At 41.0% G+C, this 72,089-nt stretch overlaps 1 long non-coding RNA gene across 1 annotated transcript; it reads right to left on the bottom strand.

Annotated features, from left to right (window-relative positions):
• Positions 1-36,564: 36,564 nt before the first annotated feature.
• Positions 36,565-40,020, bottom strand: LOC126092268 (uncharacterized). Its single transcript, XR_007521319.1, has 3 exons — positions 39,836-40,020; positions 39,573-39,710; positions 36,565-39,466 (listed from the first exon to the last, which is right to left on the bottom strand). It is a non-coding gene; the product is annotated as an uncharacterized LOC126092268 (long non-coding RNA).
• Between the last annotated feature and the right edge of the window lie 32,069 nt (positions 40,021-72,089).

The raw sequence follows: 72,089 nt of genomic DNA, 5'->3' as shown, positions 1-72,089 counted from the left end.
TTTTATTTATTTATTTCTTATTTAGCATGACCAGATTGAGGTCTTAAGGCTTTCTCTCACATCTGATCAGGAATAAGACATACAAAAGATATTACAAAACATTTCCAATAATAATAATAATAATAATAATAATAATAATAATAATAATAAAATAAATAACCCTAATATCAGTGATGCTCCTCCAAATCTTAAAGTTCATGACAGCACAATATCTAAAACAAACTAGTTTAACACCAAGGAGACTGATTAGCAAGGAACACAAAAGAAAAAATAGGCACAGAAAATTGAGTTTATAAAATGAGAGGGGCATTCCACATGACAAATCAAATGTAACAAAAGAACTTGGTCCTGAGACAAAAAAGTCAGACACTATCAAACAGTAAGGCCTGAACCTCTACATGCAGCAGAAGCACTTAAACCAACAATATGTGGGGATCTTGAAAAACTGGAAAAAGCTGAAAGAAGAATTGTAAAGAAAATATTGGGAGTGACTTTTCATGCTTTCCCAAAGGATGTGTTGCAAATACACTTCTTCGGTTTGCCGTCAGATCATATTGTGTGACTTGCACATTATTTCTTGGATGCAACTGCTCAATGTCATCAGGTGGTGGTAGTTGCTGCTGTCACTGCGCAAGTCGCACCTTACAGCAGTGATAGCAGCAGCTACCACCACCTGATGATGTTGAGCAGTTGCATCCAAGAAATAATGTGTGAGTTACACGTTACGATCCTGCAGCAAACCCGAAAAACGTATTTGCAAAATACTGGGACCTAGAAGTAATAGTAATGCTGAATACAAATTAAGATCAAACAGAGAGCTCTATTTGAAAATGAAAAATCTAACTGATGTAATGAAGAAAAGAAGACAACAGTTTTATGGTCACATCTACCAAATGGATAATAATGGACTGAACAAGTTGATCTTCAATTTACTAAACAACTACAAATCCAAACCTACTGAAATTGACAAAGATATTGAAAACACATGAATTAGAATGGGCCTAATAGATAACAAAATACTCTTTATAGAACACAAAAGGCACTATTTCAAGATAGAAAGAAGTCCGCAAAAAGAAGGAAGTGGACCCAGGAAGAAAAGGAACGACATTCTTGAAGGATGAAGGAAGTCTGAAGCAACGAATATTAAACAAAACGACACAAAACCTAGGTTGATTTATTGTACCCTCCAAAATCATTATTCAAATAAATAAATAAATAAATAACACAAATAAAAATAATGATGAGAATAATAATAAAGGGCACTTAGACTGATATTGTTAACTGAGCCATGTTTAGTATTATCAGAAGCAGAATGAATAAAGGAAGAGGAGAAGATTGAAATGACAGTGACAGTGGCATTTAGTGATGAACTGCACATAAACACATAACTCTGCCAACAAAGGTGAGAGAGGAGGGAGGGGGGAGGGGGGGAAGGACCGACTGTGGTCTATCAAGATTGTGGTCTATCATCACACGATACTGCTAGTCGGGGTGCCATGACTGTTGTGTGAAAACGAAACTGAATTAAATGTATTCGCAATTGCGCATATGATTAAACTTCAGTTGCACAATGGATGAATGAAAAAAGAAGTTTGTGCAGACATGGATTTGAAACCCGATTTACCACTTATTACTAGCTGTCGCACCAACCACTTAGACTTACTGGCGTACCTCCGGAACCAATCCAGCCTCCTGTATGTCAGCATCTGTAAACATCCTCACTAGCACAGTTGCTGTGATTACCACATAGGGAGGGACTTTCATTATTATTGTCTTGGCCCTGTCTAGGCACAGAATAGTATTTGGGGTGTCTGTGTTATAGAATCAGCTATGCAATGCCCTTATGTATGTCAGTGCCCGAGGTGACAAGTCGTGTCACTCACTCGGCTCTGTAAGATTGGTCGCATGGCCACGCCATGTTCGTTGTGTCGATAAACGAACTTACTTAAAACTGCTACACACTTCCGTTAGCCATCGTTTTAAAAGTTTCACTGATTTTTACCAACACAAGTGCTGCACGCTAGAGTGGGCACCACTGAGTAGGCCTATTTCAAGTGAGTTTTCAGAAGCAAATGCTGATTTCTTTCATATTAGCTGTGTACTGCACAATTCAGCTGAATAAGCCTGTACAATATAATCATGTCCAAGTCCTGTACAGTTATAACAGGGCTTGTGGCTCAGTATTAAACACAATTTCTTAAAAATTTTGTGGGTGTTGTGTGGGCGACTTTGTGGTACAGGAGGCTGCATTGTATAGATGCTGCCATAGTGCTGCCAGTGTTCTGTGAATGTTATCTGAGGTAGCAGCTCATTCTGAAAACAGAGAAAGTAGTAATGATAAGCGTACACATTTGTGATCTGAGCAGAGTCATATTTAGGATGTGTGATGCCCTTGTGCAGTAATTTAATTAACGCCCCCATTCCTAAACTTCAGCATTACTGTTCTTTTGTGGACAACCAACAATAAAGCTGCGTGATCATTAACTTCAATTCTTAACTTTACTAAAGTATTTGAATAGCATGTAACACAAAGCACATACGCAAGTTAAATATTAAATAATAATAAAATAGCTACTACATTTCAATAGCACCTTTCACTGAAAAATTACCATAGAAACATCAAACTCAGACACAATATATGCTAAAAATACAAAGGAAATCATTATAGTTTAATACTCTGTACCGAAATCACTTCACTTAAATGTGAAATTTAGTAAGCTCCAATACGTGATACAATACCATTTAATGGACCTTTTCCAAAATATGAAGAACTTTTGTATTTGTGAATTTACCATTTTCTGAAAAATCAGGCTGACTGTCATGCCTGATTCTGTGGCTAGTATTTATTTATTTATTTATTTATTTCATGTTCCATAGATCCATATGGGAACATATCCCTGGATATAGAACGAGTCAAGGTTTTTTACAGATTATTGTTTTGTGCACAGATACATTGACCTTATCATTAGATTAAAGAAACTGTGAAGTTTAGCATATACCCTTACATATTAGTTAAGGTACAGGACATCTGAAAGAATATACAGTCATACATAAATTTGGGTATTGTTCTTAAGTTATATAGGCATCATATACAGACATACATAAATTTGGGTATTGTATTAAGTTACACTGTACTTACAGAGTATGATTAATCAATTGTAGAGGTCACACAGTAAGGTTTAAGCACAAACAAGAGATTCTGTGCATTTTTGCTAAGAAATTCATCAATACTGTAACAAGATTCATCTAAAAGGAACTGCTTCAGATTTTCTTTAACATTTGGCATGTTTCCAACCAGTTCTTTAATGTGCAGTGGGAGGGGTACGCCACAATTGACCTGTTATTCTTGATTTTCTGATGTCAGTCAGTAGTTCTTAATCAGTTTTAAAACAGAAAAGAACCTCTAAGCTGAACAGTTTGTTGCTGGAGTACAGTTGTAAAACTGGAGTGCTTTGTATGCATTTGGATAGGCATCACCAATAGTTTTTGAAAGCAACATTCTACAGAGAAATGGAAGAGAGGACAACTTGCACCATTTTCTTTCATCATAGCCAATATATAGCCTTTAAAATGTATACATTCTTCACCAGAGTTGTTCTCTTTGTTAGGATTATGGATGGAACTAAGTTTCTCTGCAGCATCATAAATTTGAACAGCTTCTAGTCTGGTGATAATTGAGAGAAATGAAAATCTTAAGTTATATTCTTTGTAGACATAACTGTCTTCTGTGGCTTATCCTAAAGAGTATGTACAGGGTGTACATAAAGTCTGGGAACACTTTCAATTATTTATAGCACAATAACCAAACATTGTACAGATCTCATACATATGTCATTTTGAAGAGAAACCCTGAAAGTTTTTTTTCATGTATATTGCCACAGCATAGTTTGGTTATTTGCCGATAGTCAGCGCTAGTTGCAAACGCGGTGAGTTCAGATGCGGAGCAAGCTTTCTGTGTGTTGGAGTTCGACAAAAACAAGTGTGCTACAGCTGTTCAACGAATGTTTAGAACCAAGTATAGTAAGAAGCCACCAGCAAGAAATGCCATTTGCCACTAGCACAACAAATTCATTAGGACGAGTTGCTTGTGCCCGGCAAAGAGAAGCGGACGCCCCAGTGTGAGTGAAGTGAATGTGGAGGTGTACGAGAGACATTCATAAGGAGACCGAAGAAACCGGCACGTTGTACATTCCATGAACTCAAAATAGCTCCATTGACCGTGCGGAAAGTCCTGCAACAGAAGCTGTCTATGAAACCATTCAAATTGGAGCTAATGCAGAAGCTCAATGATGATGACAAAGACAAGCGTTTTGAGTTCTGTTCGAAGTTGCAACAATTGAATGAGGGATGTGGATGGCATTGTTGATCACTTAATTTTTAGCGACAAACCCACTTTTCACACTAATGGGAAAGTGAACAGGCACAATTGTCGAATCTGTGGTACAAAGCATCCAAATGAATGCATTGAATTTGAGCGCGATTCCCCAAAGGTAAATGTTTTTGTGCCTTGTCATGTTGAAAACTGTAAGGGCCATTCTTCATCGCCATGAACACTGTCGGTAGATATTCCTACTTGGACATGTTGCAGCAATGGCTGACGCCTCAAATGCAATCTGACTCTCCATTCATCTTTCAGCAGGATGGGGCTCCACCCTATTTTCACCATGAAGTTTGTGGGTACCTGAACAAGGAGCTGCCGCATCGACGGATCGGCTGTGCTACAGAAGGGGACAACTGTTTCATGAAATGGCCTCCCTGACCACCAGCTCTCACTCCATGTCACTTTCATCTGTGGCAACACATTAAAGGTCTGATCTACCACATGATGTAACAGAGCTCCGGGAGAGAATATGGGAAGTGACTGCCACAGTCAGTGATGCTGGGACGGGTATGGCTAGAATTCGATTACCATATTGGTAATATTGAATGCTGTAAAAAAAACAACTTTCAGAGTTTCTCTTCAAAATGCAATATGAATGACATCTGTACAATGTTTAGTTCTTGTGCAATAAATAATTGAAAATGTTCCTGCACTTTATGTACACCCTGTATAATAGGAGAATACATTTTCGTTCTTCTCCAGATCTCAACCCAATCAGATCCTGTTTCTTCTCCAGGACATATGCGTTCATCTTCTGAGTCAGATAATTCAGCAAAAAATTTATAGTGTTTAATCTGACATTTCCTTTTTTTGATTCTTAGCAGCTCAACGAGTTGGAACTGGTTCCGTATTCCTGATCTCCATAAGTTTCTTTTCAGCTGAATCCCTGTGAATTGCAAAAGATGTCTGAAACACAGCTACAAACATTGCAAGAGAGTCATACATTTCAACAGAAGCAGACATATTTGCATCCTCAGCTTGTGTATATACAGGGTTATTACAAATGATTGAAGCGATTTCACAGCTCTACAATAACTTTATTATTTGAGATATTTTAAAAATGCTTTGCACACACATACAAAAACACAAAAAGTTTTTTTTAGGCATTCACAAATGTTCAATATGTGCCCCTTTAGTGATTCGGCAGACATCAAGCCGATAATCAAGTTCCTCCCACACTCGGCGCAGCATGTCCCCATCAATGAGTTCGAAAGCATCGTTGATGCGAGCTCGCAGTTCTGGCACATTTCTTGGTAGAGGAGGTTGAAACACTGAATCTTTCACATAACCCCACAGAAAGAAATCGCATGGCGTTAAGTCGGGAGAGCGTGGAGGCCATGACATGAATTGCTGATCATGATCTCCACCACGACCGATCAATCGGTTTTTCAATCTCCTGTTTATGAAATGCCGAACATCATGATGGAAGTGCGGTGGAGCACCATCCTGTTGAAAGATGAAGTCAGCGCTGTCGGTCTCCAGTTGTGGCATGAGCCAATTTTCCGCGGGCTACGCGTGAAACTTGCCTGCACGCGTTCAACCGTTTCTTCGCTCACTGCAGGCCGACCCGTTTATTTCCCCTTACAGAGGCATCCAGAAGCTTTAAACTGCGCATACCATCGCCGAATGGAGTTAGCAGTTGGTGTATCTTTGTTGAACTTCGTCCTGAAGTGTCGTTGCACTGTTATGACTGACTGATGTGAGTGCATTTCAAGCACGACATACGCTTTCTCGGCTCCTGTCGCCATTTTGTCTCACTGGGCTCTCGAGCGCTCTGACGGCAGAAACCTGGAGTGCGGCTTCAGCCGAACAAAACTTTATGAGTTTTTCTACGTATCTGTAGTGTGTCCTGACCATATGTCAATAAACGGAGCTACAGTGAATTTATTAAATCGCTTCAATCATTTGTAATAGCCATATATATATATATATATATATATATATATATATATATATATATATATATATATATATATAAAGATGATGTGACTTACCAAATGAAAGTGCTGGCAGGTCGACAGTCACACAAACGAACACAAACATACACACAAAATTCAAGCTTTCGCAACAAACTGTTGCCTCATCAGGAAAGAGGGAAGGAGAGGGAAAGACGAAAGGATGTGGGTTTTAAGGGAGAGGGTAAGGAGTCATTCCAGTCCCGGGAGCGGAAAGACTTACCTTAGGGGGAAAAAAGGACGGGTACACACTCGCACACACACACATATCCATCCACACATATACAGACACAAGCAGACATATTTAAAGACTCTTTGTCTTTAAATATGTCTGCTTGAGTCTGTATATGTGTGGATGGATATGTGTGTGTGTGCGAGTGTGTACCCGTCCTTTTTTCCCCCTAAGGTAAGTCTTTCCGCTCCCGGGACTGGAATGACTCCTTACCCTCTCCCTTAAAACCCACATCCTTTCGTCTTTCCCTCTCCTTCCCTCTTTCCTGATGAGGCAACAGTTTGTTGCGAAAGCTTGAATTTTGTGTGTATGTTTGTGTTCGTTTGTGTGACTGTCGACCTGCCAGCACTTTCATTTGGTAAGTCACATCATCTTTGTTTTTAGATATATTTTTCCTTCGTGGAGTGTTTCCTTCTATGATGAGACTTACCAAACAAAAGTGCTGGCAGGTCGACAGACACACAAACAAACACAAATATACACACAAAATTCTAGCTTTCGCAACCAACGGTTACCTCATCAGGAAAGAGGGAAGGAGAGGGAAAGACTAAAGGATGTGGGTTTTAAGGGAGAAGGTAAGGAGTCATTCCAATCCCGGGAGCGGAAAGACTTACCTTAGGGGGGAAAAATGGACAGGTATACACTCGCGCGCACACACACACATATCCATCCGCACATACACAAGCAGACATATATATATATATATATATGATATGGTTATAATAGAAGGAAACATTCCACGTAGGAAAAATATACCTAAAAACAAAGATGATGTGACTTACCAAATGAAAGTGCTGGCAGGTCGACAGACACACAAACATACACACAAAATACAAGCTTTCGCAACAAACTGTTGCCTCATCAGGAAAGAGGGAAGGAGAGGGAAAGACGAAAGGATGTGGGTTTTAAGGGAGAGGGTAAGGAGTCATTCCAGTCCTGGGAGCGGTCAGACTTACCCTAGGGGGAAAAAAGGATGGGTATACATTCGCGCACACACACACACACATATCCATCCACACATATACAGACACAAGCAGACTTATTTAAAGACAAAGAGTTTGGGCAGAGATGTCAGTCGAGGCAGAAGTGCAGAGGCAAAGATGTTGTTGAATGACAGGTGAGGTATGAGTGGCGGCAACTTGAAATTAGCGGAGATTGAGGCCTGGGGGATAACGGGAAGAGAGGATATATTGAAGAGCAAGTTCCCATCTCCGGAGTTCGGATTGGTTGGTGTTAGTGGGATGTATCCAGATAACCCGGACGGTGTAACACTGCACCAAGATGTGCTGGCCGTGCACCAAGGCATGTTTAGCCACAGGGTGATCCTCATTACCAACAAACACTGTCTGCCTGTGTCCATTCATGCGAATGGACAGTTTGTTGCTGGTCATTCCCACATAGAATGCATCACAGTGTAGGCAGGTCAGTTGGTGGATCACGTGGGTGCTTTCACACGTGGCTCTGCCTTTGATTGTGTACATCTTCCGGGTTACAGGACTGGAGTAGGTGGTGGTGGGAGGGTGCATGGGACAGGTTTTACACCGGGGGCGGTTACAAGGGTAGGAGCCAGAGGGTAGGGAAGGTGGTTTGGGGATTTCATAGGGATGAACTAAGAGGTTACGAAGGTCAGGTGGACGGCGGAAAGACACTCTTGGTGGAGTGGGGAGGATTTCATGAAGGATGGATCTCATTTCAGGGCAGGATTTGAGGAAGTCGTATCCCTGCTGGAGAGCCACATTCAGAATCTGATCCAGTCCCGGGAAGTATCCTGTCACAAGTGGGGCACTTTTGTGGTTCTTCTGTGGGAGGTTCTGGGTTTGAGAGGATGAGGAAGTGGCTCTGGTTATTTGCTTCTGTACCAGGTCGGGAGGGTAATTGCGGGATGCGAAAGCTGTTGTCAGGTTGTTGGTGTAATGCTTCAGGGATTCTGCACTGGAGCAGATTCGTTTGCCACGAAGACCTAGGCTGTAGGGAAGGGACCGTTTGATGTGGAATGGGTGGCAGCTGTCGTAATGGAGGTACTGTTGCTTGTTGGTGGGTTTGATGTGGACGGACGTGTGAAGCTGGCCATTGGACAGGTGAAGGTCAACATCAAGGAAAGTGGCATGGGATTTGGAGTAGGACCAGGTGAATCTGATGGAACCAAACGAGTTGAGGTTGGAGAGGAAATTCTGGAGTTCTTCTTCACTGTGAGTCCAGATCATGAAAATGTCATCAATAAATCTGTACCAAACTTTGGGTTGGCAGGCCTGCGTAACCAAGAAGGCTTCCTCTAAGCGACCCATGAATAGATTGGCGTACGAAGGGGCCATCCTGGTACCCATGGCTGTTCCCTTTAATTGTTGGTATGTCTGGTCTTCAAAAGTGAAGAAGTTGTGGGTCAGGATGAAGCTGGCTAAGGTAATGAGGAAAGAGGTTTTAGGTAGGGTGGCAGGTGATCGGCGTGAAAGGAAGTGCTCCATCGCAGCGAGGCCCTGGATGTGCGGGATATTTGTGTATAAGGAAGTGGCATCAATGGTTACAAGGATGGTTTCTGGGGGTAACGGATTGGGTAAGGATTCCAGGCGTTCGAGAAAGTGGTTGGTGTCTTTGATGAAGGATGGGAGACTGCATGTAATGGGTTGAAGGTGTTGATCTGCGTAGGCAGAGATACGTTCTGTGGGGGCTTGGTAACCAGCTACAATGGGGCGGCTGGGATGATTGGGTTTGTGAATTTTCGCCTTTCCCTCTCCTTCCCTCTTTCCTGATGAGTTAACAGTTTGTTGCGAAAGCTTGAATTTTGTGTGTATGTTTGTGTTCGTTTGTGTGTCTGTCGACCTGCCAGCACTTTCATTTGGTAAGGCACATCATCTTTGTTTTTAGGTATATTTTTTCTACGTGGAATGTTTCCTTCTATTATAACCATATCATTAATTTGAACCCAACAATTACGTTTGTTATTGTCGCTGTTGCATTTCGAAATCTTTCCTGTCGTCTTATTTTCTCTTTCTGTTTTCACCAATAGTCTCACTTTGTATTCACCTTCCCCTTTTACCATAATCTACTATACAATTTTATCCCGCCTATATATGCTCAATAATACGTAACCCAATTCCAAACCATAACCAAAAAAATTTTATTTTCCGCTTTCAACACTACCGCTGCTATAAAATCCACCGTTTCTAGTTCAATTACAGCTGCTTTCACGTATTAAACAACCATTTCGGCTAGTTCTAATAACTTTCACTTTATTTCCACTTCCGTTTTTCGCACATCACTGATCATTTTAGCCGCTCCCCACAGGTTTTAACGTCATTATTTCTTCGTCGGACAATTGTTAGCCCCATTTTCGTAATCTTTCACCACAACACCACTCCTTTTAATACGTTTTTTCGAAATTTTCCCTAATTTCTCCGTCCTTTAGCTTGATTTAGCGGCAACACAACCACCTAACCTTTATGCACATCTCTGTCTACCAACCCAAGTTCACCACAGGATCAACTTAACCAACACTTTTTCGCCTTTTTTCATACCAGATCTCCAGTTGCTTTCTAGTTCACCTTTATCTCTCCCCATATATTTCTGTCTTTCATTTTCATTTCAACCTCACGTTAAAGTTTCCACCTTCTAATACCATGTCACCCTCACAACACCCCCACAACGACCCCATTAAGTTTTATTTACATTCCCTCCGCAAACATGCCTTCACCCTAGCCAGATTACGCTTGCATATTTTATATTCTCAGGCTTTTCTGACATTTCGCATAACCCCCAAAGGCCTCACACTTAAAGTTCCCATCTCTGGCTGCAACCCTTCTTTCCATCAGTCCCTATACCAGTTCCAAACTGAACAATCCATTGCCCTCACGCACCTAATCCTTCACCTACACATCAACTCAGCCAATGAACACAACCGTCAACTCCTATCCTTAACAAAAGTCCTCAATCTTTCCTCTCCCACATCAACACCGGCTATTCAGAGCATCCTCCTACACGCCAACCGCAAATTAGAACAGCATGCCACCCTTCACCTCAAAAAACTATCCAATCTCCTGGTTTCCCATCTCCGGAAAGGCAACTCACTCACCCTTCACAACCTTTCCAGCAAACCTCAACCACCTCTCATTGCGCACAAACCCAGTCTCTCCCATCTACTCAATCTCCCACTTCCAGCTCCACTCCCTCCAAAACCTCAAAATTCCAATCAACACAATCTGGTACCACAACACCCCAATTCAGTAGTTAACCTTTCCTCCAAACCTCTCTCCCAATCCAAAACCTCTGTCCTATCCAAAGGCCTCACCTTCAGCCCCACTCCCAGATTCAACCAAACAGCCCTCGTCAAAGATTTACTGTCCTACACTCATACTCTCTGCTGGAAGTATCACTTTGCCACGAAGAAAAATGATCCTAATCCTACCCCTAATGATCCAACTCCCCAAGACACTATCCAAATTGAACCCTGCCTGGAACAGTTCCGTCCTCCGTCACAGCGGGACTCACCTCCTCTTCCTCAAAATCACCCTCTCCAAACCTTCCAGGAATTTCTGACTTCCAGCCTTGCCTCTCAATCCTTCTTAAAAAACCTTAATCCTACTCCCAACATCACCACTGCTGAAGCCCAGGCTATCCGTGATCTGAAGGCTGACCGGTCCATCGTCATTCTTCCGGCGGACAAGGGTTCCACGACTGTGGTACTTGATCGTCGGGAGTATGTGGCTGAGGGACTGCGTCAGCTTTCAGACAACACCACATACAAAGTTTGCCAAGGTAATCCCATTCCTGATGTCCAGGCAGAGCTTCAAGGAATCCTCAGAACCTTAGGCCCCCAACAAAACCTTTCACCTGAGTCCATCCACCTCCTGACCCCACCGACACCCCGCACCCCTACCTTCTACCTTCTTCCTAAAATTTACAAACCCAATCATCCCGGCCGCCCCATTGTAGCTGGTTACCAAGCCCCCACAGAACTCATCTCTGCCTACGTAGATCAACACCTTCAACCCATTACATGCAGTCTCCCATCCTTCATCAAAGACACCAACCACTTTCTTGAACGCCTGGAATCCTTACCCAATCCGTTACCCCCAGAAACCATCCTTGTAACCATTGATGCCACTTCCTTATACACAAATATCCCGCACATCCAGGGCCTCGCTGCGATGGAGCACTTCCTTTCACGCCGATCACCTGCCACCCTACCTAAAACCTCTTTCCTCATTACCTTAGCCAGCTTCATCCTGACCCACAACTTCTTCACTTTTGAAGACCAGACATACCAACAATTAAAGGGAACAGCCATGGGTACCAGGATGGCCCCTTCGTACGCCAATCTATTCATGGGTCGCTTAGAGGAAGCCTTCTTGGTTACGCAGGCCTGCCAACCCAAAGTTTGGTACAGATTTATTGATGACATTTTCATGATCTGGACTCACAGTGAAGAAGAACTCCAGAATTTCCTCTCCAACCTCAACTCGTTTGGTTCCATCAGATTCACCTGGTCCTACTCCAAATCCCATGCCACTTTCCTTGATGTTGACCTTCACCTGTCCAATGGCCAGCTTCACACGTCCGTCCACATCAAACCCACCAACAAGCAACAGTACCTCCATTACGACAGCTGCCACCCATTCCACATCAAACGGTCCCTTCCCTACAGCCTAGGTCTTCGTGGCAAACGAATCTGCTCCAGTGCAGAATCCCTGAAGCATTACACCAACAACCTGACAACAGCTTTCGCATCCCGCAATTACCCTCCCGACCTGGTACAGAAGCAAATAACCAGAGCCACTTCCTCATCCTCTCAAACCCAGAACCTCCCACAGAAGAACCACAAAAGTGCCCCACTTGTGACAGGATACTTCCCGGGACTGGATCAGATTCTGAATGTGGCTCTCCAGCAGGGATACGACTTCCTCAAATCCTGCCCTGAAATGAGATCCATCCTTCATGAAATCCTCCCCACTCCACCAAGAGTGTCTTTCCGCCGTCCACCTGACCTTCGTAACCTCTTAGTTCATCCCTATGAAATCCCCAAACCACCTTCCCTACCCTCTGGCTCCTACCCTTGTAACCGCCCCCGGTGTAAAACCTGTCCCATGCACCCTCCCACCACCACCTACTCCAGTCCTGTAACCCGGAAGGTGTACACAATCAAAGGCAGAGCCACGTGATCCACCAACTGACCTGCCTACACTGTGATGCATTCTATGTGGGAATGACCAGCAACAAACTGTCCATTCACATGAATGGACACAGGCAGACAGTGTTTGTTGGTAATGAGGATCACCCTGTGGCTAAACATGCCTTGGTGCATGGCCAGCAAATCTTGGCGCAGTGTTACACCGTCCGGGTTATCTGGATACATCCCACTAACACCAACCTATCCGAACTCCGGAGATGGGAACTTGCTCTTCAATATATCCTCTCTTCCCGTTATCCACCAGGCCTCAATCTCCGCTAATTTCAAGTTGCCGCCACTCGTACCTCACCTGTCATTCAACAACATCTTTGCCTCTGCACTTCTGCCTCGACTGACATCGCTGCCCAAACTCTTTGTCTTTAAATAAGTCTGCTTGTGTCTGTATATGTGTGGATGGATATGTGTGTGTGTGTGCGCGCGAATGTATACCCATCCTTTTTTCCCCCTAGGGTAAGTCTGACCGCTCCCAGGACTGGAATGACTCCTTACCCTCTCCCTTAAAACCCACATCCTTTCGTCTTTCCCTCTCCTTCCCTCTTTCCTGATGAGGCAACAGTTTGTTGCGAAAGCTTGTATTTTGTGTGTATGTTTGTGTGTCTGTCGACCTGCCAGCACTTTCATTTGGTAAGTCACATCATCTTTGTGGCATTGCCAAACTGTTGCAGAATACAACTTCCCACTGATGTTATGGAAGCTACCTGAATACTACTCAACTTTCTAAGACAATCTTCAGTTTTACATCTGACTACTGTACCACTCTCGTTTTCTGAAATCGTTCTTAGTGTAGAAAACACAGCCTTTCAGTCTTGGCATTCAAGCTCTTGCAAGCATCCTAACGTGCACACCATCCATCGTGTTCTAGACAGCGCGTTCAGTCATAGTCACAAAATTAAAAATTGTTTCCAAGAGGTTCCTTCATTAAAAAATAAATACAAAATAAAAAGTATTTCAGTGGTACAGTGAAGCTACTAGATTCAGTGAGTGAGCCGAACATGAATGGAAGAAAATCAAGAGTTTCGGTCCTTGACTCTTGCTTGCAAACCTGAATATGCACCACACAAGTTGGTTGCATTATCATGTGACTGTCTGCCCTCTAGAGTTTCAAATTTCAGTCCATGTAATTCGAAAGAATTCAAAACTGCTTCAGTAAGCTTCTCTCCAATTTGACTGGCATTTTCTAGAAAACACAGGAATTTTTGAACTGAGAACCCATCTTTATTTACATATCTAATTATTGTAATTAAGGATTTATCACAGGTAGAATCAACAAGTAAAAAAAAAATTGAAGAAATAACTTCATTGCATGTTTCTAGGTCAGTGACCGCCACATAAGACACATTAAATCTTCACAATTTACTGGTAAGAAGTCTGAAATAAATCCTTTTCTAGGGTCATCAAACTTTACTGTATGGTCATCCAAAAAAGAATCATACCCTGCAATTAATTCCAGACAAATAATGAAATTACCAATTTTCACAGAGCCAAACACTTCTTTGTTTCAGGGAAATGCGAGATCTACAAGTTAGCGTGTTAACTACAGAAAGTTATCCTCCGAACGCGAAAATATTACGTTAGCTGCCCCTACTTCGCGAGAAATGATCATCATGATAAAATAAATCAGAGCACGCATAGAAATATTTAAGAGCTCGTTTTTCCCGCGCGATTTTAGAGTGTGGAACTGTACAGAAATAGCATTTAATTGTGAATTGCAGGGTAATCATGTAGATGTAAGCACGTTTCTGCAATATGTAAGCTTATGTTTGCGCTGGGTGAGCAACCGTTTGTCAATTCTATTCATCTCGTTTCCGCTCTTTTTTTCAGTTTTAACAAGCAATCTTCGTGTGAGCTAGAATTTTCATGTTCAGATATTCGTATTTCAGCATGACTCAGTTACTGAAACAAGATGTAGCAAATTATGCTCAGAACAATGATCCTTGGCTGGGAGAAAATGCAATATATTCACAGTTAATTTTCACATTCACCAAAACCCTCTGAAACAATTTTTTATTACAAAATCGCTGAGATCCGTCGGCATACCGCCACGAAGGCAGAAAAAGCAGCAATTATGTTTTGGTTAATACCGTGTTTAACCAAATAACTCAATGTCTCGTCATTATTTTCTTTAACACAATTGGTCATTACTGGAAACAGGAAAATCCTCCGCACTGGAGTGTATTGATTCTTTACATCCTTCTGGAACTCTGGAAGTTAGAACTCCTGGAGTCCGTTTACCTTTTAGAACTCTCATTTTGTCCGTGTTACAGAGCTCCAAGTGAGGTGCCGCACAGGTTATCACACTGGACCCTAAATCGCTTCAGGCAAATTTCGGTATGGATCCTTTGAAAGGGCACAGCAGACTTCCTTCCCCATCCTTTCCTAATCCGATGGGACCGATGACCTGGCTGTTTGGTCCACTCCCCCAAATCAACCAACCAACCGTTACAGAGTTACACTGTTCATTGCTACTGTTTTGAATTACAACTTCACCTGAATATTCAGAGCCACATGGTTCACTTTCAGATTCTAACCACTACAAGTTTTTGTTGTTTATCACCCATTTCGGACACTAATTAAGATATAAAAAATAGCACAAAGTAAGAATTTAACAATGAGAGCGGCTCTCTGTGTGTCTTCATTGTTGTTTGTGAGTCCTTGGAAGGATTAGAACACAGCCTGTTCTGGTGCACTCTGCATTATTGCCAGATGTATCCAAGATGGCGGAGATGGCGTCATCCAAGATAGCGATGTTGACGTCATTCAAGATGGCGGATTTTGGCAGCAAGTTTGAATTTTGGCGCGAAGGAGGACACTTGGGCTACTTCCACTAACCTAACGCCTCTCCCCCAGAAAAATGGCGGGAAATTCAAATCCCAACAGGATAATGCATCGCACCATGGTTATCTCTACTAAGCTAAGAAAATCGCTGGAAGATAGGCCACTTGCACTACCCACACTAACCTAAGTCACACGACAGCCACTTCCTCCTATGAACTATCGCCAAGTTTGAATTCCAGTGGTAAACAAAGGTCAGTTCACTTATCTCTACTAAGCTAAGAAAATGACGTGAAAGAAAGGACACTTGGAATAACCCCAGTCTCCTGACTGCCACCTCCTCCTAGAAACTGGCACCAAGTTTGAATTTTGGCAGTAAGGGAAGGTGACTTGGGGTATTGCTACCAACCTAAGACCATTGAGGGAAACAAAGATCACTTCCACTATCTTAAATCACCTGGCCGCCACATCTTCCTATGGGTTGGTGGGAAAAGGCCTCAGTCTGCACTAGGCTGATGGAGAGAGGAAGGAGTGTACTTTATTTATTTTGGAGCAATTTTTTTAGGGATGGAGTATATTTATCACAGTGATACAGAACACACACTCTGAAATGCCCACAGCACACAGACCTGCAAACTACTCCTACGTATTTGTATTGCATTGTATTGTATTGTATTGTATGTTAACCGGAGACCTAGAAACGATGGAGAGGCTCCATCCCCGCTGCAGTTGCAGTGGTCCACAACCCCAAGACGACTACCGCAGTCCACCTCATCCCTCTGCCGCCTCACACTGAACCCAGGGTTATTGTGAGGTTTGGCCCCCGGTGGACCCACCAGGGAACATCTCACACCAGACGAGTGTAACCCCTATGTTTGCGTGGTAGAGTAATGGTGGTGTACATGTCCGTGGATAACTTGTTTACGCAGCAATCGCCGACATAGTGTAACTGAGGCAGAATAAGGGGAACCAGCACGCATTTGCCGAGGCAGATGGAAAACTGCCTAAAAACCATCCATAGACTGGCCAGTTCACCAGACCTCGACACATATCCACCGGGTGGATTCGTGCCGGGAACCAGGCGCTACTTCCCACCCAGAAACTCCTACGTATCTCACGAATAATGCTCTACACACATGCTTGTTAATTGTAAACTGTCAAAAAAAAAATAAAAACGCATTGCACAGCCTACGGACATGCAAACAACTCTCTGGACATAAATATTTACGTCCAGAGAGTCAAACAACTCATAAATTGTCAAAATAATAATCCATCTAAAAGACTCTAAAAACATGCTTGCTACTCTTCAGCTGTCAAAATCGTGCACCAGTCTTTATTTAAACAATTAGAGGCAGCACCACCATTCAGTGTGTTCGCCATTAGGTCGGCACTCCAACTGACCTAGTACACAGCACCACCACCAGAGGGCACTGTCGTCCAAGATGGCGGCCATGACATCAGGTGATGATGCAAGTACAGTTATCCAAGATGTCGCCAAACACTGTGTTCACCACAAGGTTTGGACCTAGAACTCAGTAGCACCACCAGAGAGCACAGTCGTCCATTTCCTGATGTAATCCAAGATGGTGGGGGTAAATGATGGGGAAACGACTCTGGACATCAGTCATTAATTTGTAGGCAGTCTCCTTATCACGAGATCTAGAGTCCAACTGACCTAGTACACAATACTGCCAGCAGAGGGTGCTGTTATCCCTCCTGTGATGTAATCCATGATGATAGTCTGTAGTGGGAAAATGGCGCGAAATTTATTTTAGAATATTTTATTTACGGATTGAGTACATTTATCAGACTGATACAAAACACAAGCTGTGACATGCCTGGGGTCATGGCATACAGCCCACAATACGGCACACTACTCCTAAGTAACGCTCTCCAGACACGCCAACAACTCCTGATTTACCAAAATAATTTCAGTACAGACATACAGACTCCTCCTAAATAATGCAACACAGTGATGTGTAGACACACTCAGTACTCGTAAACTGTCCAAATAACGCACAGTGCAGCTTACATACCTGCTCACAAAATAATGCAACAGACACGTAATCAACGAATGCAAACACTGACCGCCACCCCCTGTCCAGTAGAGCATCCAGGAGGCTAGCGGCAACCCCCACGAAGTGATGTGGCCGTAATCTATCAAACTAAACACAGGTGCCCTCGGGCATGATATGGTGACATCCCATTCATGCTTGACACCAGAGAAATTCCTATCCAAATACGTGTTTACCTAGACACAGGTGCTGACGTGATTGGGTGGGAGCGCAGCCACAAGCTGCCGCTGGACACAGGTGAAAGTTGCCTCAATTTCCGAGTATAGAGTCATGGTTATACTGACCTCACAGAACTCCAAGGCGCAGCCCCCATATGCGAGATACCTCCGGGCAGCACTTGTCTTTACCATTGATGGCAGAATTGCACAGGCTGCTTTCCCCCTAATGGAACATATGAGTTGCCATTCAGCCATGCGTACCCGCCCCAGCGTGACTGACACCTCGCCACAAACATCCGCGTGGCGACTCGCCATCTAAAAGGTTTTCAATTTTATTCTTATGTCACATGGCTTTGTAAAAACTAACAGCCAAGTCGACTTCTGGGGAATTGTATAGTGTCCCAAAAATAGTTAACGATCGCTTTCTTGATGTATCAGCTTGTATGCATGGAAATCCTTGCCCTAACAGAACCTGTTTACGATAAATAGCGCAGAATAACATCGAATGCACTCTTCCCAGCGCTCCTAACATGACCGCCTTCCTGCTCTCAACATACGCAAATGTTCTCATCGCTATGTAGAGGCCCCTATATCCCAACACAAAGGATGTGAATGAATCGAGCATTATGATTGACTCTTATCGAAATTACCCGCCGAATTACTGATGCTGCCGGTATCGAAGCACAATCCGTCTTTTTTTCCTTCTGCAGCGAGACTTTCAGCGGTTATTTTACACTGGTCACCATATTGCACCGACAATTAAACCTCGCAAAGTGCCATACATATAATCAAATACGGAAAGACTCTAACTCAATTACACTGCTGTCACGCTGAGGACAGGAGCTTGAATATTGAACTACAACAGCTACACAACACAATGAATTCCAAGTGGTATATTTCAAGGGAAGAGTGTCACATACATTAACGTACATAAAGGTGTACTAACGTGTACGAACGTAAACTAACGTGTACTAACGTGAACTCGTTTCCCCTCAGCACAAACGCGTTACTGTTTCTGCTCCGAACCTGCTTTCTTGCTTGCTTGCTTTTCTACACACATCTCCAGACTCGGGGATTACTAGAACACACGTATTTTCACATGGTTCACCTTAATATTATACCATTTTCGCGATACTTCTCGATAACAAGCACTAGGCAGCATCCTACCGATCGCTAGCGCAACATAATTCCCAAGATATAGACCGGAAATTATTTCTCAACCATTCCCAAACTTTAGCGAGGTACAACATGCTGTAAGCCTCTGAGTAATTAGAAACAAATAGAGGAAACTGATATTTCCACTCTCGAATGCCGAAGTCGGTGATGTAACAGATTCCAAATCATCCCTATAATTTACAAACCAAGTAAGGTCTTTCCCATGTCTAGAGAACAGGCAAATATGTCTTCCACATGCCAGATGCACACACCACAATCAATCTTCTCTCAACCAAATAAAGGCGCGAAATGTGCAGAAGCAGTCAACCGAACCATTTACATGGGAGGGAGTAACAGTCCAGCAGAAACGCACTTCCATACATAATCTTCTCAGATTTCCATTTGATCACGAAAGCCGCCCAACACATTCGCTATTCGGTCGAACAGAGGACGACAAAGTTAACTCAGATACGTTGCTACACTCCAACAGGCCTCTGCATTCGGACAGCTACTGCCGTTAACGGGAAATGTGAATCATTCCCACCACAGGCCATCCATACACGGAATCATTCCAGAAAACCGGTCAGATATATGTTTTATCATTATACTTACAATTAAATGTTACGATAGTGGTCTCAATTGAACGGCATTTGACAATTGGCAAAGTATCGGAAATACACCCTGTTGTCGGCAGTGGCTCTGGAAATAGAACTATCACTACCTTTCTTATGACTTGACATACTCTTCCCTTTGTTATCACAGTACTCCAAGTCAAATCCATACCCTCCTTATGACTGGACATAGTTATTTCCTTTCCGCAAACACGTACTTTATAAACCTGGTGCTCAAATGCGAACATATCACGCACCCACCACTACTACTACTACTAAGTATAATACTTTGTAAATAACTGATTGCCTACGACACGAAATAACACTGACCGAAAATCAACGATGGGTCAACCTGTCTCTCATGTTTTTCATGCCAGTGTTACCACTGTGTCTTACAAAGAGAGACGTAATCGGCCAACAACTACAGTATGTTACTGTCACAAGCGATCTTAGTTCTACAGGTGCACGCTAGTATCCATGTTAAAAGCTATACCCGATTTACGAATGGAGGTAGGACCTTACCTCTGAATGAAGTGGTTTTTTTCTGGACAAATACCGTGACGGTGATCATGGGAATGTGTATTATCAGCCCACGATGCAATCTCGTGATAAAATCACTGAACTTTGAAAGTGATTCGGCTAAGGAATGTGGCGTGTAAGCGGTTTTTGCGACTCCGTCACACCGCCCCAGCTAGATAATTCTCTAGTATTTGCAGTGCATTCTGTCTCGAGACCAGATCAGAGGTTCCGCAATATATCCACTGAGTTATAGGCGATGACTGATGGAGAAGGAACACAAACAGTAGTAGTAGATGATGTGCCGATTGAGATCACAAGAAACTGTACGCTAGCTTCCCAGATCTCCAGTGTTACGCTATCTGCTAGAAATGATGCCCATGATTTGGATTGGGTCTTTCCATTCAAGCACATACCTGCGTTGGATCCTATTGACACTTCCCTTAATGGTTATAACAACTACTCAGTCGTATTTCTGGCAGTCCCATACATCGAAATGAGACACCTTTCCCGAATCTAGCTGCTACAGTAAAATTCCACGTGGTTTTAGTCACCCCCTACGCATCTTGCAACTGCTCCCATTTCTACAGCTTTCTGCTGTGATCGTTCCAATTTAAGTCGGAACTGAGCAGAAGTCGGAGAAACATATATCCACCACATTCTGAAACCCATGTAGGAACAGAATGACCTGAGTTGGTGCAACAGGACCACGTTTTGACCATTCGGCTGAAATGCGCGCAATGTGGTACGTATCCAAACTAGATACAGATACAACAGTCCGAAGCAGATCCACGTCTATTCAAATCAATCAGCCCATCATACTATCATCGTTATTCTCTACCCCCCCCCCCCGCGCCCCCAAAAGAGAAAAATTACGAACTATAAAAGGCCCACTAACTTCATCCGATATAGAAGTCACCTAATAATCGATGCTGGCACAATGACGCATAGCTGCGGTGCGGTACAGGGCGGAGAAAGAGATTTCGCAATGCTCCCCAGAATATTGCAGCATGCAGCCATCCAAGCATTCCTAAAGATATACCCAGTCCCTCACCGAATTTACATCTCAAACTGCTGCTGCTACTGCCGGCTGTGTGGCACAATCCTATTAAATATATAGTCACCATAGAGGCAACTTTAAAATTGGATCACTTATACTCTAGCCAAATGATCGTATCCCATAGACTATACTAATTCGCATGAGACGCTCCCGTTTAGTTGTTTCAAACACTGTTTTTTAACAAGATTTTGTACAAAGCCAAACATTTCCTTTTTCTGCCGCGACTTTGAGGTCTGTGTCAGGTTCTAAATTGAAATTAAGAAGTTCTGAACCACGGCTTTTCGCAGGAAACTAGATGTTGCATGGTGTAAATCATATTCTTATTGCGGATAACGTAACACACCACACATCGGCTGATTTTAAATTAAAAATAGTTACAACATAAGCAAACTGGAAGAGTTTTATGGCGTAGGCATAGGTTTCCAAACTACAGTCAGAAGGAAACCTCGAGCATACTACTCAATTTACGATCAACCTCTCTGTATATGAAGAGTCACAAAGCATTCTAGCTGTCTAAGGGTAAAATTAGAACCTCTGATATGGTCTCGACACAGAATGTGCTGCAAATACTATAGGATTATCTAGCTGGGGCGGTGTGAGGGAGTCGCGAATACCGCTAACATTCCACGTTCCTTAGCCGAATCACTTTCAAAGTTCAGTGATTTTATCGCGTCTGGCTGATTACGTCTCTCTTTCTAAGCCGCAGTGGTAGCACTGGCTAGAAAAACATAAGATACATGTTCAACCATCGTTGATTTTCGGCCAGTATTATTTCGTATCATAGGCAATCAGTTATTGACAAAGTATCATACTTAGTAGTAGTGGCGGGTGCGTGATACGTTTGCATTTGAGCATCGGGTTCATAAAGTACGTGTTTGCGGAAAGGAAATGTCTATGTCCAGTCATAAGGAGGGTATGGATTTGACTTGGAGTACTGTGATAACAAAGGGAAGAGTATGTCAAGTCATAAGAAAGGTAGTGATAGTTCTATTTCCAGAGCCACTGCCGACAACAGGGTGTATTTCCGATACTTTGCCAATTGTCAAATGCCGTTCAATTGAGACCACTATCGTAACATTTAATTGTAAGTATAATGATAAAACATATATCTGACCGGTTTTCTGGAATGATTCCGTGTATGGATGGCCTGTGGTGGGAATGATTCACATTTCCCGTTAACGGCAGTAGCTGTCCGAATGCAGAGGCCTGTTGGAGTGTAGCAACGTATCTGAGTTAACTTTGTCGTCCTCTGTTCGACCGAATAGCGAATGTGTTGGGCGGCTTTCGTGATCAAGTGGAAATCTGAGAAGATTATGTATGGAAGTGCGTTTCTGCTGGACTGTTACTCCCTCCCATGTAAATGGTTCGGTTGACTGCTTCTGCACATTTCGCGCCTTTATTTGGTTGAGAGAAGATTGATTGTGGTGTGTGCATCTGGCATGTGGAAGACATATTTGCCTGTTCTCTAGACATGGGAAAGACCTTACTTGGTTTGTAAATTATAGGGATGATTTGGAATCTGTTACATCACCGACTTCGGCATTCGAGAGTGGAAATATCAGTTTCCTCTATTTGTTTCTAATTACTCAGAGGCTTACAGCATGTTGTACCTCGCTAAAGTTTGGGAATGGTTGAGAAATAATTTCCGGTCTATATCTTGGGAATTATGTTGCGCTAGCGATCGGTAGGATGCTGCCTAGTGCTTGTTATCGAGAAGTATCGCGAAAATGGTATAATATTAAGGTGAACCATGTGAAAATACGTGTGTTCTAGTAATCCCCGAGTCTGGAGATGTGTGTAGAAAAGCAAGCAAGCAAGAAAGCAGGTTCGGAGCAGAAACAGTAACGCGTTTGTGCTGAGGGGAAACGAGTTCACGTTAGTACACGTTAGTTTACGTTCGTACACGTTAGTACACCTTTATGTACGTTAATGTATGTGACACTCTTCCCTTGAAATATACCACTTGGAATTCATTGTGTTGTGTAGCTGTTGTAGTTCAATATTCAAGCTCCTGTCCTCAGCGTGACAGCAGTGTAATTGAGTTAGAGTCTTTCCGTATTTGATTATATGTATGGCACTTTGCGAGGTTTAATTGTCGGTGCAATATGGTGACCAGTGTAAAATAACCGCTGAAAGTCTCGCTGCAGAAGGAAAAAAAGACGGATTGTGCTTCGATACCGGCAGCATCAGTAATTCGGCGGGTAATTTCGATAAGAGTCAATCATAATGCTCGATTCATTCACATCCTTTGTGTTGGGATATAGGGGCCTCTACATAGCGATGAGAACATTTGCGTATGTTGAGAGCAGGAAGGCGGTCATGTTAGGAGCGCTGGGAAGAGTGCATTCGATGTTATTCTGCGCTATTTATCGTAAACAGGTTCTGTTAGGGCAAGGATTTCCATGCATGCAAGCTGAGACATCAAGAAAGCGAGAGTTAACTATTTTTGGGACATTATATATATATCATGTCAGCACTTGTGTCTAGGTAAACACGTATTTGGATAGGAATTTCTCTGGTTTCAAGTATGAACGGGATGTCACCATCTCGTGCCTGAGGGCACCTGTGTTTAGTTTGACAGATTACGGCCACATCACTTCGTGGGGGTTGCCGCCAGCCTCCTGGATGCTCTACTGGACAGGGGGTGGCGGTCAGTGTTTGCATTCGTTGATTACGTGTCTGTTGCATTATTTTGTGAGCAGGTATGTAAGCTGCGCTGTGCGTTATTTGGACAGTTTACGAGTACTGAGTGTGTCTACACATCACTGTGTTGCATGATTTAGGAGGAGTCTACATGTCTGTACTGAAATTACGAGGGCCTTCCACAAAGTACATTACGTTTTCGTTTGTGTCCGTTAGGGGTGGGGCTAGCGTGGCCATCTTTGTGTCATGGCATTCCGCCACTCAGCCGACACCCTGCCGTCCTAGTGAGGGGTTCGTGCTGTACTTTGTTGAGTTACTGTGACAGTTTGAAATGTCAGCGTTAATTGAAAATGCAACGAAGTGTGAAGTGCGTGCTGTAATACGGTTTCTGACTGCAAAAAACTGTACACCGATAGAAATCTATCGGCAGCTTTGTGAAGTGTATGGGGACAACATAATCACTGAAGGTGGAGTGCGGCAATGGGTCATAAAACTTAAAAATGGCCGAACTAACGTTCACGACGAAGAGCGAAGTGGAAGACCCAGCATAGTGACTGCCGAACTTGTCGAAAAAGTCGATGCCGTGATCCGTGAAAACCGTAATTTCACAATAACGGAACCCTCTACGAGTTTTCCACAAATTTCACGAAGTTTGTTGCACGAAATCATTACCGAAAAGCTTGGTTACCGCAAGTTTTGTGCAAGATGGATACCAAAAATCTTGACAGAGATTTACAAAAATTAGCGAATGGCTGCAGCGTTAACGTTTTTGGACGCTTACGAGAAAGATGGCGACTCATTACTCGATCGCATCGTCACTGGTGACGAAACATGGGTTAAGCATGTGAACTGCGAGCACTAGGCAGCAGTGGAGGCACACAAATTCCCCCCCAAAACCCAAGAAATGCATGCAGACAATGTCGGCAAGGAAGGCGATGGCGACTGTCTTTTGGGACAGAAAAGGTGTGATTTTTGTGGATTTCCTGGAAAGAGGCACTACAATAAACTCTCAATGGTATTGCCAAACTCTGCACAACCTCTGAAGAGCAATACAAAACAAGCGCAGGGGAAAGTTGGGCTCAAAGGTCTTGGTGATTCACGACAACGCCCAGGCCCACACGGCAAATGCCACTCGTGAAGTTCTCGAATCTTCGAAGTGGGAGTTGTTTCCTCATCCGCCGTACAGTCCCGACCTGGCACCGAGCGACTTCCACTTATTCCCAGCAATGAAGAAGTGGTTGGCTATGCAGCGTTTTGATGACGACGCTTTCAAGAAGAGGTAACCAGGTGGTTGAAGGCGCAGGCGACCGAATTTTATGACGAAGGAATTTCCAAGTTCGTCCATCGCTACGGCAAGTGCCTTAATTTAAATGGCTACAATGTAGAAAAGTTGTATTTAAGTGTGGCTTTCATCTGTATATAATAAAAAAATCCAATACTTTATTTATTTTTAATTACAAAACGTAAAGTACTTTGTGGATAGCCCTCGTATTTTGGTAAATGAGAAGTTGTTGGCATGTCTGGAGAGCGTTACTTAGGAGTTGTGTACTGTACTGTGGGCTGTATGGCGTGACCCCAGGAATGTCAGAGCTTGTGTTTTGTATCAGTGTGATAAATATACTCAATCCGTAAATAAAATGTTCTAAAATAAATGGAGTACACTCCTTCCTTACTCTCCCCAGCAGCCCAGTGCAGGATGAGTCATTTTCGCGCCATTGTCCCCCTACAGACTACCATCACAGATTACATCACAGGAGGGATGACAGCACCTTCTGCTGGCTGTGTTGTGTACTAGGTCAGTTGGACTCTAGATCTCGTGATGGAGAGACTGCCTGCAAAATAATGATTGATGTCCAGAGACGTTTTCCCATCATTTACCCCCAACCATCTTGGGTTACATCACAGGAGGGATGACAGCACCCTCTGGTGACAGTATTGTGTACTAGGACAGTTGGTGTCTAGATCTCGTGGTGGAGACACTGCCTGCAAAATAAAAGCTAGTGTTCAGCACAGGCAGAGTCGTTTTCCCGCCATTTACCCTCAGCAATTTGGGTTACTTCACAAAATGGACGACAGCGCTCTCTGGTGGTGGTAATGAGTACTAGGTCCAGACCTTGTGGTGAACACACTGTTTGATACCATCTTGGACAACTGTACTTGTGTCATCACCTGGTGTCATAGCCGCCATATTGGTTCAAATGGCTCTGAGCACTATGGGACTCAACTTCTGAGGTCATCAGTCCCTTAGAACTTAGAACTACATAAACCTAACTAACCTAAGGACATCACACACATCCATGCCTGAGGCCGGATTCGAACCTGTGACCGTAGCGGTCTCGCGGTTCCAGACTGTAGCGCCTAGAACCGCACGACCACTCCGGCCGGCCGCCATATTGGACGACAGTGGCGTCTGGTGGTGGCGCTTTGTACTAGGTCAGTTGGAGTCCCGACCTCTTGCCGAACACACTGATTGGCGGTGCTGCCTCTAATTGATTAAATAAAGTCTGGTGCATGAATAGGACAGCCGAAGATTAGCAAGCATGTTTGTGGAGTCTTTTAGATGGATTACTAATTTGACAATTTACGAGTTGTTTGGCTCTCTGGACGTAAATGTAGTGTATTATTTACGAGTGGTTTTCATGTCTGTAGGCTGTGGAATGTGTGATTTTTGACAATTTACAATTTGCAAGCGCGTGTGTAGAGCATTACACATGAGTTATGTAGTAGTAGTTTGCAGGTCTGTATGCTGTGGGGCATGTCAGAGCATGTGTTCTGTATGACTGTGATAAATATACTCCATTCCTAAATAAATTGCTGCAAAATAAATAAAGTACACTCCTTCCTCTCTCCATCAGCCTAGTGCAGGCTGAGTCCTTTTCCCACCAACCCATAGGAACAGGTGGCGGCCAGGTGACTTAGGTTAGTGGAGGTGATATTTGTTTCCCGCAATTTTCTTAGGTTGGTAGCAATACCCCAAGTGACATTTCTTTACTGCCAAAATTCAAACTTGGGACCAGTTTCTAGGAGGAGGTGGCGGTTGCGTCATTTTCTTAGCTTAGTAGAGATACATGAATTGACCTTTGTTTACTGCTTAAATTCAAACCTGGCGCCAGTTCACAGGAAGAAGTGGCAGTTGGGTGACTTAGGTTAGTGTGGATAGCCCAAGTGGCCTATCTTTCAGCGATTTTCTTAGCTTAGTAGAGATAACTGTGGTGTGATGCATTATCCTGTTGAAATTTGAACTTTCCACCGTTTCTCTGGGGGTGGGGGTTAGGTTATTGAAGAAGCCCAATTGAGCTTCTTCCCTCCAAAATGCAAACTCGCTGCCAAAATCTGCCATCTTGAATGAAGTAAGGGCCGCCATCTTGGATGACGTTATGCGGTTGTAACCTCCCCCTCACTTATCGACCTTAATGACAGTGAAAAATTAAACCGCGTGTACCTAATGGAAATTTGGGAAAAGCAATCGTCACCGAAGTTAATCCCTTACGTATGTACAATATATGATCGTATATCTTGTAATACTTCCTTAATTTCTCTCCTTCTGGACTCCTTTCGTCATATCGGGTTTTCACCATATTTAAACAACCATCCTCGTTCTGATGACGATGTAGATTCTTACAGATGTTCATTATTAATTTACGTCCGTCAATTTCTTTAAAATAGTATAATTTGACCACTCCGTCTGCCTCATCTTTCAATAGTTCTTGATTAGACTCGGGCAACCGCGACAGCGCATCCGCTACGCAATTGTCGGTCCCTCTTACGTAACAGATGTCATAGTTAAATTGCTGTAAATACAGCGACCACCTAGTCAGTCTTTCGTGAAGTAGTTTACAATTCTTCAGATAAGTGAGCGCCTTATGGTCCGTATGAATAATCACCTTACGGTCCCAAAGGTAGCCCTTGAACTTCTTGAATCCCCACATGATAGCGAGACACTCTTTCTCAGAAATCATGTAGTTTCGCTCACTTTTTGATAAAGTTCGACTCGCGAACGCTATCGTCCGGTGTTCCTTATCCTCTCCTTTATCAACCTCTTGGAACAGTGCTACCCCCACCCCATAATTCGACGAATCCGTTCCCAGATGGAAGGGTAGCGATAAATCAGGATGAAATAGTATGTTAGATCTTAACAACTCGTCTTTTAATCTCTCGACAGCGGCCTGACACCCGTCAGTCCACACAAACGGAACGTTTTTGCGTAAGATGTTATTCAAATTTTCATCATTAAACACTTGTCCTTTTACAAATTTACGGTAAAATCCTGATAACCCTAGAAAACTTTTTAACTGTTTCCTAGACTTGGGTGGGGGACAATTCCTTATTGCCTCTAGTTTCTCTGGGTCCTTCGTAATACCAGCAGTGGTAATTACATGCCCTAAAAATTTCAGTTCCTGCTTCAGAAATTCACATTTCTTTAGATCTAGAGTCATTCCGCCACGGCGCAATGCTCTAAAAACTTCATCTAACAGGTCACTATGGTCATGCCAAGTGGCATTGGCCATTAATAGGTCGTCAACATACACAGTTAATCTTGAACTCAAAGCCGGTTCTAGCACTTTATCTAGGGCCCTGATGAATACGGACACAGATATATTAAGTCCAAACGGCAGTACTCTATACTGATAACACCTGCCCGCAAACAAGAAGGCGGTGTATGGCCTAGATTCTTCTTCGAGTTCTATTTGCCAGCAACTAGCCGTCAGATCGAGGCTAGTCATGAACTTAACGTCATGAAAACGTTGCAAAATCTCTTCCATACTCTCTGGTCTGTCTGTTTCATGTTGAACGACCATATTCAACGTGCGTGCGTCAATCACAATACGCACACTACCATCCCGTTTTGCGTTATTGTATGGACTCGTACTTCTTTCAATCACTCCCCATTCGATCATCTTATCTATCTCCCGTTGCACTGCTTCCTTTTTGGACAGCGGTATAGCATACGGTCTCACGAAGAATGGTTCGTGCGGAATTACATGCAACTTGCATTTATATCCTTCCACAAGTCCCGGTTTGTCTGAAAACACACTCTTATTCCTCATTATTACTTCATACAGGCCTCGTCTTTGTTCGTGTGTTACGTTTGACACACCGTCTACAATACTTTCCAATTCACTTTCTACACTATTGTCAATGCCGAGATTCCTCACATTACAGTAGTTCAAATTCATACCTACGTCAATAGCATCCGGCCAGTTAACAATGTGTATAGGCTGGTATTGCCTATGCACACCGTCTCCTGCCTCGTCAAAACTAACTACTATTGTTTTATCTTGTGACGTACATGTCAAAGTTTAGCTTTCGCAATTAATCACTGCACGGTACTTTAATAGCCAATCCAACCCGATAATTACTTCCGTAGTTAAGTCTGGCACGACGACAAACTCTTGTTCAAATCGTGCCCCACATATCTCGAAGTGGACAAAAATCTGTTTTGTGACCGGTTTACTGGCCTTCCCAGTAGCACCGATAATTTTCACTCCTGTTACTGGCATAACTACGGTACCAGGTCTGTCTTTCAGTAACTGAAATATTTTTCCAGATACAGCACTCAATTCTGCGCCGGTGTCAATCAACACGTTTAGTTGTAGGCCGTGCATATTAACAGACACTACTATCTGTCTACACTTGTCCCCGACTGTTTCTTTATTTTCCCACAGTAAATCCTCGTCTATACCCAGGTCATTCCAGAAAAAACCACCCGGCTTTGATCCTAAATCCTGCTTATCTGGCGGCTTTTTCAGCCTCTGTTCACATACAGTTTTAATTTCAACACGTTTGTCCTGGGGCTTAGTCTGTAGCTTCGCCTCCAATACCGAAACCTTTTCCTGTAACTCGTCAACTGGTGGGTGTTGCTTTGCTATCAATTCACTAATTGTCACCTTCGTTGATTCCTCTTTGGCCAGATTGATCTCATCCGCCAATCTACCTGGAGGAATGTGCCCAGTAGTTTCTGCAATTACTTCCTCTGGATCTGCGCAACCCACACTGCTACCGTCTGACCGTATAACGTCAACTCTAAACTCATACACGCTGTAATCTACGTGCTTTTCTACCAATCGTGTCCGGCTATCACAAAAATTCTCGTAATCTTTCCCCTTAATACTTTCACAATGTTTAAACTGGAGGTTTGCGTCGGATGGGTCGGCTACTTCTACCACGACTTTCGGTAAGGTCTGCCGGTTAGGGCCAGAACTTTCCGTTACTACTTCAACATCTAACTCCTGCGGGACGAAACACGACGAATCTTGCTCGTGCTCCCCATTAACATCAACTGTTTCTGGTAAAGTCTGCCGGTTAGGGCCAGAACTTTCTATCATTTCACAAACACTATCTTCCTGCGGGACGAGACGCGGAAAATCCTGCACGCGCTCCCCATAAACACTTCTCCCATACAGGCCCCTATAATCTCTTAGTTCGTCGTATAAGCGACCGAACTGCCTTAACCAGACCTCATCCCTCTCTGCATCCCCTCGCTCGATGACGGACGTTTTATCCGACATCTGATCTTCTCTCAACACTTGCGAATCATTCTTAAACTCAATCTCCAGTTCCGCTGTGGGTATTACAGCTGCCACTTTATAATCGATTTCCGGAACACTACTTAAATTGTTCTCATTGACAGTGAATGTACTTCCTACTGCCGTGTATACAGCTGATCTACTACTTGTGGGCGCACTCTTTTCTCCTAACACTGGCACACTCTCCCGACGTTGATTATTCCACACGGAATTTTCATAACGACGACACCTGGGTTTTCTCCTGTTATTGGGCCTCCAAAATTTCTCCACGCCCGGTCGGCCCCTCACCGGCGCGGCTAATGGTTTCCCTGTCTCGTCCCAGCAGATACGCTCCCCCGATGCTGCTGAGGCGGCTGATCACACCCTCTGGCGTTATTACTATTCTGCGAAGCCCGTATCACGCTAGTATGATACTGGTTTCCGTCATTCCTGTTATTACTTGCATCGTACCGATTGTCGTTACGGCCCGAACCACTATTGTTATTGCTGCCAAGATTGCGGTATGCATTATTCCCATGGTTATCGTTGTTGTGGTTGCTGTGGTACCCGTTGTTGTTACCACGGCCTCTACCACTGTCGCGATTATTGCGCCAATAGTCCTCGTCCTCAACTCTTTCCAGGAAATCATTGATTGTCCTGTAATTGCTTCCTACGTAGCGTTTTGTATCATCTGGAAGCTTCTTGTAGAGTTCCCAGACTATTTCGGATTCCGTGCGGCGATCACGCAAATATTCCAACTTGCGGATCCAGCCCTCACAAAACTCCTTCATCGAGCAGCACGAATTCGCATCGAAAGGCCTCGACACGACAAATTCGCGCCAGACACTTTGCTGTTTTTGCTCTGACCAGTATTCAGCCAGAAACAAATTTTTAAACTCGTCAAAAGTCAGGTTGGTAATGTTGAGGTTTAAGCCCCAACGCTTGGCATCACCAGCCAGCACATCAATAACCGCATTAATTTTTCTCTCATTAGTCCATGATCTGGGTAAAACTCTTTCACAGTTCTTTATGAAATCCTTCGCGTGTATACCGCCTTTTTTCAAGGGGTCGAACCGCTCCTCTTTCGTCAACAATTCCGAACTATATGCATAGATTGGCACATAGCTCTGTTTTTCGTCAAGTTTCTTTTCTAACTCCGACACTCTCGTAATTACTTGGCAAATGGTTGTCGCAAGCGTTTCTACTTCCCTTTTTTTCTCTTCGCAGGTATTAGCCAGCTTCGTCACTTTGGTATCTACTTCGGATACTAAAGCCTTTAAAGTTTCCACCTTCTTTTGATCCTCTTTTTTCACTAATTGAATTTGTTCCGTCACCTTATTCTCGATGATCGGAGCAACTGATTCTCCTACACTTTTCTCGATTCTGCTAATTTCGGAATAAAAACGAGTATTTATGCTCGCAATTTCCGCCTGAACGCCTATCATTTCCTGTTTAAGATTACCGATTTCGGTATTAACAATATCTTCTTTGATTTTATCAACTTTTGTGTTAACAACTCCAACGTTGTTGTTAACAACGTTAATAGCTTTGTTCTGATTGTCTAGCATCCGTTCAATTTTTTCAGACTGAGCTTCTTGCTTGGCAGCCTGATCTTCTTGCTTGGCCGATTGACTCTTGATTTCGTTAATCAGAACATTCAATAAATCAGTTAAATTCCCGGAAGCTACCGGTTTCACTTCCGTAGCGGCTTCCTCTTTAATTGTCCCCCCGTATTCGTCATCAAGGGATTCAGACTTGATTTTCAGTTCCGATTCCGAAACATTTTCTAAAGTTTGGAATTCCATTTCTGCTCTTTGTTGCGTTTCGGCGGTCGCGTCTTTCATGCTAGCCGCCTGCCCCTGAACAATGGGTACCGCGGTGCGCGTTTCCCACTGTTCGACCGATTGTTCCGTATCCAAGTCTACCAAATTTTGGCAATTGTTGCCTTCATTCATTTTAATAATTTTCAATATAAATGCCAAATCTCAAATCTAATTAGGATTCCTCACACTAATATTCTCGCTGACGTATCGACCATTTCGTAACCAGTACTTTGTTACGAGATTTGCACAATGCAAAATTCGTGTCCAGAACAACCTCAAATTCGAAGATTGTCCTGTCACCAGGTCGCCACGTGTAACCTACCCCTCACTTATCGACCTTAATGACAGTGAAAAATTAAACCGCGTGTACCTAATGGAAATTTGGGAAAAGCAATCGTCACCGAAGTTAATCTGTCGGTAAAGAGGGAGGAAAGGGTTACATCTAAATGAAAGGAAAAATGCTAATGCAACTGGTGGAAATTAATTTTGAAAAAGGGTAAAGTTAATAAAGAAAGTAAATGTGCGGCCGTTACGTTAACAATTAACTAGCGGTAATTAGATATTGAGATTTGGGGGAAATTACGGTCGCCAGTCCTAAGGACAATTACTATAGTAACTGAAAAAGAAAGGTTATTACACATATAATTAGCACTAGAAGCGTGGCAACTGAAGGTTGACACGTGCAGTGTGAAAACTGAAAGTTTGTCAGAAGTAATAAATTTCGCTACACTCTGACTTAATTTAGCAAAAGAATTAATAAAACAGGAAAATCGAAAGTTAATTTAGTGACTGAAGTTAATGGTGAGCTTTCTTTCTGAAGCACATCGAAATTCAGTAAAATACAGTTAGTCTTGGACTACCTCAACAATCATTTCAAAAGCTACTTGAATCTACGCAATTTAGAAATAAGAGGTTTAACTTTGAACTTGAATTAAATGATTCTGAACAATTAACAATAGTAAAATTTAGTACGTACCAAGCTGCGCTGCAGTCACAGTTAAGCTAAAATATGGTAACAAAACTCGCACTCTTAATTTGGGCTTGTGTAATCTAAATATTGTAGCCAGCTATGAATACCTTAAGTGAACTTTGAAATTAAAGCAGTGAAATCAATGACGCTGGCGTTTGAATTTCAACGACACTCGGGTTCATTCCGGAAAAGGAAGGGACCCTGCTTGGTAATGCAATTGGGACAATGAGCAACAAAGGTTCAAGCTAAGTTGCTGTAATTTTGTGATGCAACCATTTTAAAAGTATGAAAAGCTGAGGTCTGCCATACAGTTCTAAAACTTAACGTGCTTCCAGTCTTCCTTGTTGGTTGATTGAAGGTTTGAAGCCATCGATCGAGGAGGTGGCGACAGCCACTCATTGTCGGCCGTCGCTGTTGCAGAAGCTGGATGTTGGCGCTCCTTCTTCTCGACACGGTCACCAGACGAAACGGGCTCTTGATGTGCGCCAGCTAATGCTTCCCGTCCGCGACACCATGTCAGAAACTATCATCGCAAGTCGAGCGCAATTACATGCTGCCAAACCCCGAAAGCGCGGCAACTCGCGGGAGCTTCACACAACACACCGGTTCCACTCGCTACTCCAGCCAGACTCCCCCTCTGCCCGCGCTCCACGACGCGTCTAAAGCTAGCGAAATGAGGGATGCTCAACTACCGGGCTTACCGATAGATGGTTCTAGCGCGTGCCGGTCAAGAGATCGTATCATTGAGTGTCCGCCATATCTGAATTTGACAAAAAGCGAAGTGTCAAAACACGGATGAAAATGTTTTTCGTTCTGCGCCCTCATAAGTATTTTATATTGGATGTCCTAGATATCTACACATCAACATAATGAAGTGTTTCTAATCTAGCGAGAAAAAACAGTGACAGTTCTGCTATGAAATTCCTAAATTCGAGTGTGTTTTGAAAGTTTGACAAGCTGACCTATAAATTGTTTACTATTAATTTTACGAGTGCTTTACTTATTTGCCCGTTTCAAAACACTATTTAAGATTCAATGGAGGTCAACAAATTACCTTACTTGCCAAAGCTGTTAACTACAGGTATAATTTGGAAAGTCAAGTGTGGAAAACAGTGAAGACGTCTCTTGAAAAAAAGTTGACATCGTTTGCTTAGGGGTATCTTTACTGACAACAGAAATTACAACTGAACTATTAAAGTATTACTTCGTATAAACGGAAAAAAATCATAATTTTTTTTCGTTATCTGAAGTGATGCATTACCGATCTGCATATATGCTGACACTGTAATTGCAACATGCACTTACGAATTTGGCTCTCTCTTTGATCAGAAATTTAAATGCCATGATTTTATTAACGCCTGTACATGACACGTTGTATTTTAACTGAGTGATAAGGTAGGAGCACCAGTTTTTAACAGTGCTTCAGTCTTTGATACGAGACAAGGAATACATTTAAATGAGACAAACACAAAGGCCAACGTTAAGGCTCCTCTTAAATGCATGACTTGTATCATTTGGAAGTTAAGTCTAGTAATAATATTATATTGGACTGATCCATGATGATGTAGGAAGTGAAGGAACTTGTTGAAAATAACCTCGATCACAGCTGTTAATTTTAAGGCTGGGGTGTCTTAAAACTGTAATTTTCCAGTCTGACACCCAAACAATGACTGGTACAATGGTTTTATTTTAAAATTGAATTTAAAACATGTCAGTGAGCAAAATTAATTACACTTTGAATTACAACCATGGAATTTTAGTGAAAGCTGCAGAAGCTGGCCAGACAGACATCCCAATGGCTGCTACAATCTGTGTGACATTATATTGCAAATTTAGTGTAAAAAGTTCCATATTGTCTGAATTTGTCCTATACTGACAGGACATTCTAGTCCAGTCGATTTTCTTATGTGCAAAAGTACACTAGCCAATACCAGTTGCACAAAGGTAGTGCCACATTACAAACTATCCGGTAACAACAGAATTATTGGTGAACAATGTACAGTAAATAATATGTAATAACCTGAGAAATTCAAAAAGAAATAGAACAGTATTTGGAAAGAGAGTAACATTTTGAAAATAACAAATGACGCAAGTAGAGTTTTCAGTTTCAATGAAAGCTCACTTAATTTTTTTCCCCCCTCTCTCTTCCCCATTATCAAGGGAAAAATGTGATAACAAAAGTGCAAGAAAGTTGTGTACAATGTTGGAAATGATGAAAAAGAAAATCTCACTATGCTTCCTCCTCCATGTGAAGAGTATTCCTGTAATAATAGCTAATAGCATACCAAGAATGTGAGGGTGTCACAGTGAAGATTTGTTTTCTGGTACAGACATCTGATACAACTATTCCACAGCAAAATATACTTTCAATAGGTGTGGTACCAGTGCACTCCCATAGGATAACAGCATATTATGTCCTCCAGGAATCATATTGGGTACACCACATACAGCATAAACTGTACAGCAACTACAATGCTTTGTGAGCAAGTAATAACAGTCAGTATCTTTAATTTTAACGTAACTCTTAACTCCCATAATTACCTGCTTAAAGGTGTGCTTGTACTACAGGTTATTGGTAAAGCAAATACTAATTGAATAGGTCTTCACACTTTTAATACTTAGCAGAAATTCTGAAAAAAAGTAAATTGTTTTATTACTTTATCACCTCTATGGCGAATGAAGAGGTACTGACTGGCTTCTTTGAACATTTAATAGATGCCTTCTTTTTACCTGTAATTGATAAAGAGCCATTCCAAGTTCTGTACAGAACAATCTCTCACATTTTTCATGAGGTTTGTTATTCTGTACACTAATATTTCTTCTTCTAAATGGTAAATAATGCATTCAGACAGTGTTGGTATTAAAGGTAATTCATGAAATAAATTATATTTAAACCAGAAAATTAAAGGTTCCACATGGCACATGAAAAGTACCATTCTACACACATGTATGTACAGATTCCAAAATGTCTGTGAATTTGAGTTACAAACTTTTTTAAATAGAAATATGAAGATCACAGTACTTTGGGTCTGCAATAACACAAACATAAAATACTTTAGTTCCATATGGGAAGCTTTGTTCTTTACGTGACTCGTGCAACTGCTTTCACTCTTAATGGAAAACTAAATGGTTTATGTTAAAGTTAACTAGCAAAGAGTGTAACCATTTTTGCACAATTTCTTTGAAGTAAGATTCCTTAATGTTATTTCCTTCCTTTGTCATCATAACTTCATAATTTCAGTTCCGTATGGGACATATGAACTAACAAAATGAAATGCTTTTATTACTATGACCAGACAAAATCTTTTTAACATATAGTACACAGTTCAAATCAGCAAAAAGTGTAACTGTATAATTAAGGTAAATGTTGACGAAAATTAGGCATGTAACACGAATACTGAAATGTCCTAGATTTCCAAGTGTACCTGTAATCACTATATTCTGTACTTTGTAGTGCAAGAAAGATATTTGCATTCTTCCCCCCCTTCCTCAACACAGCAAAATATAATAGAAAGACATCCTAGCAGAATAAAGACAAAATTCAGAAAATTAGGTTCTAAAGTAATAAGAATGCTTACGATCAATTGGCACATTGTGTTCGTTCTAGGAAGTATTAAAACAAGAATTAACAGAGTAACAATTTTATTGCTCTTATGTTGCAGAGTATCCACAAACATTACTGTTTGAAACATAGGGCCACTGCATACTCCATTAGATCACACCCATCCTGTGATTAAACTGTTTTCTTACAGTGAAAAATTCAAGTTGACATAGCTATTGAGGGAAACATTTTGTCACACTTAAAGCCATCTGTCAAATACGTCTCAGAACATTTTTTTTTTCATTAATTTCACACAAATCACCTGTTTTTAATGCAAGTGCATATTTTGTAACACCAAACATCTTAATATAAGCTTGTATAATAAACAATTATAATTTTGTTACAATATCTACACAGGACATAAAGAGTTAATTTTACTTCAATGTGATTCATCTTTTGAAGTTCATCATTACACAACAACAAATCTATGGACAAAATAGTTCTAAAAAATCTGCCAAAATGTCACACCCATCTGCATAGAATGTCCCATTACATAATATTTTCCAATTTTAGCACTATACATGATTAAACAATATGAGTTTATTTAAATTCTGCCTTATACTTGATTTGTTGTTTAAAATTTTCTCAGCTGATTTTTTTCCATATGTTTTTAAGCGTATGCAGGAGTATAGGGATGCAATCTTACAAACAAGTTGAGCCTCATGTAAGTTCCTCAATCCTAATTTCACAATGGTAATCATGACCAAGAGCAGGAAATGGGTAATCTACAAATTTATTTTTAACACAATGCAAAGTCTTGGCCTGTACATATTTCTGTCGCATATCCCGAGCAATCAGAAACATCTGAAACAATTTCTGAGTATTTTACAACAGAGTACACACAGTCACTTGTTTTAACCAGTTTTCCCCGGTTAACAAAATTTACAAATGCATTTTTATTGGCCATATTGGGAAAAGCATAGAGAGAATCACATTCTAATGCAGATTTAACTACTGGTGGCTTCAGTATGTGAAGACAGTCTTTGCATGAGATCTGCCTTGAAAGGCGCAATGACACATACCCTGCAATATAATACAGTATGTTTTGCTTGTAAAATGAGGACTTAATCATCAACTTATCATCAAGAGGTGCACACCACTTCTCTACTTCATTTTCTGCAGCACTTTCATCACTTTTTACTACATGCTTTCTTGCATAAAACTCATAAACAGGTGGCAAACAACACACATTAAAATTTGAGCAATTCCCATTCATTGCAGTGACCTGTTACCCAACTTTCTCATGGCACATTTGAACTGGTATGCATTTGTATTGTTCCAAACACCTCTGGATCGAATGCAGGGAAAAAAAAGCTCTAAGCGGTCTTGTGATAGTTTATATGTTAGAAAATACTTCAGAGGAGATTCAACACAAAGCATACTTGCCAGAGCTATGTGCCTGACTGATTGCATATTGAAAATTATCCCAAAAGCAAAAGTATTTCTTGCATGGAGCAGTGACGGAACACCAATGATTTTTAAGCTTTTGATATAATTTTCAGTGTGTGTGAAAATAGCAAGCCAATAAGATTTGTTGTCATCCCTCAGGGGGCTCTTATACCCTTTACCTAATGGATTTCTGGAGTTCAGAATATCAAAAATCCTATCAATATTATACAAGAATTCTACTGTTGCTTCACTTCCTTTAAAATTTGAATCACCAACCCTCCTCAAAAACTTTATACTATCTGCCACACTAGAACTCAAAAGTCTGTGGAGCTAATGAAACAGTCATTTTTCTATTTACATAACTTATATGTTGTCCTGATAGTTTGTTGGCAAATGTCATACCTTCTTGTTGTACCTTGTTCAATTGCTGAATGAAATGCCAGTTGGAGAGTCAATAGCAGATACTTCTGCTAGAGCATTTCTGGCAAACTTAATCATATGACACATGTCCAAGATACAATAAACATTGTATTTTTTCCACAGGATGAGGAAAGTAGCTTTTAAAATCACCCTTGGAAAAATTTAAAGTACAGCCAAGTGAACGTAAAGTGCTTATATTTACCTTGCAGCCATCACATGTAATACACCAAACCCTAATGCCAGAACTATGCAGCCTCTCTAAAGCAGATTTTATCAATGTGGCCTGATTATTTGCCTGTACACTGTTGATAAAGAAATATGCAATTGGGCATTTAAATTTGCCTTTAATAGATACAAGCATGAAAACCAGAGCCTAAGATGCCTCTATTACTTCTTTTGACTGAGGCACTTCCCTACCAAAGTCTAAAAAACCTGTGTATTGCTTAGTTCCTTGGTCCCAAAGTACTTGCTTCCCAATTGCCATACTGTCTACAATTAGACATGAATCGCGGAACTGCTCCCTTACAATTGGGTTCAAATCAATGTACTTAAAAACATCTTTTAAGAAGCCAGGTTCACAGTCTATACTTGCCACCCATTTGGAAATTAATGATTTATGGGGCAGAGGCATTAATTTTTGCAGGTATTCATATGCTTCTGGTGAATAAAAGTTCACAGTCATCGCAAACATTTTCACATTTGTTGTGTATCTATTACCCTTTGACTAGAGAGAGTTGTTCACTAAATTGCACACTAATTCCACTTGTGTTCCTTTCTGATGATTAAGGAAGTTATGTAACTTCTCACGAAGATGCCCCTTCTCCTTCAATGAACTTATGATGTCATCCTTGGAAAACACTTTCTTCTCTCTTCTTCGAAGTTTTTCACGGGCGCACTTCAGTTTACGTTTTAATTCATGCACACTGTCTGAGAAAAAATTGCAAGTTTCGGTCGCCTTGTCTTCCATTTCTACTTTCGACTGTATACCACAATCAATTACTTAAGAACCAACTGCACTCTGAAATAAACAAATAATTTCGTTATATATGATTGAAATAACTCAAGGCTTGATGAAAAAATATTATAAGAAAACTTTGGGGATGTGAAAACATCCTTATACTAACGTTTTCGACACAATTCGCAGCTTCTACATTGGATAAATGGGACATGCTTTCCACAGAAGAATTCTCATTGACAACATTCTCCACGCAATCAGTAGCTTCTGCAGTGGGCAAATCGAGCACGGATTCCAGGACAGAACGCTAAAAACAAAAATATGGACCTGTATTACAACACTGCTTAGACCTATGTAGCCCATTTGTGTCCGTACGAAATAAATTCACTAAAGTCAAAAAGTATACACGTAGCAAGGAAATTCATTAGCTACCTCAAATGGAGAAGCATCGTTGTCACTCAAAATCCTAACAACATGTCGTCGTGGCTGTTTATTTGGTGGCATCAAATGTGCCGGAAAGTCAAAAACTGATGGCACTGCTTCGGGTCTGAAACGTTTCTTCCATGTTCCAGGGCTCACTACGTAATCACCTTGCCGGAAAAGGTTTCCGCAAAGAAAACTGCAAGACGTAGGATTAAAATCTTTCCACTTCATTGAAGTAATCCACTTCTTTAGCGGCTCTGCGTACTTCAGAGGAAAGCTGTTCAAAAACATCGAATTAGCAAACGCACTAAGTCTGTATTGTTATCATATTGTATCGGTAGTCCTATTACCTGTGAAATGGTAAGTCACTTTCCTTACTCCATCGTTTCGTACAGTTGAAAGCGGAACAAAAAATCACCATTTCGATAATCTTTAATTCCTTATACACCGTACAGACCGAGAGAAACTTCTTGGCAAATTCGAATAGGGCGGGCAATACAGACGACAGTAATCAGCTGGTAGAGCCATCTATCGGTAGGTCCGGTAGTTGAGCATCCCTCATTTCGCTAGCTTTAGACGCCTGTCGCTCCACGCGACAGAGTTAACACTCCCAAAGATCCTACACACTTTGATTCTTCACACGACCTATCGATGTAATCGTTCGATAGCACAGTTTTCCCTAGGCCAGACTCAGCGTATAAATACAAATAATATTCACAAAACAAACAAACATAAATGCATAAATATATATATACAAACAGTAAAACAATTACAATATATAAAGACACAGAAATGTTATATCTTCAGGTAACAAAAAAAGGAAAAAATTTGCAGTGCAATAGATGGAAATGTATGGAAGTGAAACATGGACGATAAATAGTTTGGACAAGAAGAGAATAGAAGCTTTCGAAATGTGGTGCTACAGAAGAATGCTGAAGATTAGATGGGTAGATCGCATAACTAATGAGGAGGTACTGAATAGGATTGGGGAGAAGAGGAGTTTGTGGCACAACTTGACCAGAAGAAGGGATCGTTTGGTAGGACATGTTCTGAGGCATCAAGGGATCACCAATTTAGTATTGGAGTGCAGCGTGGATGGTAAAAATCGTAGGGGGAGACCAAGAGATGAATACACTAAGCAGATTCAGAAGGATGTAGGTTGCAGTAGGTACTGGGAGATGAAGAAGCTTGCACAGGATAGAGTAGCATGGAGAGCTGCATCAAACCAGTCTCAGGACTGAAGACCACAACAACAACAACAGATGGAAATAGGACGATATGCATTTCCGGCGTTACACGGTGTTGCCAAGTCTACACGCTGCCATCTTGGATCATGTTATTGCCGCCATCTTGGATACATCTGGCAACAATGCAGCATGCACCAGATGGCTTTGTTCCAGTACTCTTGTATGTATCATTTCCTGAACAGTGGTCCTTCCGATAATTTATAAAGTATTATAATTGTGACTCCAGAGGAGGTAGGAGCACGAAAGATGTATAAAACATTTTGCAAGCCCATGCAGCATTGTAGCCGGTTCCTGCTTGCTAAAAATAAATTAATCCTCATTTTATTACCGAGAAGTATTATTACGATATTAATTAAGTAGGTCGAATAGTCTGGAGGATGGACAGTCACAAGTCAGGTAGTCGAGAGTACACTGTCCTCTGATTGTATCCAATACAACAGAACCAAATTCAGTATGACCAGTTGGTACTCGATTTACGTGCCTTAATTTTTAAGTTGAGAACCACGTGAAATGTTGTGTTGTGCTTGATGGCAACATAAAAATGAATGGATGAAGAATTGTTTGCACAACGCTCCACACTCAAGGCCTCGTATGCTACGTGATTATGTGGAAAGTGAGGCTACGTCAATGGGTTGGCTCAGGATACCCCGTTGTCCGCTGCATTCCAGTTGTCGAATGGTGCTCATTGGCAGCGAGTTAGCTGCTGTTGTCCAGTAACCATGAGCAGCAGTTCTCACGACGATCAACTGTTGCTTCTATTTCCACACTTGCTTTGAGAGAACAAAGAAAGTGGAAATATGAAATTAGCACTAAACAAAATAATGGGAATTTTCATCGCTTTGCAAGGAAGTGTGGTTTTGTGAAGACTGTTTCTTCGATTATTTTCGAATGTCTCGTGAACAATTGGAAACTTCACATGAGCTCATTGACCCGAAAATTTCAAAAATTGAAATGAACTAGAGAAGGTTCATAGGTTCAGAGGCAAGACTTGGCATTTTGCTTGAGGAATGCACATTATTTATAATGTTAATTGAGTCTTCTGTCGCTGCTTCATAGAACATTGTTTATGATGGATAACATTTATTTTTTTATTATACTTTAACTACGTATGTTCAAAAATAGGAATAATTATGAAACATGGAAGTATATAAATAAAATATAAACTGAAAATATTGTCAACACTGTATATAAACAAGTGTGAACTACAGCTCAATCATCAATCGTGTACACTGAAGCAAACTTTTGTCTTCTCATACATTTCTCTGGCTCTGTAGAGGTCATTGGAAGATTCCCCTTGTTCCAAAATTGCAATGCCGACTTCGTTTTATGATATGGTATCAGCACTATATTCTGACACCACTGAACTGTGTAATGCAAGGACTGCAGGGGAGAAATGTGGTGGTGTTTCGTCGTTTAATATCGCAAGTTGTCTTTCCAAATACTGTGCCAGCTGCATTTTTAATGGAGTTTGTGTTCGGACTGGGAATGTCTTGAACCAGTGTGCGTAACTAAAAAATAAGTTACCACATGGTCGAGTGTGCACTTCTTTCTCTTGTTACTGTCTCCGGCGTGTTAACATTTGTGACTGCAGATGCATCTTCATTTCTTTTCGTTTTGGCTTTTTCGCCAGATGAATTACAGTTTCAATTATGCTCCTTTCTCTCGATCTGCATCGTCGGAAAATGATTCTTCTGAATCTTCAACATTTGATGATGTACGACGTTGCGACAGTGTATCAGGAAGCAACTACAAATGACCTGCCCATGGCCAATTCTGATACTTCTTGGCTGAAGCTGTGCCTTGCTTTATAGATTTTAGGTGCTGGCTGTGAGAGTCTTGCAGATTCTTCCGTTTTGCTCAGACAGCCTCCCCTGTCAGTCAAGCCATATGCAAATCATTCTATTTCATACGATGCATTTTCTAATAACATGTAGAACATTTTGTTCAAGATAGTTGGTCCCTGCTGATTCACGCCACACCATCGCTTTTTTATTCCACATGATTGAGCCACTCAGCTTCAGCTACCAAGCAGCAACAGAAGAATCAATTAACATCATAAATAATTTTCTTGCCTGAAACAGATTGCCAAGTCTTTTCTATGAACCTATGTGCTTTTTCTAGTTCATTTCATTTTTTGAGATTTTCAGTTAAATGAGCTTGTGTAAAGTTTCCAGTTGTTTGCGAGACATTCGAAAATAGTTGAAGAAACAGTCTTCACAAGACCAAACTTAATTGCAAAAAGATGAAATTTCCCGTCATCTTGTCATTTAGCCTTAATTTCATATTTTCACTTTCTTCCTCGTATGAATTCGCAGAAAACTGCAGAGTTTTCTAAATTTGTGCTGCTAGTGTCTGCCATTGATGCCCATGTCAATAAACATGGTGAGATTTTTATTAATATTTTGTTACGTTCGTAAAAATAATTTTTGCGACTGGTTATATACATGTTTAGGGCCCACTCCTTCGAAAGAATATATTTTTTACAAATATCGAAACCTAGATCAAGGAGTAATAAACCTTTGTAGATCGCCCTTGCCTGCGGCGTGCAGCTATGGAGGTCGTGATTTTCTATGACGTCCTTGGCGGGAAAATGTGTGCAAGATGGCGGCAGAACCTGAAAGACTGATTGAGTTGGTGCATACAAATGCAGTTTTCTGCGATATATGACACTATGATTATAAAAATGTTACGAGAAAGGCTGCAACAAGGAAGAAAATTGGCGGAAGTGTATATCAAACAGGCGTTTTTCTTGTTTACGAATAAATGTGCAGTTGCATGATATGTATTGCAGATGAGTATTGTAGTGCACAATTCAGTTGAAATAATAATGAAGAGGTTGAAACAATCAGTCAACCAGTTGCAAAACAAAGGTTTATTAGTTCTTAACCTAGGTTTCGATATTTCAAAAAATATCTTCTTCAGAAGGTGTGGGCCTCTGAAAGGTATATAATCAGTTTAAAAAATTGTTTTTACAAACATAACAAAATATTCCTCCCCCCCCCCCCACTCATGAACCATAGACCTTGCCGTTGGAGGGGAGGCTTGCATGCCTCAGCGATACAGATAGCCATACCGTAGGTCCAACCACAATGGAGGGGTATCTGTTGAGAGGCCAGACAAATGTGTGGTTCCTGAAGAGGGGCAGCAGCCTTTTCAGTAGTTGCAGGGGCAACAGTCTGGATGATTGACTGATCTGGCCTTGTAACACTAACCAAAACGGCCTTGCTGCGCTGGTACTGAGAACTGCTGAAGGCAAGGGGAAACTACAGCCATAACTTTTCCCGAGGGCATGCAGCTTTACTGTACGGTTAAATGATGATGGCGTCCTCTTGGGTAAAATGTTCCGGAGGTAAAATAGTCCCCCATTTGGATCTCCAGGCGGGGACTACTCAAGAGTATGTCGTTATCAAGAGAAAGAAAACTGGTGTTCTACAGATCGGAGTGTGTAATGTCAGAGCCCTTAATTGGGCAGGTAGGTTAGGAAATATAAAAACGGAAATGGATAGGTTGAAGTTAGATATAGTGGGAACTAATGAAGTTCGGTGGCAGGAGGAACAAGACTTTTGGTCAGGTGAATACAGGGTTATAAATACAAAATCAAATAGTGGTAATGCAGGAGTAGGTTAAATAATGAATTAAAAAAAAATTAGGAGTGTGGGTAAGCTACTACAAACAGGATAGTGAACGCATTATTGTGGCCAAGATAGACATGAAGCCCATGCCTACTACAATAGTACAACTAACTCTGCAGATGATGAAGAAATTGAAGAAATGTATGATGAGATAAAAGATATTATTCAGATAGTGAAGGGAGACGAAAATTTAATAGTCATGGTTGACTGGAATTCGATAGTAGGAAAAGAAAGAGAAGGAAACGTAGTAGGTGAATATGGACTGGAGGTAAGAAATGAAAGAGGAAGCCGCCTAGTAGAATTCTGCACTGAGCATAACTTAACCATAGCTAACACTTGGTTCAAGAATCATAATAAAAGATTGTATACATCGAAGAAGCCTGGAGATACTGACAGGTTTCAGATAGATTATATAAAGGTAAGACAGAGATTTAGGAACCAGGTTTTAAATTGTAAGACATTTCCAGACCACAATCTATTGGTTATGAACTGTAGAGTAAAACTGAAGAAACTGCAAAAAGGTGGTAATTTAAGGAGATGGGACCTGGATAAACTGACTAAACCAAAGGTTGTACAGAGTTTCAGGAAGAGCAAAAGGGCCGGCCAGAGTGGCCGAGCGGTTCTAGGCGCTACAGTCTGGAACCGCGCGATCGCTACGGTCGCAGGTTCGAATCCTGCCTGGGCATAGATGTGTGTGATGTCCTTAGGTTAGTTAGGGTTAAGTAGTTCTAAGTTCTAGGGGACTGATGACCACAGCAGTTAAGTCCCATAGTGCTCAGAGCCATTTGAACCATTTGAAGAGCATAAGGGAACAATTGACGGGAATGGGGGAAAGGAATACAATAGGAGAAGAATGGATAGCTTTGAGGATGTAGTAGCGAAGGCCGCAGAGGATCAAGTAGGTAAAAAGACGAGGGCTAGTAGAAATCCTTGGGTAACAGAAGAAATATTGAATTTAATTGATCAAACGAGAAAATATAAAAACGCAGTTAATGAAGCAGGCAAAAAGGAATACAAACGTCTCAAAAATGAGATTGACAGGAAGTGCAAAATGGCTAAGCAGGGATGGCTAGAGGACAAATGTAAGGATGTAGAGGCTTATCTTACTGGGGGTAAGATAGATACTGCCAACAGGAAAATTAAAGAGACCTTTGGAGAAAAGACAACCACTTGTATGAATATCAAGAGCTCAGATGGAAACCCAGTTCTAAGCAAAGGAGGGAAAGCAGAAAGGTGGAAGGAGTATATAGAGGGTCTATACAAGGGCGATGTACTTGAGGGCAATATTATGGAAATGGAAGAGGATTTAGATGAAGATGAAATAGGAGATATGATACTGCGTGAAGAGTTTGACAGAGCACTGAAAGACCTAAGTCGAAACAAGGCCCCAGGAGTAGACAACATTCCATTAGAACTACTGACAGCCTTGGGAGAGCCAGTCCTGACATATCTCTACCATCTGGTGAGCAAGAAGCCGACCTTGGGGAAGATCAGTTTGGATTCTGTAGAAATGGTGGAACACATAAGGCAATACTGACCCTATGGCTTATCTTAGAAGCTAGATTAAGAAAAGGCAAACCTACGTTTCTAGCATTTGTAGACTTAGAGATAGCTTTTGAGAATGTTGACTATAATACTCTCTTGCAAATTCTAAAGGTGACAGGGGTAAAATACAGGGAGTGAAAGGCTATTTACAATTTGTACAGAAACCAGATGGCAGTTGTAAGACTCGAGGGACATGAAAGAGAAGCAGTGGTTGGGAAGGGAATGAGACAGGGGTGTAGCCTCTCCTCGATGTTATTCAATCTGTATATTGAGCAAGCAGTGAAAGAAACGAAAGAAAAATTCGGAGTAGGTATTAAAATCCATGGAGAAGAAATAAAAACTTTAAGGTTCGCCGATGACATTGTAATTCTGACAGAGAAAGCAAAGGACTTGGAAGAGCAGTTGAACGGAATGGACAGTGTCTTGAAAGGAGGATATAAGATGAACATCAACAAAAGCAAAACGAGGATAATAGAATGTAGTCGAGTTACTCGGGTGATGCTAAGGGAATTAGATTAGGAAATGAGACACTAAAAGTATTACAGTAGTTTTGCTATTTGGGGAGCAAAATAACTGATGATGATCGAAGTAGGGAGAGTGTAAAATGTAGACTGGCAATGGCAAGGAAAGCGTTTCTGAAGAAGAGAAATTTGTTAACATCGAGTACAGATTTAAGTGTCAGGAAGTCGTTTCTGAAAGTATTTGTATGGAGTGTAGTCATGTATAGTTTGGACAAGAAGAGAATAGAAGTTTTTGAAATGTGGTGCTACAGAAGAATGCTGAAGATTAGTTGGGTAGATCACATAACTAATGAGGAGATATAGAATAGAATTGGGGAGAAGAGAAGTTTGTGGCACAACTTGACTAGAAGAAGGGATCGGTTGGTAGGCATCAAGAGATCATCAGTTTGGTATTGGAGGGCAGTGTGGAGGGTAAAAATCATAGAGGGAGACCAAGAGATGAAGACACTAAGCAGATTCAGAAGGATGTAGGCTGCAGTACGTACTGGGAGATGAAGCAGCTTGCACAGGATAGAGTAGCATGGAGAGCTGCATCAAACCAGTCTCAGGACTGAAGACTACAACAACAACAAAATATTATTAGAGAAATACAGGGTGTCCCATTCAAACCCCCCTGATTTCAAGGACCCAGGAGAGAAAAACTATAGTAGATACAACAATGAAAAATGTACCTGGTTGTAGAATATTTCAAAGAATTTATGTTCCTATGTCAGAAGTGCCAAGTATCGTCGCCAGAGTGCAGCATGGTCGCATGAAGTGAAAACGGCGACTCCACAGCAGCGCTCGCAAGCAGTATTGTGCTTTGCAGAAACAAAATAACCAACTACTACGCAAAGAAATTATCGTTGCTTGTATGAATGTGACCCACCTGATGTGAAAGCAATTAAGGAATGGTACAGGAAGTTTCTGGCAACAAAAGTGTTCTGAAACATTCTGTCAATGCACGTTACAGAGTTTCAAAAGATACAGTGGAGGACATCAGACAAATGTTTCACAAAAGCCCACATAATCAATTCGTCAAACATCTAGGGACCTTGATGTACCTCAGTCAACATTGCATCATGTAGTTCACTAGCGTCTTTGTGTGTGTGTTTACGAAGTGCAAATTCTGCAACATCTGACGCTGAACGACAAAACACACAGACAACATGGATAAGCTGCAGCGTATTGATATGGATGCCAGCTTCCCTGGAAAGATGTTTATTCACAGATGAGGCAACCTTTTTTCTGTCAGGAAGAATTAATAGGCATAATGTTTAGATTTGGGGTACGCAAAATCCGCTCATTGTCATTGAACATGTTCGTGATAGCCCTAAACTAAACGTCTGGTGTGGGCTAATGCATGACAGGATTGTTGGACCATTCTTCTTAGCGGAACAAACAGTGAATGGGTCAGTGTGTCTGGACATGATGGAGCAGTTTGTGTATCCTCAGATACAAGACTTACAACCAACATTAGTTTTCAACAAGATGGAGCTCCATCGCATCGGTCAACGGCTGTTCGCAAGTTCCTAGATAGGAAATTTCCCAATCATTGGATTGGATTTGGAGGACCCACTGCTAGATCACCACATTCACCTGACATTACGCTGCTTGTTTCTTTATTTGAGGATTCGTGAAGGACCACGTGTATGCGACCAAAGTGGGCGATATTCCTACGTTGTGACATCGTATCACTAATGGGATTGCAAAAATAACAGAGGGAATGTTACAAAGAACTAGGCAAGAAATTGAATATAGACTCGATATTCTTCACGCTACAAATAGTACACATGTAGAGGTGCATTATTGATAAATAAATTCTTTGAGATGCTATACAATGTGGTGCATTTTTCATTGTTATATCTACTATGGTTTTTTCCCCCTAAGTCTTTGAAGTCAGGGAGGTTTGAGTGGGACACCCTGTATTTGTGGGGTAAGAGTACTCACTTGTTACATCAAATGACGATACAGTTGAATAGCTGGAGGTGAGTGGCTCTTGTCATACATAAAATTGACAAAAACAAGAATTATCCCAAGTCATGACTTTTTGTCAATTTCGTGTACGACAGGAGCCGCTCAGCTTCAGCTATTCCAATATACTGTCATGTGCTGTAACCAGTGAGTACTCTTGCTTCACAAATATTTTCTAATCTTAATCTATAAATCGCCCCCATGAACCATGGACCTTGCCGTTCGTGGGGAGGCTTGCGTGCCTCAGGGATACAGATAGCCGTACCGTAGGTACAACCACAACGGAGGGGTATCTGTTGAGAGGCCAGACAAACGTGTGGTTCCTGAAGAGGGGCAGCAGCCTTTTCAGTAGTTGAAAGGGCAACAGTCTGGATGATTGACTGATCTGGCCTTGTAACAATAACCAAAACGGCCTTGCTGTGCTGGTACTGTGAACGGCTGAAAGAAAGGGGAAACTACGGCCGTAATTTTTCCTGAGGGCATGCAGCTTTACTGTATGATTAAATGATGATGGCGTCCTCTTGGGTAAAATATTCCGGAGGTAAAATAGTCCCCCATTCGGATCTCCGGGCGGGGACTACTCAAGAGGATGTCGTTATCAGCAGAAAGAAAACTGGCGTTCTACGGATCGGAGAGTGGAACGTCAGATCCCTTAATCGGGCAGGTAGGTTAGAAAATTTAAAAAGGGAAATGGATAGGTTAAAGTTAGATATAGTGGGAATTAGTGAAGTTCGGTGGCAGGAGGAACAAGACTTCTGGTCAGGTGACTACAGGGTTATAAACACAAAGTCAGATAGGGGTAATGCAGGAGTGGGTTTAATAATGAATAGGAAAATAGGAATGCGGGTAAGCTACTACAAACAGCACAGTGAACGCATTATTGTGGCCAAGATACAGGGTGTTTCAAAAATGACCGGTATATTTGAAACGGCAATAAAAACTAAACGATCAGCGATAGAAATACACCGTATGTTGCAATATGCTTGGGACAACAGTACATTTTCAGGCGGACAAACTTTCGAAATTACAGTAGTTACAAATTTCAACAACAGATGGCGTTGCATGTGATGTGAAAGATGAAAGATATAGAAGACAACGCAGTCTGTGGGTGCGCCATTCTGTACGTCGTCTTTCTGCAGTAAGCGTGTGCTGTTCACAACGTGCAAGTGTGCTGTAGACAACATGGTTTATTCCTTAGAACAGAGGATTTTTCTGGTGTTGGAATTCCACCGCCTAGAACATAGTGTTGTTGCAACAAGACGGAGTTTTCAACGGAGGTTTAATGTAACCAAAGGACCGAAAAGCGATACAATAAAGGATCTGTTTGAAAAATTTCGACGGACTGGGAACGTGACGGATGAATGTGCTGGAAAGGTAGGGCGACCGCGTACGGCAACCACAGAGGGCAACGCGCAGCTAGTGCAGCAGGTGATCCAACAGCGGCCTCGGGTTTCCGTTTGCCGTGTTGCAGCTGCGGTCCAAATGACGCCAACGTCCACGTATCGTCTCATGCGCCAGAGTTTACACCTCTATCCATACAAAATTCAAACGTGGCAACCCCTCAGCGCCGCTACCATTGCTGCATGAGAGACATTCGCAAACGATATAGTGCACAGGATTGATGATGGCGATATGCATGTGGGCAGCATTTGGTTTACTGACGAAGCTTATTTTTACCTGGACGGCTTCGTCAATAAACAGAACTGGCGCATATGGGGAACCGAAAAGCCCCATGTTGCAGTCCCATCGTCCCTGCATCCTCAAAAAGTACTGGTCTGGGCCGCCATTTCTTCCAAAGCAATCATTGGCCCATTTTTCAGATCCGAAACGATTACTGCATCATGCTATCTGGACATTCTTCGTGAATTTGTGGCGATACAAACTGCCTTAGACGACACTGCGAACAACTCGTGGTTTATGCAAGATGGTGCCCGGCCACATCGCACGGCCGACGTCTTTAATTTACTGAATGAATATTTCGATGATCGTGTGATTGCTTTGGGCTATCCGAAACATACAGGAGGCGGCGTGGATTGGCCTTCCTATTCGCCAGACATGAACCCCTGTGACTTCTTTCTGTGGGGACACTTGAAAGACCAGGTGTACCGCCAGAATCCAGAAACAATTGAACAGCTGAAGCAGTACATCTCATCTGCATGTGAAGCCATTCCGCCAGACACGTTGTCAAAGGTTTCGGGTAATTTCATTCAGAGACTACGCCATATTATTGCTACGCGTGGTGGATATGTGGAAAATATCGTACTATAGAGTTTCCCAGACCGCAGCGCCATCTGTTGTTGAAAATTGTAACTACTGTAATTTCGAAAGTTTGTCTGCCTGAAAATGTACTGTTGTCCCAAGCATATTGCAACAAACGGTGTATTTCTATCGCTGCTCGTTTAGTTTTTATTGCCGTTTCAAATATACCGATCATTTTTGAAACACCCTGTAGATACGAAGCCCACACCTGCTACAGTAGTACAAGTTTATATGCCAACTATCTCTGCAGATGACGAAGAAATTGAAGAAATATATGATGAAATAAAAGAAATTATTCAGACAGTGAAGGGAGACGAAAATTTAATAGTCATTGGTGACTGGAATTCGAGTGTAGGAAAAGGGAGAGAAGGGAACGTAGTAGGTGAATATGGATTGGGGCTAAGAAATGAAAGAGGAAGCCGCCTGGTAGAATTTTGCACAGAGCACAACTTAATCATAGCTAACACTTGGTTTAAGAATCATGGTAGAAGGTTGTATACATGGAAGAACCCTGGAGACACTAAAAGGTATCAGATAGATTATATAATGGTAAGACAGAGATTTAGGAACCAGGTTTTAAATTGTAAGATATTTCCAGGGGCAGATGTAGACTCTGACCACAATCTATTGGTTATGACCTGTAGATTAAAACTGAAGAAACTGCAAAAAGGTGGGAACTTAAGGAGATGGGACCTGGATAAACTGAAAGAACCATAGGTTGTACAGAGTTTCAGGGAGAGCATAAGGGAACAATTGACAGGAATGGGGGAAAGAAATACAGTAGAAGAAGAATGGGTAGCTTTGAGGGATGAAGTAGTGAAGGCAGCAGAGGATCAAGTAGGTAAAAAGACGAGGCCTAGTAGAAATCCTTGGGTAACAGAAGAAATATTGAATTTAATTGATGAAAGGAGAAAATATAAAAATGCAGTAAATGAAGCAGGCAAAAAGGAATACAAACGTCTCAAAAATGAGATCGACAGGAAGTGCAGAATGGCTAAGCAGGGATGGCTAGAGGACAAATGTAAGGATGTAGAGGCTTATCTCACTAGGGGTAAGATAGATACTGCCTACAGGAAAATTAAAGAGACTTTTGGAGATAAGAGAACCACTTGTATGAACATGAAGAGCTCAGATGGAAACCCAGTTCTAAGCAAAGAAGGGAAAGCAGAAAGGTGGAAGGAGTATATAGAAGGTCTATACAAGGGCGATGCACTTGAGGACAATATTGTGGAAATGGAAGAGGATGTAGATGAAGATGAAATGGGAGATACGATACTGCGTGAAGAGTTTGACAGAGCACTGAAAGGCTGTAGTGTTACCTTTTTATTTTATTATCTCTTCTTCTCATTAACTATTGAAACAACATCACTTTGACATGTAATTTTAATTTTCACCAAAAGCACATTCAACACAGCGGGAAAATACACGTCTTTCGTATCAAGACAAGAGAGAGAGAGTCCTCCTTTAGTTCTTAAAAACAAAACTACGCAAAAGTAAAAAAAAAGAAGAACAAAATTATTTATAAAATCGGTCGCTGGCGCAGCGCTCTTCTGCGTGCGCGATCGTAAATTATAACTTTGCGGAAGTCAAAGTACCATTACAATGCCTCCTCTACTGACACGCTCCGCAAGCGAGCGTGGCAGTATAGAAAATTTACATAGATACATACATATATGAGAAAATAAGAAATTTACATATTACAAAAAATATTTCTGAGCACAATGCTCTTTGCATATCAGTCTTTGTATACAGTCTTTTTGGTGTGTATCTTCTTTAGGGTGTCGTAACATTAATGTCTTTGAATTGCAGCGTAGTATCGTTGCTTTTAGCACAGCGTTTGAATTCAGTTCACCTGATTTACAATGGAATTAATTCGAACAATAAATGTTTCTATTATATTGCTCCAATGTCTTTAAACGTAGTATCGGATTCTGAGTGTGTGTGTACTGCCTGGATCTCTTACGTGTGACTTGAAGAAAATCCAAAGTTTGTTCAATCTGTCAACACGAAATTGTGATCTCCAGCAGTCGAATTTTGGTGGCGTCTACCGGGGTATAAATGGTCAATGAGGGCACAGGAAACACCTCACTGCCTACGACAGGTGATGAGCTTGTCTTTTACACCAACCTGAAGACCTGGCGGCTTCCACAACACATATTGACACTACGTAAATATTTCTTGACCAGTGTTCCATCACGTTGGTTTCTTCTTTGCATTTTCAGTTCCATTTATATGAATCATGTGCTACATGCACAAGTCCTTTGCATTTCATTAACATCTCCTTAAAATACATTTCTCGATACAGTAAGTACATGAATATACAAATATTTACAATTAATCATTACATGAGATACATTGTTGTCATATAGTACATATACAGAATTAAATGAAAAATACAGTCAATTTTTTTTTACGTTACATTCAATATCATTGTGCTGACATGTGAATTACATTACATTCAGATTGAAATATACATTTTATTTGTTAGCTCATTCTCTGTCTCTTTTTTTTCCGTTACACTTGCAACATTTGAAGATAATTGTGGCAACTCGCTAGAATATTCAACTTAAAATTCATCTTGCCTCCTGGAATAAAATTTACACATATTTCAAGCTTCAAGACAGCCCTCTGTAGGAGGATAGGTTCATGGGATGGTTGCTGACTACTTCATAAATACTAGTCAAGTGATCCCCTACAATGGACTACACAAAATAAAATATGATTAATAAAATACATGTTAACTTAATATAACATAACAGTTCCTATACCTAATACCGTTTCTAAGTGTGGTGTCCCCACTATTGCTGTTTCTAAGAGTGGTACCTCTCTATTACCGTTTCTAAGAGTGGTGCCCCTCTAAATATCTTAGGATCCTACAAGTATGTACATCAGTGTGGTAAGTGTGTATATATATATATATATATATATATATATATATATATATATATATATATATATATATATATAGTTCAAGTCAATCATGTTCCTATAAAGTTTGTGTAGTTCATCTCCTTCCTTTCATGAGTGTCAAGCCATATAAATAAATGTTTTACTTAATAAATAAATAAATCTTCTTAGATAATTGCTGCTGCGTTCCATGCTGTATATCCATTCTGTATTTACCTTGTGGTACCTGTAAAATTCTATTCATAAATAAATATTTGTGTATGTCTCTCCATACTGTCAGATAATCACGAATTATATAATGTCCAATATTTCATCAACATGTATAAATTTTTCTAAGGGAGGGATGAGAGTATGAGCCGCAACAGAGGACTGACGTTTTGTTTTCTCCTTATTCTCCTTTCTATTTAACGGTGCAGCAGTTCAGTTCAGTAGATGAGCTTTAATTATGTCATTAGATGACTGCCAAATATGTTCTCTTAAATAATTCTTCCAATCTGAAGTGTCAAGCCTACATAACTCCAAAAATTTCATTACAAGTTCCTATTAGATTAGTGTTAAAGTGTTATAGATTTAAATCTTCTGGTATATTTCCAACAGTGGCTGCTGTAAATAATTCTTTCCACATAAATCTATACTTTCACCTTTAGTTATAAGAATATATAAGATACCACATAAGTTATTATCTCAGGCATACCAATCTTTCAATAAATAATATTCTTTCCATTACTTTCATTCTGTATTCCATGAGTACATGTGATATAGCGTTCAAATCTAGTTTCTCTCCTCTCAACATATTCTCAGTTACTCATAACATTCTCACTTATCCATTATTCATTCTTCACAAAATAACATATACTTATTCCTCAGCATTATATATATATATTTTCCTCTTATTCATCACCACTTACTTTTTACTTCAACAACAACAACAATAATAATACCCTTTTCTCATCTTATATTCCATTTACCTCTCTTCATATTACTATTTATCCTCTTATTAAACTAAAATTACATTCACTCATCTCATTCAGTCACTCACATCATTCATATCAACATTACTATTATCAAAAGCCTCCTAAAGAAAATAATTCTGTTCAGTTCTCTGCCTCCTCTAATGTGTATATGCCTCCTCTAATGTGTATATGCCTCAATAGCAACTCCTCTTGTAACCAAATATCTTATTAGCTATTGGATGGTTCACATTGCTTTCCAGACTTACCTGCATTCATTAGATTGTAAGTATCTGTATAACTTAAATGTAGGCTCATCATAACTGTATATCATATTAATTATCTTCTCCTCAGTAGCTAACATTTTACTGTATGTATTTTTTCAAATGTCTGTGTGGATGTAGACCTCTGGGTTTATGTGTTAATGGATATTCTAATGAATAACAGCCAGGGTGTGGAATATTTGCAATTCGGTATGGTCCAGAGTATAAGATCTGCCATTTCCTGTTTAAATGTTTCAGTTTTGTGGGTTTAGGATGTGTTCTTAGTAAAACTAACTCATCAACTTGAAATGTTTGTGCTTTCCTGACACCTCTGTCATATTTCTGCTTTCTTTCCTTAGCTTTGTCACATAATGTTGTGTAAGCTTGTCTTACCTTTTCTTCTAAACTAACATGATTTGTTGTTGCTGTAAATTTTGGTAGAGGGTCTGTCCATTCATTTCTTTCTGTTTTATCCATAATTAATTCAGTTGGTGTGTATCCAGTAGAAATGTGAGTTAAATTGTTCACTATTTGTTCAAATGGTGCTAGGTATTCTACCCATTTTGTGTGCTTCTCTGGTGTGTGTGTTCTCATAAACTGTCCAGATTCTCGAAATGTTCTTTCTACTGGGTTACCTGCTGCATGAAATCTTGAGATTAAAATATGTTTAACATTCTGTTCTTCAATAAATGTCTTCCATTTTAAACTGGTAAAATATGCTGCATTATCCGTGATCATAACTTCAGGTTCTCCTATTCTTACAAAATAATCTGTTAATAGACGTCTGGTAATAGCAGTGGTAGAAACTGAACGTAAAGCATATAATTTTAAATACTTTGTGAAAACATCTAACACAGCAAGGATGTATTTCATTCCTCCACGTGCTTGTGGATAGGGTCCTGCAATATCTAAAGAAATTAGCTGTAATGGCCGCTTTGGTATGATTGGGTGCAATTCATTCATGCTTGTGCGATTAGAATATTTGGCTTTCTGACATATGATGCATTTCCTAATATTACTCAATACTCTTCGCCTTACATTTGGAAAATAGCAATATTGTATAATCTTATCTGTACATTTGGTTACACCATAGTGTCCCCAAGTTCTGTGTGTAAATAAAATAAAATCATCAACATGAGCTTCAGGTAAGCAAACACACCAATGCTGTGATTCAGGGTTTCGTCGGTGAAATAATACTTCTTTGTGTAACGTGTAATATTTTTCAAGATGTGGGTCTGCTCCTGCACGTAATTTATTCTTTATCTGGATCCACCTGGGATCATTGTCCTGCAATATGGCTAACTTCCTGCACATGTTTTTGTAGTAAGGTGCAAATGTACCATCATACATGAGTAAAATTTTGAAATCTGATGTTTGTTCTGTCACATCTGAAAATTCTTGTAGGCCTTGTGGCAAACAAGATAGAGCATCGGCTATAATGTTGGATTCTCCTTTTATATATATAATATCAAAATCATATTCTTGTAGTGATGCACACCAGCGTGCAAGACGTGGATGTAATAACTTGCATGATAGCAGGAAAGAAAGAGCTTGATGATCAGTATAAAGCTTAGTACGTTTTCCCCATAGAAAGTAGCGAAACTTGCGAAACGCCCATACTATGGCAAGTGTTTCGCGCTCGGTCACTGAATATGACTTTTCGCATTCAGTGAGAGTGCGGCTAGCAAAACTTATAGGTTTGATGACTGTTTGTTCATCTTCTAGTTACTAGGCAAAAGTCTGGCGTCATGTCAGGATGACATAACAACGGTGCATTAACTAAAGCATTCTTAATCGCTTCAAAATCTGTCTGACAGAACTCTGTCCATTTCCAAATATTATTTCTTTTGAGTAAAGATAGAAGATGTGGACTGTTAAGGAGGTGGTAGGGTACAAATTTCCTGAAGAATGAAGATAGACCAAGAAAGGCTTTGAGTTGTTTACGATTCTGTGGGGATGGAAAATTCTTTATTGCATCAATTTTTCTTGAGTCTGGATAAATGCCTTCAGTTGATATGATGTGACCAAGGAATTTGATTTCTCTCCTCCCTAATTTCGTCTTTGATAAATTGATAGTGACACCTGCGTCAGAAAATTTAGTCAGAAGTTGCTTCAAAAGATTTACATGTTCTTCCCAAGTAGTGGTGGCAATGACAATGTCGTCAACATAAACTGTGATTTGCGATAACAATTGTGGTCCAAGAACAGCATCTAAGGCTTCGATAAATATTCCAGCACTCACTCGTAGACCAAAGGGTAGAACACAAAATTGATAACTACGTCCCTCACATAGAAATGCAGTGTATTTACGACTGTTTTTATGGAGGTTCACCTGCCAAAATGATGAGCAGAGGTCGATATTGGTTAAATACTGTACATTATGAAATTTGAAAAGTTGTTCTTCCAAATTAATAGGTCGTGTGTTGATTGGGATTATAACTTTGTTAATTTCTCGTGCATCCAGCACTAAACTTACACTACCATCCTCTTTATTAACTGCTAGGATCGGACTGCAATTGGTGAATGTGACCTTTCAATGATACCCTAATCTTGCATTTTTTCGATCTCTTTTAAAACTGCGGGTTTCTTTGACCAAGGAATATTATAATATGTTCTACAGTATGTTTTGTGTGGTTTAACATCCATCTCATACGAATAGCCTCGAATAATTCCAGGTTTCTCCACAAATACCTCAGCAAATTGCTGCAAAACTTCAAGTAATTCAAGTTGTTGTTCCTTTGTCAGATATTCAGATTCTGTGCATTTCTCATATAAATCATTAGGTTTAATTCCCTGAGATACAGCTTCATTAAAAGTTAAATCACATATGTTTATTGCTAGTGGATACACAAAATGTAACTGTTCAAATTTACCTTGTTTACTGTTTAAGTTTTTACCCTGTGTTAACTCTATTGTCAGTTGTTGTTGGTTTACGGTTAAATGACATTTCCCTTTTCCTAAATCTATGATTGCTTGATATTCATTCAAAAAGTCAATTCCTAATATGCAGTGCATAACTAATTTGTCTACTACCAGAAAACTGTAATTGAGTGGTATATTTGAAAATGTGAAGTTAATTAGCACTTGAAATTTCACATTCTTTGATTTGTTACCGGTGGCACTTATAATGTGACAATTCTGTACTGGCAATGTTTGTATGTTCATTATTTGTTTGAGTTCATTATATAAGGACATTGAAATGACACTTGCTGCTGCTCCTGTATCGAACATTACTTCCACTTCATAACTACCAATCATAACTCGTGTTATAGCCTGAATAATCTTCTTTGTTTTACTGGTACTATTAAAATCTACATCCTGATATAATTCCTTTTCTATTTTCTTACTGTCATCATATCGGAGAAAACAAATCGTCGGTTCCGTTGCGCTCTGCTCCCTACTGACCGTAACTCGAGCGCTTAGCTCGGTCGTCGTTCGTTTTCCGGCAAATTCGGTTGTTGCTGCGGGTTGGGTTCATTGCCCAACTCAATAATATTTACATTTCTGTCGCGCGTCACCCAAGTATCAGCTGTTTGGTTGTTGACGTTACCCCGTGTCGCATTGGGAGTTCCGTTAGGTACAAATTGAGGGTTGCTGTATTGCATGTGTCGTGGCGGTTGTCCATTGTGATTTCCCCATACATTATTTCGCCCATGACTGTAACTGGTGTTGTCATTACTGTTATTCCTGCAATACATGTTTGGATGTTGTTGGATGTTGTTTCTCTGAAAATATCCTGGGTGGTACCTGTTATCCTCTCTTTGATCTCTATAATTTCGGTTCCTTCTTCTGTTGTTGTTATTTTGAATATAACTGTTATTGTTCTGATTGTAATTATTGTTCGGATAACAATTATAGTAATAATTACTGTTTCCTTGCCAATGCTGCGAGTTGTTTCTCCTAATATTGAATGGATTTGTCCCAGTGTAGTGTGAATTGTTTCTTTGAGTGTTTTGTTGTGGTGTCGGAGGCGGATTCCAATAGCCTCTGTCATTTCTGTTGTGCGTACGCGAATTGCTTGGATGGATCGGATACAATTGATTGAAATTCCTGATCTAATCTCTGTAAACAACATCTATCTCATCAACATAACTGAAAAAATTCTTTATGTTGTCCTCGGACACTCCTATTAATTTATCACGGTAAGGAAATGGTAAGTGGCTTTTAAGTGCTCTAATTACATCTGGTAAATCTGCTGGTTTTGTCCAATATAATGTTTTGTCTAGGTAGCGTTCAAAGTATTGTCGTAAAGTCTCTTTCGTCGGGTTGTAAATTTCTGGATTGTATACTTCTCGTTTTAAACTTTGCTGTTCTGTGATCGACCAGAATTCCTCAAGAAATGCTTGTTCAAACTGTTCAAATGTTAAACATCGTCTTTTAATTGCTGCTCCCCACTTAGCTGCTCTTCCACGTAACAAATTTGTAACATATCGAATTTTGTCGGCTTCTAACCAATGTCTCGAGAAAATACCATCAAAAGAGCGGATGAAAACAATCGGATGCACTTTGTCTTTCTCATCACATGAAAATGTCTGAAAGTATCCATGTCGTACTAATGTTTCATCAGCTACTCCCGATGGTATTATGGGTCCTGTATTTTGTGTCAAACTGTGCATAGTATGTGGTGATGTCTGATAGTAATTTTGATCTTGTGGTAGCATTGAAAATGGCTCATTGGGATTTGTATCACTCATTGGTAATTCTATTTTCGGCTGTGTGCTGGGTCTAGCATTATTATGATTCTCATTTATGTTTTGGTTGTCTGTTATGGGTTTTGGTATCACTGACGAACTTGGTATTACATTCTCTTTAAGTTTACGTACCTCTTTCTGAATATTATCTGTTTCTCCCTTTACTTGTTCCTTTGTCTTATCTATAATGATCTGTGTCATTGTCTCAAACTTCTCATCTAAATAATCATCACATAATTTGCATTCATGTACAAGTTTTTCTGCTAGAGTTGTGTCATTCTTTAAAGATGCTACATCTGCTCTGTCTTCAAGCTTTTCTAACTTTTCCTGTAAGGATTTCTGCTCCAATGTTACATCATTTAATCTGTCTGAAAGGTCTGTAATCGTCAGGTCTAAGTGTTCTTGGTTTGTTTTTACGGAATTGTGTGACTGTCGTAATTCTTCAACTTGGGTACTGGTTTTCTGTTGTTCAAAAGCTACTGTTATCAATTTCTCATTACATCGTTGTAAGTCAGTTTTTGTCTCGTCACTGAATTCCACAAATACCTTTTCTTGTCTCGTAACCTTCTCTGATAAGTCAGTAAATTTCCTTCCAAGACTACTGGTGGTTTCTGTCAAGTCGGCAATTTGTCTCGATTGTTTTTCAAAATTTTGTTTTATGTCCCGTGTCAGTTCATCGAATTTAGTGTGAAATCTTTTGTCTAAAGTGTCAAATTTTCTGTTTTGGTCACCAAGTAACTTCAGAATCTGGTTGAGCATGTCAGAGTCCTGTGTCTTAGTTTCGTCATTTTTCCGTGTCTGATTGATGTCTGGTTCTGAAGTTGACGTTGTCAATGTCACGTTTTGTTGCGTAGTACTCACTCTCCACTCGCCTGTATATCTGTTTAAATATAGGGGTTGTTGTCTTAATCGATCCGGTAAAATTATATCTTGAACATCCTCCCTATTAAGTTCAATATTCATTTGACTGTCGGACATATTTTGCAATGTGTCACTTTCACTAAGCTCGTCCGCGGAAACAATTTCTACGCGTCTAGCGTCCATCTTGCGATTTTCATAATTAATTGCAAATAAAATTTTCCAACGGTAAAAAAAAATTTTTTTTAAATATGATATGTTGAAATCTGAAATTTCTCTTATGGAAATGGATATTTCTATATGATTTCTAATTAGAAATTGAATTATAAAATTGGCACTGAAATTTCCCTCTCACAAATAAATGACTGTGAATATGCGCTTCACTTATCATTTGCAATAATAGTAGTAAATCAGTTTTAACTACAAATTGAAAAAAATAATTTCGAAATAAATGGATCGGAATAAAGGAAGTACAGATGGCTGCTTGAAACTGGAAAAAATGTAAATTGCTGTACTCACCATTTTTTTTCTTTGTCAGTCTTATGTTGCAAATGTAGCGTCAAATATACAGTTTTCAATCCAAAATTTTTCTTTCGCGTCCGTGCAAATTATTTTATGGGACGTTATCCTTTTCCCTTTTTTTTTTACCAAATTAATTTCCTCAACATGAAAATGAAAATTAACACAAATTAATAACAGGGAAAACAATATTGTTGTAAATTTCATGCACGTAACATTACAATTGAAATGAATGAGACTTAGTCCAAATTCATTTTCTGATGCTATTAAGCGATTAAAATTAGATAAAATGTCCAAAATTTATAGTAACTGCACTTGTATCCAATCCAAACTGCACTTTTATCAAATCCGAAGATTGCAGGTTCGCGTCCTGTCACGGTCGCCAATTGTAGTGTTACCTTTTTATTTTATTATCTCTTCTTCTCATTAACTATTGAAACAACATCACTTTGACATGTAATTTTAATTTTCACCAAAAGCACATTCAACACAGCGGGAAAATACACGTCTTTCGTATCAAGACAAGAGAGAGAGAGTCCTCCTTTAGTTCTTAAAAACAAAACTACGCAAAAGTAAAAAAAAAAGAAGAACAAAATTATTTATAAAATCGGTCGCTGGCGCAGCGCTTTTCTGCGTGCGCGATCGTAAATTATAACTTTGCGGAAGTCAAAGTACCATTACAAGCCCTGAGTCGAAACAAGGCCCCCGGAGTAGACAACATTCCATTGGAACTACTGACGGCCTTGGGAGGGCCAGTCCTGACAAAACTCTACCATCTGGTGAGCAAGATGTATGAAACAGGCGAAATACCCTCAGGCTTCAAGAAGAATATAATAATTCCAATCCCAAAGAAAGCAGGTGTTGACAGACGTGAAAATTACCGAACTATCAGTTTAATAAGTCACGCATGCTAAATACTAACGTGAATTTTTTACAGACGAATGGAAAAATTACTAGAAGCAGACCTCGGGGAAGATCAGTTTGGATTCCGTAGAAATACTGGAACACGTGAGGCAATACTGACCTTACGACTTATCTTAGAAGAAAGATTAAGGAAAGGCAAACCTACGTTTCTAGCATTTGTAGACTTAGAGAAAGCTTTTGACAATGTTGACTGGAATACTTTCTTTCAAATTCTAAAGGTGGCAGGGATAAAATACAGGGAGCGAAAGGCTATTTACAATTTGTACAGAAACCAGATGGCAGTTATAAGAGTCGAGGGACATGAAAGGGAAGCAGTGGTTGGTAAGGGAGTAAGACAGGGTTGTAGCCTCTCCCCCATGTTATTCAATCTGTATATTGAGCAAGCAGTAAAGGAAACAAAAGAAAACTCCGGGGTAGGTATTAAAATCCATGGAGAAGAAATAAAAACTTTGAGGTTCGCCGATGACATTGTAATTCTGTCAGAGACAGCAAAGGACTTGGAAGAGCAGTTGAACGGAATGGATGGTGTCTTGAAGGGAGGATATAAGATGAACATGAACAAAAACAAAACGAGAATAATGGAATGTAGTCGAATTAAGTCGGGTGATGTTGAGGGTATTAGATTAGGAAATGAGACACTTAAAGTAGTAAAGGAGTTTTGCTATTTGGGGAGCAAAATAACTGATGATGGTCGAAGTAGAGAGGATATAAAATGTAGACTGGCAATGGCAATGAAAGCGTTTCTGAAGAAGAGAAATTTGTTAACATCGAGTATAGATTTAAGTGTCAGGAAGTCATTTCTGAAAGTATTTGTATGGAGTGTAGCCATGTATGGAAGTGAAACATGGATGGTAAATAGTTTGGTGCTACAGAAGAATGCTGAAGATTAGATGGGTAGATCACATAACTAATGAGGAAGTGTTGAATAGGATTGGGGAGAAGAGAAGTTTGTGGCACAACTTGACCAGAAGAAGGGATCGGTTGGTAGGACATGTTCTGAGGCATCAAGGGATCACCAATTTAGTATTGGAGGGCAGCGTGGAGGGTAAAAATCGTAGAGGGAGACCAAGGGATGAATACACTAAGCAGATTCAGAAGGATGTAGGTTGCAGTAGGTACTGGGAGATGAAGAAGCTTGCACAGGATAGAGTAGCATGGAGAGCTGCATCAAACCAGTCTCCGGACTGAAGACCACAACAACAACAACAACAATCTATAAATAGTTTGAGCCACTGTTTTTATGACACAACATTTTTGACATGCTTCCCTTCTATGCTGCTAGTGCAGCCAGGAAATTGCCACTGTTCCATCAATCCCATGTCAGTTTTCTTCCAGATTTCTTCTGATGGGTAAGGTAAAAGAGTGGTTGTAAAACGTTATACAGTTCTTGACACACGTATTTTACTAACGCAACTGTGCATTCATTCATCAACAAGGAAAAGGCATGTTTGATATACACTTATGTCAATTTCCTTCCTTGTTGGCGCCTTTTTTACGAGCATATGGCGCGCGCAATATGCCGTGGCCGCTAGACGCGCAGTTGGCTGGGGAAGAGTGGGGAGAGTGGCAGTGGTGGGGGTCGTTCAGAGCACTGTAGGGGAAATGCCAAGCACTTGTGGGGAAAGTGGCATCCTACACTCACATTCTCTGTGGTCCTCCACACCCACACTTGCACGCTGACCATTCAAAAAGATCTACTGTCATCTCTGTTTTCGTTTAGAAAGAATTCCATCGAAAATGAAGCGATTTACTTTTGCCTGGCTTGTTAACCATTTCTGTCTTTCAGAAAAGCGTCATAAGTGGTGAATTTTAAGTAAAACCTACACATTTCTCTGGTTGCCCTGTCAGTATTTACTTCTATTGCCAAAATACAGAAGAGTTTACGTTGTCTCACCTCACTAACATGATGGGCGGACTCAATTGCGAGAGAATTTTAAGTAAAACCTACACATTTCTCTGGTTACCCTGTCAGTATTTACTTCTATTGCCAAAATACAGAAGAGTTTACATTGTCTCACCTCACTAACATGATGGGCAGACTCAATTGCGAGAGAAATCCGGAACAGTGGTTTGTTAAGTTTATTAAGTGAGGAACTGAGGAATAGTTAAATCAGTAGCTTATGAAAAAGCATATCCTCAGTACATAAAACGTGTAATGTCTTCACTCATGTTATCCCAAGACCCATGGCATTTCTCGTTTCACCAGCTATCGATGGTCCTTAAAAATTGCATTCTTTCATGGAAAAAGTCTGTAATTATTGGAATAACAAGGTAGATAATGAAGTTTTACATAATATCAATATGGTATAATACTCTCCTCTTTGTGTGCTATCGTTTGCCAAAATCTTATTTCCATATCTGAAACTTCATGAAATATTGTGAATATTTCAGGCTGGTTTTATCGCTGGCGCGGCGCTACCGAAAAATGAGTGTGCTTCATTAGATCATAGATACATCTTCTCGAGCCTAACGAAAGAGTCAATATGTTAGCTAAATTTCATATGCAACAATATACACTAAACGCAAAATCATAGTGATCTCTATTTTTCATTGCACACTTTTCCGAACTTTGCGCAGTATCTTATTTTCACGTAAATACCACAGTAACTATGAACATTAGCGAAATAATGGGCACATCATCATGAACCTGACTTATAAACCTGTAAGTAAAACAAAGACGAAATATGTTTATCGAACAGTTTCTGTAAGATCGTTTGAGAAAGATTGCAGGGCGCGCACCTCGATTCTGTGAAAGCTGACTAGCCGAAAGGTGGAAAACATTTGTCGGCCACCCCTCCTGAAGAAACGAATGAACTCGCCCAGCACTCTGGACGAAAACTGGCCGCTGCTCGTCGACCAACGTCGCCTGCGCGAGCTGCAGGCACGCAGCGTGGGTGCCGCATCGGCAGTGGCTGCCTGCTCCGTGTCTGACAGAGCCGTAATGCGCGTGTACGTGAAAGATGCTGTGCGAGTGGACTAATAGTAAAATACGAGTTGAGTGATAGGCACAAATATCTGTCGACACTTTACCAATGAATTATTGAAGGCCTGAATGCCTATTGAATGAACATTAAAATTGAGATTAAAACTCTTTTTAGATGGCAACATTTTGCCGCCCCCAAAATTTGGCTGCCCTCTGCAGCTGCACATGTTGCACCTGCCTAAATACAACCCTAGACCGGAGCGTAGTAGTTACGGTGATATTTCACGAAGACGTGCCGAATCACTTGACGGTAAGTATGTCCGCAGCTGTCTTGAAATCATTTGCAATGAGGTGTGGATGCCCATAATAGGAAAATGTGGTTCTGAACCATAAAACTGGACTATGGAACAATGGAAGAGAGTCGTTTCGTCGGGCGAGTCTCGTTTCACAGTTTCCAAATTCTGGGCGAGTTTACATACCGAGAATGAAACGCGTGGGGGGGGGGGGGGGTTTGAACAACCGTACCGTGGTATTCCGTGGGCCCCGCGGTTGCTCTGCAAGGTCGCGTTGCTACCTACCATTATGTGACGATTTTGGCTGATCAGGTACATTCCGTGGTACAATGTTTGTTCCCCAATGGTTATGCTGTGTACCTCTGTTCACACAGCTGACACCGTCCACTACTTGTTTTGTGAGCACGAGTGTGAATTGTCGCACGCCCCCTCGCCACTTCAGTCAACAGATCACGATATTATTGAGCCTTTGCCGTCTACTTTGAGGAGAAGTTGGTTCGATCGCTATGCACCTGCTCACAGCTACCTGAATTTGCCTCTATTTCGGAGGGAAGATTGGTATAAGACCCCGTTGAAAACTATACAGGTCCTGTAGTTATCCGACCCGAGACGACTGGAAGTTGTTTTGAACGCCAACTGTTTTCCGCGACAGTATTAGGCACGATAACGTGATGTTTTCGGCGTATCTTTTTCTGCTCCCTGTAGTTTCCTTCGGCCACAACATGTTTATCAACTGTAAAACGCGAGTGACGAGTGTGAGGTTGGAAATGTCGTGTGTTTCCTGCTGACGCGCCGTCGGCTGTTTGTGACAGTCTGTCACACGCAGTGGCAGCGGCAGCGGCAGCGGCAGCGAGAGGGGCGGTTCACACGAAGAGTGCCTAACGAGGCACGCACCAGACCAGACCAGAGCACACAGCCTGGCCGTGAAACACTTCAGGCGGCCGCTTCTTGCCTCACGGCGTACGAAAATGGCAAAAACGTTTCTCGGTCTGGTAGAGAAGATGTCTAGTTGCTAGGTAAAAAGGTATTGTTTTTCTCTGCCGTAGTATGGTAGCCTTTCAGATCAATATACATTGGCCAACGTTTCCGAATTACGGACGCCATTTCTGAAGAGCGTTAGCGGAACTTCCATAAAAATACTTTCCACAGTAACCTTCCTGTTCATTACACTTAAAACGTATCTGTCACAAACTGGTGCTATATTCCGTTCATCCTAAGAATACACTTGATGTAAACAAACACAAACGCGATGATTGGTCAGAAGCCGTAGCATACGTACACGCTCTCGGAAGTAAGTCCTACGAATGTATTAGGTATATTATTACTAAGCTCTGTTAAATGAAACTTTAGGATATCCAAAATTTATTAACAGCCATCAACGTTTTTCTTAATTACGCTTTCACTATGCAGTTTTTATTTCAAAAATGCTGTACAGTCACAGTCTCTGCACTGTTGTGCCCTGGTCGTCCCGCTGTTAATACGCAGCATCAAAATGGCTGAGGCTGCTTCCTGTACGGAAGTGAAACACGCGTGTAGAACACAGTTAAAAAGTGCCACGAAATATGTTGTTCTTAATTTTTTTCATAAATTTACGGAAATACATGTACGGTAGCTGTATAACGATATCAGTAGCGTAGAGGGTTGATTAATTACTGCAGTTTGTGGTTCGCTGGTTCGAGTCTCACCAGAGTTTTTTTCTCGTTCAATTTGAAATACATACATGCCGTAGTTGTAAAATTCGTTATCATTTTTTATGAATAAAGCACGTATTCTTGTTTCTAATTACATATCGCACGCGAAATTCCTGTTTTGATTCCATTTATAAATTCTTCATCGTCGATATCTTACGAAAGACCGTTAATAAAGGTTGCTTAAATTAAGAACACATAACAATTTAATTTTTTAAGGCCAAAACGAAAGACCAAATACTCTTTTATTTGGGCTGCATCCACTGTTTTATACCACAAAGGTACATAAGTGTCGTAGAAACATGAGAAACAATCATTTTCGCAGCATCGAGCACACCATACAAATGCTGCATTTTTACGTTTTCCACTGTCGTTTACAATACGAACTCAACAGAACTTATCTGTAGTCAAGTTAAGGGATTTGGCCCGAGAAATAACAAGACTGTTAAGCTGCCAGACGTACTGGAACTAACACACGCAGCTTTTCATTGTCATTGCCGAACGCTGGCGGGATATACAGTAGAACGGCACGTCATAAAAGGAGAGGAGAAAATACGGCGCGTGGTTGGCTTCGTGCATTCTGTTATTGATCGACTCGTTTTTCAACGCAGCAGAGGACAGCTCCAGAACTGAAATGTATTTCTCGATTCGGATAAGGAAGGAGCTAAGAGATTACCAGACGACTGACTGTAATTAACACCTTCAGTGGCTAAAGTATTCAACAGTACGGTGAAATCCCTGCAGTACGCTTTTGCATCACACACACCTTGCTCAGAAAATTACCCTGTGTTTAAATTAGGAATTTCCATCACTTTTTTTGTAATTAGAATACTATGTCTGATGAGAACGAGAGCATTTTATGCTTTCCGTTTGGTCACCTCACAAGCGCGGAGAGTGAAAAAGTTTTGCCGAATGTTATTTCATTCTCTTTAAAAATTAAATGACATTCAAAGCTATAGTGTTGCTTTGTTTGTCTCTGTTTACATCTGAAATGAACTGCTCACATCATTGTAGGTTAGTTGGACCGCTGGCTGGCCAGTGCTATCCAAGTTTAATGCACCGGTAAAGCTGTTGTCCCGCATTATCGTTCACTCTATATACGTGTGACATAGCTTAAATCGTATCCTTAAGATAGTACTTGACTGTACTGGTCACAGCTTGGCTTCCGCTCCACGTGAAACGAAATCCAGTGAGATTCAAATAATGCGGAGGAATACACGGCGTAATGTTTACATTCGATTTATTCTTATGTCGAACAGGAACGCCTTCAAGTCAGAGTGTATCAGAGAAAGACGAAACATTTTAGTTTCCACATTGCAAAACAGTTTGATTGGGAGAGAATAAGTCCTAACGAAAGAAGGTTTCTTTCCTCTTGGAATATAAGCCTCTTGTCACGATTGTTTCCATCACAAGTCTTTATGATGTATCCGAGCATACGTCGAGGACTGAATGAAGCTTTCAATGTGAGTGATGTTGCACTCCTATTATGACGACAACCAAAGCCCTTGCCACAGAGTAGCTGGGACTGGCAGCACCATGGCAACCCATTTGCTGTGGGGAGCAGGTTGTATACAGACCGAGGGATGTCGATATCAGTCGTGACAAGAAATCGATTAAAGCGGTGCTGCAAGTTGTACCGTCCGCCATATACTGCCTGCCTGAGACTGAAGAGGCGAGACGTCACTTAACTGGGGAGGCCTGTATGCCTGAAGTGTAGTCTGTGATAACGCAGAAATTCAGCTTATTTTACGAGGATGCAGACCGACTAACGAGGCATCTGTTAATGTCAAGTAAGAGATGCCCGCTTGGTACACGATTTCAGTTGTCACAATGAATGACGCGGCTTGTCCAGTGCCACCCACTGTTGTCTGCTGATTATTGCTGTGACTAACCAAACCCAACACGGATCAAACGACTCGCTCTCTCTTCCGTCAACGTTTTCAAGGAGTTGAATCACGCCGCCTTTGCAACATTTTCTGAGGAAGCAGCACGGTGACCATAACTTTACGTCATAGTTTCGCTGTTTGCTTCAGTGCGGTGGCGGCTCTTTGTACTGGCAGTGCTACAGGGGCGGTGAAGTCGCATCTGGCACTTGCTATTTTTCCCGGTTTGTAGTGAGTTGTGGTATAGTATACTGGGTTCCTCGTTGTGTACTGCTTCTAGAAAGTAAGGGTCAGGTATGTGCCTGTGGTCGCGTGTTCACCGCTATTGTTCACTGTTCTGACTTTTAATAACGGAAGTGTTCTTTTCCACCATACTGGTAGAACAGTTGTGCCTAATTTTCATTTGTTACCTCAGACACGCCGCGCGAAGTGACCGCGCGGTTAAAGGCGTCATATCACGGATTGCGCGGCCGGAGGTTCGAGTCCTCCCTCGGGCAAGGGTGTGTGTGCTGTTCTTAGGATAAGTTAGTTTAAGTAGAGTGTAAGTCTAAGGACCGATGGTCTCAGCAGTTTGGTCCCGTAAGAATTCGCACACATTTCAACACATTTTTACCTCATACAGTGTACCACATATTGTTCGTAGCACTTACCACGTTCCGGGATCTCATTTCCTCTTCATTGGTGCTCGATATCCTTTGTTTCACTTGTAATTTACTGCTTAGAACTACGTCGACGTCAAAAGATAGTAGAACTGAAAACACGGACGATCGAAATTTCATCTGCTCTCGAGTCTGTAGATCACACAGAGAATGGTTCTGATTATGAAGTGGAAGCTTGTCAGAGATTACGTGATTTGTCAGAAGAAAGTAATATAAGGGCGTCAAGAAATGGAAACACCAGTGACAAAAGCTCTAACGCCATAATGCCTTGCACTTGGGGACGATCATACAACGCACTTTCGTATCGGTATTTTAGTGGTGAATCTGCGTCACATTTTTACATAAATACGTATATTTTCTAGTGAATTAGTACAGTTGATCGTCAAGCGTAATTCAAGCCAGAAGATATTTTCTAACAAGTTAGTTGAGTTTATCGTCAAATCAGCTGGTATGCTAAGTGAATTCGCAAGCGTTTTGCTGCAAATTATTAGAGAAAAGAAATGCGAATTGTCGTGGTAATCAGCCCTTTGGCACAGAGAATGGTTCTGATTATGAAGTCGAAACCACCGAGGTTCCTGGCGGCTAGATAGCCCACATGATGTCGCCGAATCGCACGGGATGTTTGTACAGTGGTTGGAACGTCAGCGACAGCACCTTGTAGTCTACGAAAGACGCACTGCCACCTGGGCTCCAGAAAATTGTTAAAGATCATTATTACGTGTTAATGTAGATCGTATTCTGCACCATCCCCTTTAAAGCAATCCACTTGAGAGGGAATATAGCCTATCGAGTACAACGTTTCTGCCACTTTGAAATGCACCTTGAAAATCTTATTTGTGTTTAGTACCCTCTGTGATTCCACTTGAATCTCCTCCATTGTATAAAGTTTTCACCAACTCAACTTGATTTTGATCTTCGAGAAGAGCAACGCCTGATGAGAATGATCGGTGAGGAGTAACTGTCAACTTGGTTTTGATAGAAAAATGTGACGCTTGTAGACAGAACTCCATATGAAAATTCCAGTCAGTATGCAGGGTGCCCCAGGAGGATACGACAGAAACGGTCACTCGAAACAAAACAGTCTAGGAAGCACGGGCTCTAAACTGCATGCCTCTAGCTTGTTCATCTCTGATACTGTGCAACAAATGTCTTCTGCTGCAAGATCTTTGCCTTCCGTACTGAGAGAAGTTTTAGTATGGATCAAAGCAAGGAAAAATGTCCAGTAAACATGGTCTTTGAAGTGCATACTTCAAGAGCTATGAATACTTGTTCATCTTCGCTAGTGTCAAATGTATCTCTTCTGCTGAACAAGTGCTAACATCTTTTAAGGTATACATTTTTGGAACCCATGTTTACTAGACAACTATTTTCTCGTTTTGGTTCGTACTACCTCCGCCTATAACATGGATGGATAGCAAAGAGCTTGCAGTAGAAAATACTTGTTTCACACTATGGAAGATGAAGTGCCTGTAGCTCTTAAGGTATGTACGTTAGAGACCATGTTTATCAGACTTTTTTGCTTCAAATGATCGCTAATCTCATATCCAAGAATACTGACCATTCTTCCTGGTGCACGCTGTACATGTAGCGGTGACGGAAAGGTCGGTTTGTTTTCCATTACGAAAAAAATGATTTTTAAGGCGGAATTTTACATGGCAGTTTAATAAAGCGCTCCAAAATTAGTCCAGTGCGATATTCCCTTTATCGATATCTGTTGAGCGACACCAGCTACAGCACCACCCTGGTCCACGCTGACTGCTATCACCGTGCAGCACCGCTGCTTGGCCGCTGCTGGAGTACTGATTGTTCTTCGTGTTTTACTGCTCCTGTTAATACGTATTGATCAAACAGACCACTTTAGGATCGCTCCATCGAATGGGCACGTAAAATTCCGGTTAAAAATAGTTTTGTTCTCTATGGGAAACAAAGAAACGCCTTATGTGGACATGTTCGTTCCATGAAAGACGTGATAAGCTTATTTCGTTTTGGCTGGTGCCATCTGCACAATGCAAAACGTAATTGAAAATATCTGCCGAAATGCCAGAGAAAATATGCCTGACGACCACTAGATCCCTGCGTGTATATATGTACCAGAACTAAACATTACTCTTGACTTGTCAAGCTTTTCTTGCCCAAAATATCGATTTGTGCTTAGTCTCAGGGTCATCGCAATAAACCCAACTTTCGTCGACAGTGTCAACCTTTGCAAGAAAGTTTGCATCTTCATGAAGCACATGTTCTCCTTCCCTAGAAGTAGTAGTGGTACAAGCTTCGCATCAGTCCTTCTCATGTTCAAGAGTTATTTCAAAAAGCTTGCTTCAACATTTGGTGCGTTTCTCCAGTGATTTTCCCAAATTTAAAACAGTACTTTATACACACATGCTGTCCTTATACGTCAGCCACAAAATCACAATCTGACAGAAACACAACAGTGGAAATATGCTCAACCACAGTAGTAGTGCCACGCCAACATCATTCCAGTTTGTTATGGCAGGTTTCCTACATTCAAGGGGTAAGTATACATTCAGGGGCAAACCTATTGTCCTCT

Source organism: Schistocerca cancellata, chromosome 7 (assembly GCF_023864275.1).
Source record: "Schistocerca cancellata isolate TAMUIC-IGC-003103 chromosome 7, iqSchCanc2.1, whole genome shotgun sequence".
Classification (NCBI taxonomy): domain Eukaryota; kingdom Metazoa; phylum Arthropoda; class Insecta; order Orthoptera; family Acrididae; genus Schistocerca; species Schistocerca cancellata.
The sequence above is the reverse complement of the archived record's forward strand: the minus strand, read 5'-3'. Positions and strand labels throughout refer to the sequence as shown.